Genomic DNA, 72,089 nt, shown 5'->3' with positions numbered 1-72,089 from the left:
GCGTATGAAGAAGGCAGATGGAGTGAACAAAATCGTTTGGTAAATTGCTGCAAAGCCGATGTATAGGCACTAAATAGCCGTGGAACCTGACATAAACTTTCCGCTTTTCACAATTTGGGTTGTTCCCAAGGAATAACTTGTAGTGATATAGCAAGACGACAACTATGTCCGTGTCATTCGCATCGACCAAAACGACATCGAAACCCCTCTCCAAACAGTCCAACATGTGTAACACAACTCTTGTATCGGCCTCTTCATGGGTACAACTCAAACGCTCTTCAAAGATTGTATCAGCATTTCCACTTCTGTTGAGCATCACCACTCTCATCCGGTCTCGAAAGCCTCCTGAGTGGTACACAGTGAGCCCTACTTGCAGCAGGAAACTGAGTTTTCAAACTCACCGAATAGAAGCTCAACCAGTCTTGCCTTTGTCTTGGAATTTGAGAGCAACGAGTTCCAGTCATCTAGGTCTGAGTGTCTACCTAGAGCTACCGGAGACCTGTTTGAACATCGTCGCTGCTCATGGCAACCACCGCAGCCCTTTAGGCAGATCACCTTGCCTTCTTCGTCGGAATATCCAAAAATCCCATCATATCTATCTGCAAGGACGTGCAGCTCCTTAACGTTGCTGTTGAAAGACACAAGCGTAGAAAATGTCCGTTTTCAATAGCTCTCAACGGTTTCCGATGGATTTGGTGGATGGCTTCTGAGGTAGGGCATCAAGTCTACCACCCTTGAGTGAGTCGACTCGCTGCTAATCTCGAGGTTAACGGGCCACTCGCTCAAGCTGATTTTTGTTTTCAAATACTCCAGAAGAGCTGACTTTGTTCCTGTCCGAAGCACAACCATTCCAGATATGGCACTTCTCTGGAATATAGAAGGTGCATATGGAAGAAGCTCATGGGAAAGCAAATTCTTTAGATGGTGAAGTCCTCTTTCGCCTGTAAAGTCAACACTCACCAATACCCTTTTGACAGTTTGAAGTTCAACATTGGTAAGGCTATTTACAGCACTTGAAGTATTGGTTGCTTTTTTCTGTTTCGCCTTCTCATTATTCATGACCTTTACTTTGCTAAAGGCACCTTTTTCACCGTCCAAGTAGCGATCAACCGCTCTGCTTCCAACAGATCGCACACTGAGGAGACTGTCAGCTATCTCACTATCAACTGTCTCAAGCGTATAAATATTCAGCACATCTTCGTCAGTGGATCGAAAGGGATTGAGCCTGGCTTCCAGAACAGACTTCACTTTATCAACAGCCATGTGTTGCCGCAGAGCGAAGGAAGGGTGATCTTCGTGGTGAGAGGAGTCAAACTCAGTCTGGGGAACAATGCGTAGCATCTCAGTGAATGTAGACGAGACTGAGGCACAGAACGGAAGAGTTAAAGTCCACTTCACCAGTGCCAACTCATTCATGGTAATACCTGTCATTCCACCTTCCGTTTTTGAATCTAAATTAATGGTAGATTCTACAGCATGGTCTGGGGATATGCAGTTGAATTTTGCATTCCTCCTCTTCACATTGAACAGTCCATTGTGGAATGCCTGATCTACTTCTTGAGGTAAGCCCTGAATCTCAGCCAGGTACTCAATCAAGCAAGTGCCATACTTATAGTGACCACATGCAACTAAATAAGGAAGCATTTTGCTAGCTCCTTCAAGATGGCCATCCCAGTCACCAGATCTTTCACTGTACAAAAACTGCCACAAAACCAGTACCATTTCTTTGTACTGCTTCCAGAACTTGTAAGTTTTTGAGCGTGCACGAGAAGTCTCAAACCTTTCTAACCACGGGAACAATGCGGTAAGTTTTTCCTTTAGACAGTTCAAGTTCTCATCACCCTCTCTTGAGATCTTCAAGTTTTGCAGTAAATCTCCCATTTCTTCAAAGATAGTGATGCACGATGAATCGTCTGATTCTGCGCAAAAATCTTCGAAAGCTTCCCAGTACAGAATGGATATTGCCTCGAGGACTAACGTATGAGCAGCGAGAGCTTTATAGTACGGTTTACCACTCATCACTTTCTTTGCGGTTCCTTCCAACAGAATTCCAGCCTCGTAAATCACCTCTTCTAGACCAAGCACTTCATTATATGACCGATGGCACCCATGAAGTTCATTAAAATATGAACACCGCCCATTCTGAGGACAACATCAGAATATGCTTCAGGATTTCTGACTCTCAGAGCATGAACGATTTCATATACGGCCTGGTCACATGTGACGACGGTGTAACTCAGTCCCAGTTCTCTGGCAGTTTTCTGGAAAGACTTAATGACTTCTTCCACGACTGCTGGGTTCGAGGGAGAGTGGGGAACCACTGGCAGGTATCCGATCCTGGTAACAGGAATATCAGCCTTACAGCCATACACTGCTGAGAAACACTTGAAACCAAAATATGGTTGAGATTCTGCCGAGTCACTTGATACATTAATGAGCTGCGTCGGCAAAGCTCTACAAAGAAGCCAGATCGTGAAAAAGTCTGAAACGAGAACTTTCTGGTCACCTGACAAACCAATGAGATCGCTGCATTTATCGGTCGCCTCTATTTTTCTCTTGAGGTACATCTTCCCAAACTTTCCAGGCTGAATCAGATTTGAAGACGACAGGGAAGGGTTTCTGTTCCAACTTTTCTTCAAAGAACACGCTTTCTTTAGTGGGCCGTCCGTGTTTGGTTGCATAATGATGCTTGTCGTAATATGTGACGTCGAACCGTCAGACGTCTCTTCCTGAAATAAAAGTACTCTTAAGCAAAATGTAACAAAAACCCTATTATTCCTTTCGAAAATTGCTCCAAGGACACCTGAAGAAGAAACAAAACTGGAAGATAGGGTTCAGGTTGCTGTATACGCGAAGCGGCAACAGCGTTTTTTGTCGGCACATTTTTGAGTCCGTCGGCACAAACTGGACGTCCCCCCCCAAAAGCTAAACGGCTAGTGACGCCTCTGATGGTATCTGATACCGCGGTCTAAAGTCGTTTTCGTAGTTACCGAAGTATCTGATACCCTGACGCATTAACACTGGATAGATGCCGCTGCTTATCCGAGCTAAAAATTGGGTCAATCCGCTTTTCTGTCAATAGTTCAAAAACGAGAAGAGTTAGAGAATTTCTGGAGCAGTCATTTTGTAGGACAATAAATTTCCTACAGAAGCCATTAAAAAAAAAATACACATCAGTCAGGCAAATTTTCAAGATGGATCAAGATTAATCCAAAAGAGAGATAAATTGTGTTAGCTTTTTCGTCGAAATTTTGTGATTACAACTGAACGGCAAAAGATAAAAATGTTTTGAAAAGAGAATATGATTCTTTATTTAATTACCTTCGATCTGAGGTATAGCTGAACAATTTTGGAGTAACCTGTAAGTTTTTATCGATTTTTAATATAATTTTTGCCAGTTAAGATGGATTTTTAGGGAATTTGAAGAAATGTGGATGTCGCACCCATTTGTCGACTATATAACGCCGATTTTCGTTTTCAGCATGGTCGATTGCATTAGATTGCACACTCAAACCTTCTGCTGCTTGCTGATCACCTCAATCCTTAAATATCAACATTTCTCTCGTGTGGCTCCCTGACTATTAGGGCAAATTGTCTTCCAATCCAGAACAGGCAAAAAACTTTCGACAAAAATAAAATGATAGTTGGTCCTGATAGGCGGTATGTTTGTCCCCTTTGTAAAGATGATGATGAAGACTTGGATCATTTTCTCCGGAAATGCCCGGTGCTCTTGGATATACGGGAAATTTATTTGCATGGGATTAATTTGATGCTTCTGGGTATTCTGCAAAATAGTAACCCAACCACAATATTTCGAGTGGGAGTGTATATAGATAAATCCTTAATAAGAAGAAAAAGCTTTATATGACTAATTTCTTTTGTTGTTAGATTAGGCACTTTTCGCGGTGAATTCTGTTTTTTTTTGTGCGTGTTTGTAATTCGTACTGTTGTTAATTTCCTTGCTTGTATGTTATTTATTTATATTTTTGTGTGTATATGGCCCATGGGCTTTGAAATACACTTATCTATCTATCTATCTATTCCTTGACTTGCGAATATGATGTGGAGGCCTATACCTATCTGTGATGAAAGAAGGAGTAGCTTGAAGGAAAGTGGGAACATCACCATGAAGTTGATGAAAAGTGAATGACACGCATGAAATAATGTAGAGAGACAGCAAATCAAGTAATAGGCTAGTTGGATTAGCTGTAGAACAATTTGTTTCCTGTATAAGCCTTCTTGCCTTATGATATAATTTAGATAGTGTTTTCAAAAAAGAAGAAAAAGTTGACATCCATTCAGTTGGGATATAAGAGACGTAGGACTGAACTAGGCAATGAAGCAGAATTTTTAAAACTGATCCAGGAAAAATGTGTTTTACGGTCCTCAAACTTCCAAGACTCCTTGAGATATTCATCATTTTCATTAGTCTATTATGATGCTTGAATGAAGCGTTTTCAACAAGAAGAATACCGAGAAATCAGACATACCAATCCTTAGGTCTACTGAGAGAGCCCCTTGAAAGCTGGATTAAATCGGGAAAAAATTCAAAAACTTGACCTGGCAACATTTAGGGCGAGGCAATTAGCATCAAACTAAAGAACAGCTCTCTCAAAAAGGTCAAACTAATCTGGATCAACTAATCTCAGACTCAGTTCCTACTGCAGTACCAATTGTACTGTCATCAGCGAAAGCGACGAGAGTGTCCTCATCCTGCGAAAGCGAAGGTTTTTTTTAGCGTTGACCGATTCAGGATGACATAGACAACAGCAGACTGTAGGTTTCAGTTTCTTAACCACAACTATAAGGACACTCGCAACAATAAAAAACAGAAACAGTCAAAGGAAAGAGCCTTGAGGAAGACCACACTCAACTTCAGACGAAAAGCGAGAAGGGGAGCTTACGGAGATGGTTCTACCTGACAAATAGGAATCAAACCATGAGTCTGTCCTCTTATACCATTGTGTAATAGCTTATAGAGCAGAATCTGATGCGTTGAACAACTAAAAGCCAAACTCGGCTATTTATTGTAATTTGTATTTATATATTGATAGTGATTTGTGGTAGTTTTTTGCTTGGAATATTATTTGATTTTATCTTTGCTCATTCTAGGCTTAACGGAGCTCTTTACTTTTCTTTGAAAAACTTGTCTTGTGGAACAGTTTTTTAAATTAATTAAAACAGACTGTATGTTCTTTTTATATTTCAGAGCAGCTCAAAGAAATATTGTTATTTATTTTGAGACTAATTTCGATTGATTCTCGAACCACCTGTTTTATCCCCAAATCATTACTGATGAGCGAAGATTTTTCAAAAAGTACGGGACGGATTATCAAATATATGCCAACCTAAAGCAGAATCAAAGGACCTGTTGGAACTATTTGAAATTAATGCCTTGTCTATGTCTTTTTTATGCTGTTGTAACCATTTTTCTAGATTCTGAAAAAACTACGTACAGATTATTTTTTGCGCAAATATTTTTTAGTTTTTTTGTGATTTGTCGGATATACGGAAGATAGACAATATTTGAGGGCTTATCAGTAGCCTCACATTGTCAAATATCTTCTTCGATTTTACAAGAATGTCTTTTTATTCTACGGTTAATTATCTTATCAAACAGTTCGTGGTAACGAACTGTAGTAAGGAGCGACCCGGCTCAATAGTAACCGAAACTCTAAAAAACGGAATTTTGATACCAATACTTCCATCAAAAGAATTGCCTTTTAATGCTCATTTTAAATATATATATATATATATATATATATATATATATATATATATATATATATATATATATATATATCATCAATATTACTTTTACCCATCAAAAGTTATGAGCCTGAGAAAATTGGCCTCATTTTAGAAAATAAGGGGAAATACCCCCTAAAGGTCATACAATCTTAACGAAAATCATACCATCTGATTCAGCGTATCGGAGAATCCTATTGTAGAAGTTTCAAGCCCCTATCTACAAAAATGTCGAATTCTGCATTTTTTGCCAGAAGACAAATCACGGATGTGCTTTTTTTTTCCAGGGGTGATCGTATCGACTCAGTGGTCCTAGAATGTCGCAAAAGGGCTCATTCTAACGAAAATTAAAAGTTCTAGGGCTCTTTTTAAGTGACAAGAAATTGGAGGGCACTTAGGCCCCCTCCCCCGCTCATTTTTCCCCCAAAGTCACTGCATCAAAATTCTGAGATAGCCATTTTATTCCGCATAGTGGAAAAACCTAATAACTATGTCTTTGGGGATGACTTACTCCCCCGCAGTCCCCGTGGGAGGGGCTGCAAGTTACAAACTTTGACCTGTGTTTACATATAGTAATGGTTACTCGGAAGTCTACAGACGTTTTCAGGGGGATTTTTTTGGTTTGGGGGGGGGGGAGAGTTGAGGGGAGGGGTTACGTGGGAGAATCTTTCCATGGAGGAACTTCTCATGGGGGAAGAGAATTTCAATGGTGGGGGCGCAGGATTTTCCAGCATTATTTAAAAAAACGATGAAAAAATAAATACGCAAAATTTTTTCTAGTGAAAGTGAGGATCAGCATTAAAACTGAAAACGAACAGGCATAATAACGCACATGAGGGGTTTACTTCCTCGTAATACCTCGCTCTTTACGCTAAAGCATTTTTAGTAATTACAACTACTTATTCTACGGCCTTTGTGATTCAGGGGTCATTCTTAAGGAATTGGGACAAAATTTAAGCTTTAGTGTAAAGAGCGAGGTATCGACGAGGGGCGAGCCCCCTTTATATACGCAATAAAAACATACAGAAGTTCGCTACGTAAGTTAATTCGTAAGTTACGTATATTTTTTACTTATGAAAACGTTCGTAAAAAATTTAAAGTTAATGTCTTTTTAAGGAATTAAAAAATGGGAGGGCAACTAGGCCTCCTCGCTCACTTCTTTTTTCTAAAAATCTTCCGATTAAAACTATGAAAAAGCCATTTAGCCAAAAAAAATAATATGCAAATTTCGTTTTAATTATTTATGTGCGAAGAGCCAAGATCAAAACATGCATTAATTCAAAAACGTCCAGAACTTAAACAAAAAAAAAAGGCTTTTCCTTCTCAATGCCCCGCTCCTTACGCTAAAGTTTTTTACTGTTTTAAAATGTAGAGTTAAGAGAAAAAATCAAAAGAGCGGGGCGTTGAGGAGGAAAGCCCCTTTCATATACGGAGTAATTTTTGTTCGTTTTAAGTTTTAATGTTGCTCCTTACTTTCATTTAAAAAGCTTGTTTTTTTTTGTTTAATTGGCAAAAGGAATGGGGTATCTATTATCGAAAAGAATATGTCTGATAAAGTTTATTCTGCATTTATATACGAATCTGAGCAAACATTCAGGACACGATCAATGAGGGAAGTTACAACTGCTCTTTTAACTTGTGGGGGGTGATTTAAATTAAAGTGAAGATATCTATTGTTTTGTGTTGGCTTTCGATAGATAGTAAAATCCAGTTTGTCAGCATTACGAATAATTAGCACATCTAAAAACGGTAGTTTATTTTCAATTTTAATTTCTTGGTGAACTGTAAATTTCGGTCATAAGTTTTAAGATGATCTAAGAATCCCTGAAGTTCAGCTTCCCCATAATTCCAAAGTGAAATTACGTCATCCATATAACGACCCCAATAGACGTGTTTAAAAAAAATATTTAATGCCCAATTTTCAAGGTTCTGGACACAAATATTTGCCAGTAGCCCGGATAAGGGTGTCCCCATGGGTGACCCATTTTTTTGTTGATAAAAAGAATCGTGAAATTGAAAATACATAGAAAATTTATTACAAATTTTTACCAGAGTCATTAAAACTTCACAATCAATTCCCGTCGCTGAAACCTCGATTAAGTGGTAATTTTCTTCTATTTGGTTTTTTAATAATTCCTTAGAAATAGTCTCATCTATATTTGTATACATGGAAACAATGTCAAAACTACTAACTATTGTGTTTTCTGAAATACTTCTGTTGCTAAGTTTTTCAACCAAATCTGCCTAATTACGAATATAGGAACTTTGGAAATCAAACAGTTCGTGGTAACGAACTGTAGTAAGGAGCGACCCGGCTCAATAGTAAACGAAACTCTAAAAATGGGAATTTTAATGCTAAAAGATACATCAAAAGAATTAGATTGTCATGCTGATTTTAAATATATAGGTTTCAGCAAATTTAGTCTTTGTCATCAAAAATTACGAGCTGAGAAAATTTACCTTATTTTGGAAAATCGGGGGGAACACCCCCTAAAAGTTGAATCTTAACGAAAATCATACCATCGCATTCAGCGTATCAGAGAACCCTGTAGCGAAAATTCCAAGCTCTTATCTACAAAAATGTGGAATTTCGTATTTTTTGCCAGAAGACAGATCACGGGTGCGTGTTTATTTGTTTGTTTGTTTTTTTTCTTTTTCCCAGGGTCATCGTATCGACCAAGTGGTCCTAGAATGTCGCAAGAGGGCTCATTATAATGGAAATGAAAAGTTCAAGTGCCCTTTTTAATTGACCATAAAAATTGGAGGGCACCTAGGCCCCCTCCCACGCTCATTTTTTCCCGAAGTCGACGGATCAAAATTTGAGATAGCCATTTTCTTCCGCATACTCGAAAACCTTAATAACTATGTCTTTGGGGATGACTTACTCCCCCACAGTCCCTGGGTGAGGGGCTGCAAGTTATAAACTTTGACCAGTGTTTACATACAGTAATGGTTATTGGGAAGTGTACATACGTTTTCAGGGGGATTATTTTGGTTTGGGAGGTTGGGTTGAGGGGAGGGGGCTATGTGGGAGGATCTTTCCTCGGAGGAATATGTCATGGGGGAAGAGAAACTCAATGAAAAGGGCGCAGGATTTTCTAGCATTACTGTAAAAAAACAACAATGAAAAATAAACATGAAAAAGTTTTCTCAATTGAAAGTAAGGAATAGCATTAAAACATAGAATGAACAGAGACTATTAAGAATATGAGAGGTTCTAAAAATACTTTAGCACAAAGAGCGAGGTATTTAGGAGATAAATACATCGCTCTTTATGCTAAAGTATTTTTAGTAATTTCAACTACTTATTCTACGGCCTTTCTGATTCAAGGGTCATTCTTAAACAATTGGGACAAAACTAAAGATTTAGTATAAAGTGCGAGGTATTAAAGAGGGAACAAACCCACTCATATACATAATAAAAATATAAGAATGTAAAAGTTTGTTGCGTAAGTTAATTCTTAAGTTACGTATATTTTTTACTAATAAAAACATTCGTAAAAAATAAAACGTTCTAGTTGCCTTTTTAAGTAGCCGAAAAATTGGAGGGAAACTACGCCTCCTTCCCCGCCCCTTATTTCTCAAAATCGTCTGATCAAAATTAAGAGAAAGCCATTTAGCCAAAAAAAAAAAAAGAATTAGTATGCAAATTTTATTTTAATAATTTATGTGCGGAGAGCCAAAATCAAACATGCACTAATTCAAAAACGTTCAGAAATTAAATAAAAAAAACTTTTTTTTTTTTACTGAAAGTAAGGAGCGACATTAAAACTTAAAACGAACAGAAATTACTCCGTATATGAAATGGGTTTTCCTCTCTGCAATCCCTCGCTCTTTACGCTAAAGTTTGACTCTTTGACCTCATTCTAATTTTTAAGACAATTAAAAACTTTAGCGTAAAGAGCGAGGCGTTGAGGAGGGGAAAACCCATTTCATATACGGAGTAATTTCTGTTCGTTTTAAGTTTTAATGTCGCTCCTTGTTTTCAGTAAAAAAAAAAGTTTTTTTTTTTTATTTAATACAATAAAGGTTTGAAAGCTGTGCAAAACCATTTCCCAATATTGGCAGCGGGGGCTTTAATACACGCTACGATAGGTCTTAAGGGAACATCCTCTTTGTGTATTTTTGGTAAACCGTAGAGTTTGAGACAGAAACTACCACGGGGAAATAAATTATTGTAAAATTGTAGGGTGATTTTACCATTTTGTTTTAGGTGCTTTAGTTCATTTATGATATCATTAACAAACTGATCAGTAGGATCTCCAGTTATTGCTTTATACGTGATTGTTGTCATGAATACGACAGACTATGATAACAAAATTCATTCGCATTTAAATGACATAAAATTAAATTTTTAACAAATTAAATTAAATAATTAACATTTAAAAAACAATACATTAAATTTGTAATAAGTTTTCTATGTATTTTCAATTTCACGATTCTTTTTATCAGCAAAAAAATGGGTTACCCATGGGGACACCTTTATCCGGGCTACTGGCAAATATTTATGTCGAGAACCTTGAAAATTGGACATTAAATTCTTATTTCTTAAAACACGTCGTTATATGGATGACGTAAATTCACTTTGGAATTGTGGGGAAGCTGAACTTCGGGGCTCCTTAGATCATCTTAAAACTTATGACCGAAATATACAGTTCACCCTAGAAGTTGAGATTAAAAGTAAACTACCGTTTTTAGATGTGCTAATTATTCTTAATGCTGATAAACTGGATTTTACTATCTATCGAAAGCCAACACAAAACAATAGATATCTTCACTTTAATTCAAATCACCCCCCACAAGTTAAAAGAGCAGTTGTAACTTCCCTCATTGATCGTGTCCTGAATATTTGCTCAGATTCGTATATAAATGCAGAAATAAACTTTATCAGAGACATTCTTTTTGGTAATGGGTACCCCATTCCTCTTGTCAATAAGATAATTAACCGTAGAATAAAAAGACATTCTTGTAAAATCGAAGAAGATATTTCACAATGTGAGGCTACTGATAAGCCCTCAAATATTGTCTATCTTCTGAATATCCCAAAAATCACAACAAAACTAAAAAATATGTGCACAAAAAATAATCTGTACGTAGTTTTTACTAATAATTTTAAAATCATTAATTTTTTAAATTCCGGTAAAGATAAGACCCCAGTTTCTCGCCAAATAGGGATCTATCAAATACCCTGTGATTTTGGAAATTACTATGTCGGCAGGACCCATCAGAATCTAGAAAAACTGTTACAATCAAACAGTTCGTGGTAACGAACTGTAATAAGGAGCTACCCGGCTCAATAGTAACCAAAACTCTATAAAATGGAATTTTTATACCAATAGCTACATCAAAAGAATCGCATTTTAATGCTAATTTTAAATATATAAGTTTCATTAAGTTTAGTCTTACTCATCAAAAGTTACGAGCCTGAGAAAATTTGCGTTATTTTGGAAAATAGGAGGAAACACCCCCTAAAGTAATAGAATCTTAACGAAAATCACACCATCAGATTCAGCGTATCAAAGAACCCTACTGAAGAAGTTTCAAGCTCCTATCTACAAAAATGTGGAATTTTGTAGTTTTTGCCAGAAGGCAGATCACGGATGCGTGTTTATTTGTTTGTTTTTTTTTGTTTTTTTTTTTTTTGTTTTGTTTTTTCCCAGGGGTGATCGTATCGACCCACATGTCCTAGAATGTTGCAAGAGGGCTCATTCTAACGGAAATGAAAAGTTCTAGTGCCCTTTTTAAGTGACCAAAAAAATTGGAGGGCACCTACGCCCCCTCCCACGCTAATTATTATCCCAAAGTCAACGGATCAAAGTTCTGAGATAACCATTTTATTCAGTGTAGTCTAAAAACCTTATAACTATGTCTTTGGGGACGACTTACTCCCCCACAGTCCCCGTGGGAGGCTACAGGGGCTACAAGTTACAAACTTTGACTAGTGCTTACATAGTAATGGTTATTGGGAAGTGTACAGGCGTTTTCAGGAGGATTTTTTGGTTATAGGAAGGGGTTGAGAAGAGGGGGATATGCTGGGGGAACTTTCCATCGATGAATTTGTCATGGGGGAAGAAAATTTCCATGAAGGGAGTGCAGGATTTACTAGCATTACTTAAAAAAAACAATGAAAAAATAAATATGAAAAAGTTTTTTTCAGCTGGAAGTAAAAAGCAGTATTAAAACTTAAAACGAACATAAATTATCACCCATATGAGGGGCTCACCTCCTCCTAATACCTCGCTCTTTACGCTAAAGTATTTTTAGTAATTTCAACTATTTATTCTGCGGCTTTTGTGATTCAGAGGTCATTCTTAATGAATTGGGATAAAATTTAAGCTTTAGTGTAAAGAGCGAGGTACTGACAGGGGGCGAACCCCCTCATATATGTAATAAAAACATGAGAATACAAAAGTTCTTTACGTAAGCTAATTTATAAGTTACGTATATCTTTTACTAATAAAAAGATTCCTAAAAAATTAAAAGTTCTAGTTGCCTTTTTAATTAACCGAAAATCGGAGGGCAACTAGGCTTCCTCCCCCGCTCTTTTTTTCTCAAAATCATTCGATCAAAATTATGAGAAACCCATTTAGCCAAAAAAAAAAAAAAAAAAAAATGCGAATTTCGTTTTAATTATTCCTCTGCGGAGAGCCAAAATCAAAACATGCATTGATTCAAAAATGTTCAGAAATTAAATATAAAAAAACAAGTTTTTTTAATTGAAAGTAAGGAGACATTAAAACTTAAAACGAACAGATATTACTTTGTATATGAAAGGTGCTTCTTCCTCATCAACGCCCCGCTCTTTACGCTAAAGTATTTTTATTGTTTTAAAAAGAAGAATTGAAAGAAAGAGTCAAACTTTAGCGTAAAGAGCGGGGCGTTGATGAGGAAGCAGCCCCTTATATATATTTAATTATATATATATTTAAAATGAGCATTAAAAGGCAATTCTTTTGATGGAAGTATTGGTATCAAAATTCAATTTTTTAGATTTTCGGTTACTATTGAGCCGGGTCGTTCCTTACTACAGTTCGTTACCACGAACTGTTTGATAAGATAATTAACCGTAGAATAAAAAGACATTCTTGTAAAATCGAAGAAGATATTTGACAATGTGAGGCTACTGATAAGCCCTCAAATATTGTCTATCTTCCGTATATCCCAAAAATCACAAAAAAAAACTAAAAAATATTTGCACAAAAAATAATCTGTACGTAGTTTTTACTAATAATTTTAAAATCATTAATTTCTTAGATTCCGGTAAAGACAAGACCCCAGTTTCTCGCCAAAGAGGGGTCTATCATATACTCTGTGATTGTTGAAATTACTATGTTGGCAGGACCCATCAGAATCTAGAAAAATGGTTACGACAGCATAAAAAAGACATAGACAAGGCATTAATTTCAAATAGTTCCAACAGGTCCTTTGATTCTGCTTTAGGTTGGCATATAATTGATAATCCGTCCCATACTTTTTGAAAAATCTTCGCTCATCAGTAATGATTTGGGGATAAAACAGGTGGTTCGAGAATCAATCGAAATTAGTCTCAAAATAAATAACAATATTTCTTTGAACTGGGACTTAGGGGAATACTCACTAAATCCTTTATACTCAAATTTAATTAAAAATTATCTAACAAAATATTTTACTAAACCGATTTACAATAGTATTGAATCAGTTACGAAAAGACCTTTGAGACAGGCTGCTAAAAACGCAAGGTTGGCCTTGAGAAATTATATTTAATCACATTATTCTCTTTAGTTCGAATGAATTTATATTCTCACTTCATTCTTTTTGTCATTCCTAGTTGAACTTCGTTGAAGTAAGGATGCTAGGGCTGTTTTTTGAAAAAGTTTTTGAAAATACATTATTAGTTAGAATTCTCACAATTTAATGTAAGTTTACTTATATATACATATTTGCTCTCTCGTTCTCGTATTTTGCTGAAGGCGGCCCTTGGACATAGGGCCGAAATATTCACAAAACTGATTTCCACTGTCTTGAAAAGATTTTCCCTATTGTTTCTACTTTTATTTGTTTGATACTGCACATTACTGCTGCTGATTAAAGATTTTGACTAAACGTTCAAATTATGTACACAACCTAAATCACAATTTAAAAATTTATGTCTTAGGCGGAAAAAACTGAAAAGTCTAAAATATTTTTGCATTTAATCAGTAATAAAACTATTTGAATTCAAAAATAAGAAAAAAATCTTTAAAAAAAAAATCAAAAATGAGTTTTACAAAAAAAAATTAAAAGGGATTATTTAAAACCTAAAATAGGCAGAAATAAAGCCATACAGTTGTTCAAATTCAAAACGAACAGACATTGCTATGAACAAATAAAAAACTAAAACAAACAAGAATTACCCACAAATAGGAACCCCTGGCTACGTCCACAATTCCTGAAATTCCGAAGTGGATAAACTGCAACTAAAAAATGAGTTTTTGCAAAATGAATCAACACAAAATTTCCTTCCAAAATTTGCTGTAATCATAAAATTCCTCTTAGTCTAGTCTGCTTATCTTGAAAGTTTGCCAACCACGGAGCAAACAGCTCCTGCCCAGTTTCGTTTATCATGGATTGATGCAAACCATTTTTTTCAAAATATTTTTGCCTCCTAGGCTTGTTTTACACATATACTACCTATATGTGTATCATATACTCTTCATAAAATTGGTCATTTTGCAAAGATAATTTTTTATTTTATTTTGTCAGTTTCCATAAATTCCAGTGTTTGCTTTAGGAGTAGTGAGGATTCTGACATCCCTACCGTCCCATTCACCGTGAAATTTTACACGAACCATACTAAAATCTTATTTTCTTTGGTTTCGAAGGTTTAGAACATAAGCCTCTAGTTATGGATTTCATCTTAGGTCTTAGGTCCTCTTTTGCCATTAGAGTGGCTTAGGACATTGAAGAAACGTCTCCAATCCGTCCTCAGATGTGCTTCAGCCCAAAAGTCTCCCCCCTCGGGTTTCAGAGATGCTCGGTGATTTTAAGACCGTTGGTATAGCTGCGTTTAAGGAAATTTGTCGACCTGCCTCCTCACCTGGATCTGTCAGGCTACCCGTAAAGAACAACTTTGCAGAGGCAAATTTCAAGCAATCAAATGGCGTACCCTGGATACCTAATATCTTATCAGTCGTGTTAATAATGGTTGCAAAATGAGCTCTCTTACGGTCTCGTTCTTGGTCCGCTGTATCCAGTGGAGGCATAGGGTGAGTTGCAAGGAAATGCTCTTGAGCCCAGAAGAATTTTTCTCTAGCTGTTGGCTCAAGTGCTATTTTTTGAGCTGTAACAAAGGATCTAAAGCACATTGCTTCTAAAAAATCTCTGCTTCATGCATAAGGTGTGTTTCTGGCACATCTAAGCTACCTGGCGTCTTCTTTAAGGATCACCTGCTTGGACAATCATGGTCTTTATCGTCTCTGAAGGATAAGTTGCAAAGGCAAGATGTTTCTACTTTTTTTTTTTTTTTTTTTTACTAGAATGTGTTTATGAAGTGCTTGAAATTCCAGAAGAAATTCCAGAAATTCCAAATTATGCTTAGGCTCTAGCGAAAAACTTTGTTTATGGCGTCAATACATTTGGTTCGATTACTTATGTTTCGCACATATAACATGGTAAAATTTTGAATTAACATTTCCTTCCTTTTCGATATCATTTCTTCCGAATGCATTGACAATTAATTAGGAAATGAGAGTTTGGGAATTGAGCAGTCTATTTAGTTTTCAGTAAAGTACAAATGACAGTCTAGTCTGTTGGGAAATTTAATAGTACTCCGAAATGAAAACTCACTTGTGGTAATTTATGTTCATTTCTTTGCCCCTTTATCGTTTCAAGCAATTTCTTATCCATTCTAGATACCACCCCTTCAGTGATAGTAATTTACTCACTACTGTGTTTTTTTAGGCTCTGTTTCTTATCCGATTTAAACACTCATCTTCTAAATATCGCTCTTTACTTTTTGGTGGAGATACTTTGAGTCATCCAATGTTAAAAGACAATCAAGTGCTTTGATGCTTATTATACAGTGAACTTGGTCCATTTGATAACTGAACGGCCCACTTTTCTGACTGACAAAATTAAATACATGACCTCTAGAGAACTAAATAAGAATTATCACTGTTTGTTTCCCCAACATTGTTATTACACAAGTTGTTTTTTATTTATTAAAGCCATCTTCGTATTTCATTCATCCCGGAGACAAAGTATTTTCATCCAATAAAGCGATTTATCTCTAACGTAATAATCGGCATTTATGGAACAGGGGTGATTTGACAAGCCTAAGCAACCAATGCTAATCCCGTCAAACAAGCAGCAGGGGTGCAGGGGTGACTGTACTTGGCTCACTTAGAAAATATCACTGTTTCGAAGAAGGAAAAATTGTATTTATCCATATATCTTAGCATCCGAAGCTAATGAGGGTTTTTGGCATTTTGGATTTTTTAAAAGTTTTATCTTATGCTTTATGATTTAAGTTTTATATAAAACCAAATTTTATATATACTTTGAATTTATATATAGGATTCAATAAAATTTTTGACATTGTACTTCTAAATTTACAATTTAATAAGAACATAGCTCAGATATTCCAAAAGGTGTATGCTGTATTGTATAAATATACAAGACACTAGAAAACTAAAAAAGTATTTTTCTGGATTTTTATTGTTATTGACGAACGATTGTTTGTACCTCTATTTGTCAGCTAAGAATTTTATCATACCTTCAAGGTAAGGTACATCCCATTTTGGTACAAAACCACGAATTTTCAACTATTTTTGTATTGGATAAAAGAAGATTGAGCCCATTTTGAAGAAAAAGAACTTTTCTAATTATTTTGAGACTCATATAAGATACAGGTGGGCAGAGGACCAATCTGTCAAGCGCGTTTATTCAATAGGGCGCATTGTAAATATCATTTTCTATATAATCTGTTAATTCTATTAACAACTAATAAAATGAAAATTATTAATACAATTAATTTATAAATTAATAATTAAAGTCTAATTAAATAACTAATTTAATAATAACTTTTTTTTAGTTTCTTATAATATAAGAATTATCTGTATCCTTTTGACAAAAACTGTTATATTGTGTCTTTTAGATTAACTATGCTAGCGAATGCTAGAGGCTAAATATCCAAGTGAGAAACGTGTTGTAGCTTTTGAAAACATGTGTCTTAGAAGATTCCTGAATATATCGTGGCAGGAAATGGTTACCAACTTAGAAGTTTGTCGGTGAACCGACCGGCCCTTAGTTAATGACCTTCTGAAATGTAGGAGATGGAAGTGCCTTGTCCACATCATTCGTATGCCAGAGGATCGACCTGTAAAGACAGCTCATGAGCAGCACCCTTAGGAGAGCAGCAAAACAGGTTAATCAAGACAGACCTTACAACGGCAGTATGACCAGGACCTGAAAAGTCCGGAGCTGTGTCTTCAACAACAGTGGGTAGACTGCATAGCTGCAGCTCAACTCCCTAGATGCCTGGTGATATTGTTTAGATACCCTCTACCATTCTGACTCTGGAGCAGGGTTGCCAACTTCACTCCTTTTTACTTGCGAATGCGGAAAAAAGAAAATCAATCTTTTTGGGTATCAATTTTCATTCGCTTTAAACATCCGTAGTTGGCAACTTCGTCAGAGGTGCATTTAACCCGAGGAATAGGGTTGCCAACTTGCACACTTTTCGTGTGAAATGCACTGCTTTTACCTCAGAGGAGATGCACGCGCAGGGGCAGCCACGCACGCTTGCAGATTTTTTTACTTGCACTCTTTTTTTCTTAAACAAAAATCACCCTTTTTTGGCATTTATTTGCACTCTTTTTAGATGTCGGCAGTCGGTAACCCTTCTCTGGAGAATCTAAGGTATACTTTTTATGTATTACCTTAAATTACCTTAAATTGCAGCTTAGAGCAATCTATTGATTTTTCCTTATGAAGCTCCAAAGTTGAAGATTAAAGTTGTTTTCATTTCAGTTATTTTAATTACATGTATGAACTTCGACATTTATGCTTTCAGCAGAATTTCCTAGTAACATGCATCGAAAAAGCCTGAATAACAATCATAAGGTTTTATTAACAGCTCCAGCAAAATGACAACAAAATGTGCACTCTAAGAAATGAATGCTCGGCAATTCATTAGTTAAAAAAGTTACAAATAGATGAACAGGGTCTAAAGTGGCATTAATACCTTGCTAATTAATATTATAAAGTTCTTGTAATGAGCTCGGTATATCACATTGCTGCCTCTTTTGGGCCGATTTAAAAATAGAAAAGAAATTCTAATGGTATTGAATGTGAAAAGTATTCAAATGTTGTTTTTTTTTTTGCAAATTCTTGGCTACGACGCTTCCATACATTTCTAAGACGTATATTTACAGGCCCAATCATAACTAGACTTGACTAATACCAATATTTACGCGCTAGTTTAAACCAATCAGTTTTTCCACAAAATTTTCTCATTTGGTAAAAATTCAATGGAAATTCTGATTTACTCAAATTAGGGTTAGGTAAACAATAGTTTTAGTAAAATCTCACTCTTAATGGACCTTCAGAATAATAAAAATCAGCTTATGTTAAATGGTAATTTCAATTCCAATATCACAGTTAACCAGGTTAACTGTGGGATGATATTATAATACTACGTTAGAGATTGGAACAATTCCATGTAGATGAACCAAGTAAAAAATGGTTTAAATCCTCGAAGCTGTGCCTACAGGACGGTACAGTTTTCTATTTACTCTTTTTCACTTTGCTTGGTAATAACTTGGGTAAATTAAACAACCTAAAACTGTTTTCCCGCTCCTAGCTGCGCGAACATTAACCCCTGAACAGATCAACTATTTCTGAATGCTTAACCTTGTACATACACCCTGACGTCTTAGACTTGGGGTCCAAAAATGTGGGGCTTAAACTCCTTAATCGTCATGAAAAATATATCATCTCTTAACGAACTATTATTTTAATTTTGATTCCCGCAGTTTACTAAATGTGTTGGACCGCCTCTTAATGCAAATCTTGCTACTTAATGAGCACAACCCATTGTTGCAAGAAAAGATATACAGATATTAAATATATAACACTAGGACACTTGGTTCTTGGTAAAATATAAAAACAGAAGAAAAATAACAATAGTCTTTCGATATGGTAGATGTCTTTTGAAATTAGTGATAGCCACCTTCTAAGCTCTAGCTGCTCGATAATCACAAGTTAATTAATTTTCCTATCGACACTTAGTACTTCGATCTGCATCAGTTCCTTATGCTCCACATCACAAAAAGAGTTTAATTACCAAGCTCTGCCTTGCAATGGTAAATATGCGCATAAACTTTGCTGCTGGTGCGCGTGAGCCTGATGCTGCATCTGATGCAATGTCTGTGCTTGATGGTGCAAGGACGTGGCGCTGTGTGGCTGGTGATGGAAGCCTATACTAGATAATAAGCCTCCTGGTGAATGGCCAATTGCACCCTGAAACAAGGAATTTGCGCATAAGTTATTTCTAGATGTTAACTCTAGATTGAAAGTGCTCATGGAATTTGCAGTATTCTTTATTTACTGCCTGTAGTAGCAAGGTGAACTCACCTCTGCTTGGCAAGATGGGGCTCAAGTTCAGTCCCAGCTGCGGCAAGACCGACGGGGAAGAAGTTCCGTCGGTTAAATATATAGTGTATCCATGGATTATAGCTGACAGGTAAGTGGACCTGTCAGTTAAATATATTTCCATGGAACTACAGAACTAATGATGCTGGGTGAGGCATTTGTGTCTTGGTGTTTTTTTTTATTCTTTAGTTTTTCGTCGGGTTCCAGCATTGATGTATTTTGCAAATTTACACTCATTTTTTATTAGTTTCTATTGGTTCACTACTTCTTTTAAATAAACCAGTCAAGGCCTTTTTATTATAATAGAAATCAAAATTTTAAACGATAAAATTAAATGACTTGATGAAGTTTTCATGGACACCGTCTTGGTCAAGTCTATTTTCTCCTATATTTATACTTTTCGAATTCAATTAAATGCTAATTAGTACTGTATTGTCGGTTTTGGTTTTTTAAGGGGTATCCCCCCTCTTTATTACACAAAATACTTGTTTTAGTACTTGCATTAAAAATACTCTTTTTTTTATATTTTCGCTAATAACTAAAAAAAAAAAAAAAAAATAGAATTGCCTCCTCAGATTTGGAAAAAAAAAATATACTTTCCTCTCCACTCCTCGACATTTTAATGGATTGGCACCATCGGGCGCGCGTTAAATGTAAAGGATCTGTGTCAGACGTTGCGCAAATTGTGCCATAATTGGCACAAAGTTTTAGGGCAGTTTTATGTGCACAATATTTGACAGAACAAGTGGTGCATACCTGGTAGCAGATTAAAAAATCCAGCGAGATTGTTCCATACAGAAGCATTCATTTTAAAATAAGTTGTATGTAAATAAATCCCATTGTATTATTTTGTACCTTTTTTGAAAGGGGACAAGTTGAGTGTCATAATTTCGCAATCCAAGATTTGTTTGAAAGGGGGGATTTCCTTATTTCTTTTCTACGCTTTTTTTAACAAGGTATAGGGAAGTAAGCGTTGGTAATTTTTGTACATTTAGCGATCTTGACTTTTTTTATATTAATTTTTCAGTTTTTGTTCCAGCTGGCGATAATTCGTAACGGTAAACTATGAGTTTTAGCTGATGTTCCTTGCATTGCCGACGTTAAGGTCCTTTTCATAAAATTTTCTTATCGTGTAGATTTTCTATTCGTACGTTATTCTTAGCGATTCAATTTAATTCTTTTTTCGGCTGAGAGAGCCGATTTTTATTAAGGCTAAATTTTTATAAGGCTATATATATTAGCATAAAAAAAACTATTTTTTCAGCTTCTACACATGTCTTTGTTATTTTTGAATAAAAATTGTCTTATAAATCTTCTTACAGCTCTACAAGGTGATCGGCTCTCTCACACATCGAATAAACACAGTTAACACGGTATATATATATATATATATATATATATATATATATATATATATATATATATATATATATATATATATATATATATATATAATATATATTTCAAAACCTTCCAATCGGAAACTTAGAAGTCAAGTGTCATTGGAGAATACTTAATATGTCATACTTTTACATATTATAGATGTTTGGCATATTCTTGAAAATATAGATTGCTTGACATGATTTTTTTTAGTGGATATTAAAGAGTTTGAACTTGCTTTTGGCCTTGAAGGGACTCTATAAAACCGAAAAGCTATTGCTATGAGTATGATAACCTACTTACGCCTTGAATAACTTGTCCTTGGAGATGTGAAGGAGCAGAAGGGTTGTTCAGCTGGGTTGGGGGTGGACTGGGAGATTCCTCCTCGCGATCACTTGGAGATGTCGGTGAATCTGCTCCACTATGGTCGGTACTTAGATGCTTCTCTTCTTTGACTAGGACAGGAACACTCACACGACGTGGTGAATTCTGAAAGCTTACTCATTGTTAGTTTTCTTAAGATTTTAGGAGGAAGCAGTGCTCAAAATTTAAACTTTTACATGTTTTTCGACTAAATTTTTGTCTTCTTTTTTGTTTTACAAAAACGACTGGCTATTATGTGAAAAAAGTTACATTTTTTTGCTACAAACTCCTGTCTGCTTGTTTGCTAACTCCTTCTTGCACCTAAATCCTATTTGAACGAATATAGGAATAACCGACTACAAATACTAATGATGGTAGCTAAAAATGTGGGCTATTGACCACTCTGTGGTCAATAGCCAATGTGGCCAATAATGACCACTCTGTGGTCAGTAACGGTAATCTCGGCTATTGACTACTCTGTGCAACCAAAACTTTCTAAAAAACATCAAAGATATTTGGGTTCAAAACAGTGACGAATTTGCAGAAAAATTTTATTTCCAAAAATAAAAAAAATTGCGAATTTGCAGATATTTTTTAGCGTATTAACTAAAATTGCTTGTCGGCACTGGCTTGCCGGCTTTTATGTTTAGGCGAAATATCAATCGATCATTAAAATATTTCAAGAATTACAAAAAAAAATCAAAACTTGAAAAAATTTTCCTTTAGATATCAGACAGTTCCTAGTTGCGAATTATAAGGAGCGACCCGGCTCAATAGTAACCGAAACAATAAAAACAAAAATTTGATACCAATAGATAAATAAAAAAAATTAGATTTTTATACTGATTTCAAATCTATGAGTTTCATCAAGTTTAGTCTTACCCATCAAACGTTAAGAACCTGAGAATATTTGCCTTATTTTCGAAAAAAGAAGGACGCACCCCCTAAAGACTATATAATCTTAATGAAAATCACATCATCAGATTCAGCGTATCAAAAAACCCCACTTTGGAGTTTAAAGCTCCAATCCTCAAAAAATTGGAATTTTGTACTTTTTGCCAGAAGAAAGATCACAAATGTGTGTGTTTTTTTTTCTTCCCAGAGGTCATCGTATCGATCCAGTGGTCCAAGAATATCGCTAGAGGGCCCATTCGAGAGGAAAATTAAAAATTCTAGTGCCCTTTTTAAGTAGCCAAAAAATTGGAGGGCAACTAGGCCCCTTCCCACGTTCATTTTCTCCCAAAATCAAAGATCAAAATTTTGAGATAGCCTTTTTTGTACAGCATAGGCGAAAAATCTAATAGCTATGTCTTTGAGGCTGACTTAATTACCCATAGTCCACGGGGAAGGGCTGCAAGTTGCAAACTTTGGACGTAAAGGGCCGCAAGTTATGAATTGCTAGACATATGAGGGGGCTCGCTCCCTCGTCAACATCTCGCTCTTTACGCTAAAGTTTTGTTATTACTTTCGAAAGAGCTATTAATTCTAATTAAACCCATTGTGATCCAGGGGTCATTCTTGAAGAATTGGGAAAAATTCCAACTTTAGCATAAAGAACGAGGTATTGACGAGGGGATGAACTCCCTCATATATGTTGCTCCTTATTTTCAGCTGAAAAAGTTTTTATTTATTTATTTAATTGCAGTATCAAGCCGAGACTTCTTAGAATCGCAACTTAGATTAGAGCGGCAACTGGGCCAAATAGGGCCAATTCAATGTTAGGGGCAAACTACGAAGAGCTCATTTGGCTTAAGAAAATAAAAAACTTATACAAATTTACCAGCTTTTAAGTGTACACTCACACTCGGTGGTAAAGCCATATCCAGGGAGAGGGCCTTAGGTTTGAACCCCCTCACCCCAAAGTTTTTGTTCGATTTGTAAAAGTGACAAAAATGCGCACAAATTTTTTGGATATGTTTTGTAAAGGTTTTTTTCTGTAAGCCCTCCCCTTCACCGAAAAAATATCCCCCCTAGACAAAATTCTGGATACGCCCTTGCTCGGTGGCGCAATTCATTCTCAAGCGCTATTGAAATTGTTTCCACTTTCATTGAGAAACTAGTTGAAAATAAAGAAGTTTTTGCGCATGAAAATAAAGACCCAAGTGAAAATTTAAGAAGTACAGGATTTACCCAAAACACGAGGGGGCAGTAATTCCGACATTAAACTTTCTCCACTGTAAAGACCCATGCTACAACTAAAAAAGAACAGAATTTACTCTAAAAATGAGAATTCCACCTCAACCCCTTGCTTTATGGTTAAGTTCAACTTGAACCTTACTTGAAGCTTATTAGACTTAAAGCATTAAGATAAAAAAAAAACTGTTATTCATTTCTTATTGTGGGTTTTTTTATATACTGAAAGCCCAATTCAAACTTTAGCGTAAAAACTGAAGGCCAAGAAGAATAGCAGCCCCCTTCTCATATTTATGGTAACTTCCCATCTATTTAAGATTTTAAGGTTACCTTTACTCGCACGTAAAAAATATCCTATGTGGTATTTAATTTTGTTATGCTACAAATGGTTATCACAAGAATCAAGTCTTCCGAACCCAGGTCGATGCACTTGAATTTAAACACGCCATAGCATCGTACTGATCGTTGGGGGTCAACTCCCCCCGAAAGTAAGCATAGATGATTACTAAACGCGGTGCTCTTTGAAAACAAGTAAATACGACAAATGACATGATAGTACATACCTTTGTACAAGGCTACATCCATAGGGAGCTCAGGACTCGAACCATCCCCCCCCTCCCGCAAAAGAAAGAAATGTCTGATAAGTAAAAAATCTAACAAAATGCATATAAACACATTTTTGATACGTTTTTTAAAGTTTCTCTTGTAAAACCTCTAAAAAAAGGTAAACACACGCACAGCCCCAAGCAAAAATCGTAGGTACACCTTTGCCTGTATATAAGGTCGGTCATATAAAGTCTAAGTATATAAGTCATATAGTCATATACAACTATATAAGACCTTATTTTTCCTAAAAAGAAAGATTTTATACTTCTCGCTGGAAGTCACCAGGGCCTGATATATTCCCTAAGCCGTATCCAGGATGGGAGGGGTTTAGAGGGGTTTGAACCCCGACTCCACGAAATGTTTGCTTGGACTCCTAAAAATGTAACGAAAATGAGTATAAACAAATTGTTGATGCGATTTCTAAAGTTTTCTGTAATAAGGTCATATGTATAAAAGGTCAGTTTGCCTGTATACTAGGTCAGTCATAAGGTCTGTTATCGATACTCTGTAGTAAAAATTAGTGTTTAATTTTTGTTAATTTAATATTCTGAATCAAGGGGGAGAGATGGTGCGGAGGTAGTACACCATCGGAGACATTAATTAGCTACTAACTATTATTACAAACTATTAATTAATTAAATAAATTATGCACTTATTGCACCTTGTATACGGTAAGGCACTATCGTGTCATCTAAATCACTTTTCGAATATTTCTCAGCACCAAATTAGCAATCGGTCTCCCTGTTTTTAGATACCAGATCTTTTCGGGTAACAAAACTAGCAGCCTGTTGCCCCAATTTTAGATCCAGAGAAGACCGAATCGAATACCGAAGTGTCAATTCTAGCTTTATCGCAATAAATTTTCATAAAAACTGTAAGTATACAGAAATTGTAAGCATATCGATAAATATATAAATTTAAAATCTCAGTAATAGGTTTTGACCGCAAGAACAAGGATCATCTAACAAAGCGCTTACATTATACTTTATATAAATATCCCAGTTAATTCGAATAGTCACGTAAAAAATAACTTACAGAATTCACAGTTTGTTCTGCCATCTGTTTTTCTTTAGCTTGCCTCTTACATTTGTAGCGATGGTTTTGAAACCAAATTTTGACTTGAGTTGGAGTCAGATGAATTAAACTTGCCAAATGCTCACGCTCAGGCGCTGAAAGGTACTTTTGCTGCTTAAACCGACGTTCTAGTTCATACACCTGAAATTATCAGATTACATAGTTGAACTTGGCTGTTGCTTTTAAACCAAATAAAACCTGACAAGTATTTGCCACAAAAGCTATATTTAAAGTAAAAAAAAAAAAAAAATCAGATGAGTATATAGTTACAATCCGTAATACTGTAAATAAGCTATCATAAACAAAATAGTAATTATTGCACTCACTGTACTTTTTGTATTTTCTTGAAACCCATCCACTCCTTAATATGCTAAACAAAAGAAAACAAGTTTTTTTTCAACTGGCAGTATGGAACAACATTAAAACTTAAAACGCTCAGAAACTCTGCCGTATATGAGGTGACTGCTTCTTTCTCAATCTTCGCCCTTTACGCTAAAGTCTTAAAGTTCTTCAAAAATACTTCAAGTTCAATGACCATTGGGTTTGAGCAGTCTTTCTCAAAGAGTTGTGACAAAAAGTCAAACTTTGGCATAAAGAGCGAGGGTTGAGGAAAAAGCAGCCCCCCTCATATATGGAGTGATTTGTATTCTTTTCAAGTTTTGATGTTTCTTCTTACTTCCAGTTGAACAAAAATATTTAGTTTATTTAGTGTCTAACTTAGTTTCAAATAATGCCAGCGAATTCCCTCCCACCCCTCTTGGAAAATCGCCCAAGGAGAATTTCCACCGGAAACTTTCCCCTCCATGGAAAATTCTAAACTAGCAAAATCCCCCCTCAGAAACCTCCCCCCAACAATTTCTGTATATACTACATGAAAACAATGGAGAAATTGTGCAGCTTAAAGCCCTATTCCCAGGGACTATTTGGGGTCATGTCATCACGAAGTGACACAGTTATTTAGATCTGTCAACTATGTTAAATGAAATGGTTATCTCAAAATTTTGATCAGATGTCTTTTCGGGACAAAGGACGTGAGAGAGGACTAGCAACTCTCCAATCCATTGGTCAATCTTTTGGCCCAATCCTCTAGGACCAAAGTTCCATTCGATCACCTATGGGAAAAACAGAAAACTAATACAAACAAAAAAAAAACATCTCTGAACTATCTTCTGGGAAAAAAATACAAAAATTCCAAGAGAATTTCTTTTCAAAGATTCTTCAAGGGATTTCCAAAGTCAGTATATATGCTGAGATGTCTTATTGGCAACAAGCATACATACTGTGCCTTTTGATTTAGTTTTAAAGCAATATTTAATATCTAAGTATAATGCGTAAATTGCATAAGTGTGTGGGGTTGACGTATTTGGCATACCTAGAGATATAGTTACTTGACTGTTTAACTATGCTAAACAAACAGGAATTTCTTAAAATTTCGATTAGATGCTTTTGAAAAATTAATGGGCTTAGAAAGAGTTTTATTCTTGAAAAGGGCACTAGAACTTTTAATTTTCTGTCAGATTAACTCCTTTTTAAAGTTTTTATGGTATTAATACCTATGATAACGCTGCGCTGTCTATGATTTTGCTTATATCTCCTTTTGATGCACTTAGTTTTTTCGTTTAATTTGAACTCCCCCTTAACTTTCCTATAAGTTTCACCTTAATACCCTTAGCGCAAGTAGTTAAAGCAACTGTAGCAGTAGTTACCATAGTGTACAAATAGTGCCTTTTTGCTAATCCAAAATCTGCCATAACTTACCCAGAAAGGTCAAACTTAATAATGTAAGCCGTTCTAGAGATACTGCAGTGTCAATCTTTTCGCAATCTACTTGCTTATGGTCTGTTTGGATTTAGTCCAATACCCACCTAAATATTCCTTGAAAGCTTTACCTTAATACCCTTAGCTTGCGTTATAGCAACAGTTTTAGCAGCAGTAGTAGCGTTAGTAGTAGTGTACACATAGCATCTTGAAGTTTTTTCAACATCTTCCTCACACAAGCTGAAAGTTTCGACTAAATACCACAAACCGTGCCTGAAGTATATTAGATAAGTCTTCTTGACAACCTGTAAGCGCATAGTGTGTTTCGACTTTTTCTTTTTAGCTATACTTTTAGTTATAGTACTAGTAGTAGTAGTTACAGTAGTAGCGGTAGTAACAGTAGAAGAAAAATGATTAGTAGTAGGCTTAGCTCTTGTAGCAGTAGTAGTAGTAGTATCAGTAGTGATACTGATAGCAGTAGTAGTAGTATGAGTAGAAGCAGCAATAGGATACAAATATTCAAGTAAAAGCACCTTCAAATCCATGGGCATAGATGTAACAGCAGTTCCAATAGTAGTATTATTACTATTAGTAGATTTAAAAGTAATAGGACTAGTACTAGCAGCAGCGGCAGTATTAATATATTGTTTTTTGGTTATTTGAACATCCCCCTCATCAAGTCTTAGCAGTTTTACATAATATAGTTAGTTTATCATGGGTTTGACATTGCCGATATGAAATGTCAACCTTTTGATAACCTGTTTTCTCATATACTTCCTGAAATTTTCATTTAAAACTCTCAGCCATACAAGTAGTTATAATAGAAGTAGTAGTTGGAGCAGGGTTACCAACTACGAACGTCTAAAAAACAGTGCAATCGAGGCCAAAAAGAGGGATTTTTGCTATAAAAAAAAAGTACTAGTCAAAAAATGTTCGCAGTCCCTCTTACTGTTCTTACCACTCTTACGTCATTTTAAAATGATTAAAGTTATCCTACGACCATTAATACGACCATATTAACCTCTAAATAATGAGTTAGATAACAATTATTGTTGTTTTTACAGCTAAAAGGTAATGCTTTAGACTATAGATAAGGATTTGTGTCCTTTTTTCTAAATATTCTGAAAGAAATATGAGAGGTCAAAGTAGCTAGTAATGAACTATAGCTGACTTCAATGTAAATTGGTGAATGCATGCTTAGTAAAAAAAAAAAAAAAATTTTCCTCTACTGGATTTTCTCCTTTTTTTCCTTTTCTTGTAAATTTATTTCATTTCCTATATGAAATGAGTAGTTTTGTGGTACATTCCTAAAAAATAGATTGCTGCTTGTTCTGTGAAAGCGCTCCTTCACTTTGATTACTTTAAGTTTGAGCAAATTAATGGATATGAATATATGTAGATGAGACGAGAGTTCTGAAAAAGGGGTAATTTAGATCATGTGAATTAGAGAAAAAGTCTTCTGAGCAATTTATCCCAACATCACAAATGTGTAAATTTAAATTTTCTTTTGTATAAAATCACATGAACAACTTGAATGCCAAAACATTTTTATGCCAAAGCATTCAAGTGTTGCATTTACTACCTCAAAGTATTTTCAAAAAAACCTAGGAGGATTCAACCGTCTAAGGAAGCCAGCGCCTATGCTCCTAGCCTGTAAGATAAGGCTTTTATTTCTGAAAAATGGCCATCATAATCAGAGATGAGTCGTTCGCACTTTAAAATGTTGCAGAGGCCTAATGTCTTGGCAAAATTTTATCAGCTTGGGAGTAGACTTTAAAGAGTTTTTTCCTGGTTATTCTTCTCCATCACCTCACTGCATTGAGCATACTCATTTTTCTATTCCTAAGAAGAATAGTTATGCCAAACAGCTTTTGGGTTTCTCATGTGAAATTTTATTTTGAATTAATGTGTTTTCACTTGCTCTTTATACTTTGATTTGATCTACTTCATCTTAAATGGTTGGAGATGTTGGAAAGACGACTGGGGGACGGCAGCGATAAGAAAGATCCCACCGGCTTGCTATTGTACTTTTTGCACTCAAATAGTTTCACTTGAGGCTGTTTATTTCGCTAATACTTCTCTATCATCATTTTATAAAAGAATGCAAAGAGGAAATAATTGGCGAAAAGAGTGAGAATCCGGTACGTGGAGGGAAAAAACGAAATGAAAAAAAGGGTTTGCACAAATTGGCAACCATGCATTGGAGTAGTAAATAGCAGTGGTAGTTGTAATAGTACTAGTTGAAGTAATAGTAGGAGTAAACGCAGTGGTAGTAGTGTGAGTAGTAGATTGCAAATATTTGCTTTTTGTTAATTAATCTTCCCTTTAAGTATTCTCTGGAAGTTTCCACTCAATACCCAAACCCTTTCTTGACATATGCTCTTTTGACAATCTGCATGCACATAGTGTGTTTTGATTTACTTCAAACTTCCCATCAATATCCTCTAAAGTTTGCATCTTCATACATTTAGCCTTAATAGTTGTGGTAGTAGTAGGAGAAGTAGTGGAAGTAGTGGTGTTGTGTCAGCAGTAATAGTAAAAATAGCATCAGCAGCAGTAATAGCGGTACTAGTATGTACATATTGCCTTTTGGCAAGTTGAATATCTCCTCATGATGCCCTGGGAGTTTCATTTTGATACGGTAAGATGTTTCAAAATATTACTGATGTGCCCTCATGACTCCCCCTTGAAGTTTTTTTTTATCTTAATTCACTTAACCTAAAAAGTAGCTGCAAGGAAATAATAGTTGGAGTAGTTTAGCAGCAGTAGCAGCAGTAGTAGTAGCAGCAGTAAAACTAGCAGTGATAGTAGTACTAGCTGCAGCATGAACATATTATTTTTTGATCGATTGATCTTCCCCTTTAAGTATTCTCTACAAGTTCCAACCTAATAACCGGTACCCACCCCTCAAGACGCCGTCAAATTTGCACCTTCATACGCTTAGCCTAATAATACTAATTTCCTAGTAGTAATGGTAGTAATAGGAGCAGAAGTAGCAACAACACTGCCATATTAGTGGTAGTAGTAACAGTAGTAGCAGCAGTATTAATAGCAGTAGTAGTATGTACATGTTGCCTTTTGGTATGCTGAACACCCCCTTCGTGATACTCCGGAAGTTTCATCTTGATACAGTAAGCCGTTCCGAAAATATTGCTGATATGTTCTTTTGAAATCTTGGTGCACATAATATGTTTAGATTTTGTTCATCTTCTCCAAACATATCCTCAGATGTTCATTTCAATATTCTTAGCTGAAGTTCGTATCAAATATTGTCTCTTTGGTCATGCTTATCATTTACTGAAAATTCCAAATTAGTATACTCAGTCATTCCTAAGCTACGCCCATTGACAATCTGTATGCATATTACGTATTTTGATTTAGTTCAATACTCCCCTTAACATTATCTAAAAGGTTCAACTTAATTTCCATCGTCTTTTTTAAAAGTAAAGGTTAAACATACCCACTTTTCTGTATAACATATACTATGTAAAAAAAAAAAAAAATAGACAGATTGCTTAACTTACAGCCTTTGCCGTGAAGGCTGTGAGAGGTGACATCCCCAAAGACATAATTAATGAGCCTTTCAATTATGCTCTGCAAAATAGCTGTTCTAAAATTTTGATTGGATTTTTTTTGGGAAACGATAGTCATGGAGGGGGGGGGGTGCATTCTAATTACTGTCGACTCTTCAAAATGGCACTATAACTAGGAATTTTAGTAAATCTTATATGGCTCCGTGGCACAACTTACAACCCTTGCCCCTAGGTTCTTTATTACATTGTTTACGGGTCGGACAAACATTTGGAGGGGGGTAATTGGTCAAGCCCATACTCCCCCCCATCTTGGTAGGGTCTCGATACTAAGTGCCTTGGTGAAAAAAAAGAATGTACACACTTTGCTTTTTACATAGGCAGCATTATGAGCTAAGGCCTTATTTGTATGCGAAAATAGTCAGTTATAGTCATACCTACTTGCATATAAACTTTAAACGAAAAGACCAGTACATATGTTTCAGGAGGAGGGATATTTGAATTCTACAAAATAGACACTTTTATGCTCAATTTTCTTGGGAAATAATTCAAACCAATACTGACAACCTACTACCTACATGCAGAGATAGGGAGGGGTAAGCTGGACTTAAATACACCTTGCATTTATATTGTTTATTGTTTATCCTAATAATTTTAGATATATATATATATATATATATATATATATATATATATATATATATATATATATATATATATATATATATATATATATATATATATATATATATATATATATATATATATGTGTGTGTGTGTGTGAGTGTGTGTACACTTTGTTCCGTATTAGCCAACTTTCCTTTTACTCTGCTCTTCACTTTAATATGAAAACATTGAAAACAATTTTTTTCAGCATTTTGAATTCGTGTTAGTTGTCATTATTAGTGTACTACAATCCAAATCTAAAACTAAGATTTACCTTCCTTTGGACCATAATCTATATATCTATGTGTGTGTTGGTGCGGGGGGGGGATCTCAGTAAAAGTTTTAATGGAATTCTCCCTGCTCTCCCTTGTACAGGTGTCTTACTTTCCTTTAAAAAATGGCAAATTAAAATTGTGGGATAATTGTGTTTTTGTGCTTGTATTGTAACAATACGGTTACATAGAAAGACACTTTTTGACTAGTTTTTGGATATTATTTGGATATGATAACTTTCCTTCTAAACTGTGAAATAGCGTAGCTACGTCTTTGTCCCCCAAAATCTATATTTTGCTGCCTAATGTAGAAATTTTCCAGGAAGTTTCTAAGGACAAGACTATTTAGAAAAAAATATTTAGAAAAATCTTTAGTTTTCAATCATGCAAGGTCACTTTTTGTAAGTCCATTTCTTCCGTAATAGTGGACCCCTTTTTTCTTAGGGGAGGGGGGGGGTAAGGTTCAGAGTTATTCCCGGAAGACTGCTAAGTGGGAATATTACCCCACATATGGTGTTTAAGGATCGTTGAGAATCTACGGGTTTTTAAAATTGATTAAATTTGATCAAATTTAAAACGGTCAAAACCTCACATATAAATGAAAACCGGGTACCCGTATTTCCTTCAATGTAACTTTCACTGCTCCTTGCATTAGCTTTAGCCGAAGCCCCAACTACAAAGAAACCAGACAGAAATTAAATACTTGCCTGAGCTTGGGTAAACAAAACTCTTCTTTTCCTCCTTTGAGCATGAAGTGGAAACTGCACACCACCTAAAGGTTTTACATCTCCAACTCCGCATGCGCTTAGCCCATGAACTCCCATATTCATGCCCATATTCATGTTCATTCCAGTTCCATTCATGCCTGATCCAGGACCACCGGATCCCATCAAGCGGGACACTAGAAATAAAATCAATATTTTATTAGAAATGATCAGTTGGAACGTAATGTCATTGTTAGCAACTGAAAGATAATTTGGCTCGTATTACTCCTATTAAATATTATAGCGTTAAAAATTCCTGTTGATCTTTGGATGCAACCCCTATATACCCTTTTCTGCGTGGCACCTTGCCCCTTAATTTGAAAGATAATTGAAATCATAATTGAAAGATAAACAGCTTGAAAGATAATTTGGCTCGTATTACTCCTATTAAATATTATAGCATTAAAAAACTCATGTTAATCTTTTGATACATCTCATATATACCCTTTTCTGCACGACACCTCGCCCCCTTAATTTGAAAGATAAACAGTTTGAAAGATAATTTGGCTCGTATTACTCCCATTAAATCTTATACCTCTAGCAAGGATTTGTAGCCCTTATATTTGGAGTGCTTCTATTTTCCCCTTTTTAATTTTCAGTTACTAAGGGCTTGAGTTTAGGTAAGCCAAATCTATATTATTACAACTAGTTACAATAGCATCGACTTTTATTTTTTTAATAATCGCAAATAATTAAATAAATAATCGCACTGAACAAAAACATATGACGGTTTGCGGTCGTGCAAAGTCCACGTAACAACGAACCTATTAAACTAATTATCTAACTAACCAAATCAAAATAATAACGATTATTGTTATAAAAGAAGATCGCAAAAGATAAATAAAATTAGAGCACAAATTAAAAATAATAACGATTATTATTATAAAATAAGAACACAAAAATATAAATAAAATAAAGAACACAAATTAACCATAATAACGAATCAATTTTTCATCAATCATCAATGCTCAACTCCCCTTCCAAAAACTCAAGTTTTGGACGTTACTTTATAGAGAAAGTCACTATGAAAGATGAAGGGAGGAATTCCCACCAGGAAAAAGGCTTCATAAGCTTTGTATGGACATTTTTAAAGGTAAAGGAGCTTTTTAAAATGTATTTTTTCAGGAACTAGACATGAGTGCATGTGGAGGCTTTATGATATTAAATAAAAAAATGAGAGAGGAAAAATGGGCATAATTTAAATAAAACAGTTGATGAAAAAGTAAAAAATAACAACAAACCTTAAAATCTAAATATTTCGACTCCACGTCTGGGAGCCTTTATCAACGGGATAAGAAGTTAAAATAAATTTAACATAATATATATAGAACACATAAAACTAAAAAACACACGAAACCGCAAAAAAACAAAACTCACATCTTAATAACCTCCAAAATGCCGGAATTACTATATTTTACAGTGATTGCGGTATTTTGGAAGTTATTGAGATGTGATTTTTTTTTTTTTTTTTTTTTTTTTTTTTTTTTTTTTTTTTTTTTTTTTTTTTTTTTACAGCAATCACTTGGTAAAACATTTTGAGAATGCTCTAAACCATGATAGAGTTAAGGAAAAGATATAGAAAAGAACGAACAAGTTTCTTACATTTTGAATGTAAAAGAAAATCTATTTTGTGAAGAAGAATTAGTGACTGTACTGAAAGGATTAAAAGATACTAAAGTCCCGGTTATTGAAAGTGTGGTAAACGGGTTTTTTCAAAATGGTGGTTATGAAGTTAGAGATGAGTTACTGGAAACTATAATTTTAGAAAAAGGGGTAGCGTAATTTTTACATTATAAAAAATAGTTTTAATGTAAAAAAAAAAAAAATTATCCAAGAGCTTGATATAAAGGTAACATAAGATTTCAGAAGGTGGAGCTGAAACTGCATTTAAATTGGCAACATACACCATAGAAAACTGCAATTTTTTTAATTATTCATGGTGAGCCCCCATCACAGGCTTAAGGATAATACGAGAGGTACCTAGCGATTTTGAGAAGCTTAGAAACTTCAAATTCAATGCTCAAATAATATTTCAAGGGATAGAGCTTTAGTTCTATAAAGCATAAAATTGTGATTTTATAAAACAAATGGCAAGAAGTGGCGCTATTTCGTTAGTGGCGCTGGACACAGTGGCACCGTGTCTCTTTTTTAATTGGAAAAGGTATCAATACGAAAAAATTCTCGTTCAGACGAGCCTACTTACATTTTCTTATAAAAATAAATTGTTTTAAACCATTAAGAAAAAATCAAATCAAACAAAAGCATCTCTGTAAATTTTTTTCAGAAAAAAAAGTGACATTTTTTTTTTTTTATATAGAGGGACAAGGCCAGATTTAAAGCTTTGACGCATCTAGACTCAAGCCATTTTGCCGCTCTGTTTTTGCAAGATTTCACGGAAACCTGCAAAAATTTAGGTGTAGCGGAAAAACTGAATAAAACGCAACTGATGAGCCAAAAGTAATCAAAGAAAGAGATAAAATGAAGCTCTCAGATACCGTTCTTGTGAGACATCTGAAAGTTTATAAGTGGCCACAAAATTCCTGTGATATTTTAAAATCACTCTTATATGAATAGACAGTGTGGTAGCATACTCCATCTGACACTTCGACAATAAATCATATCAGTCCAAATTTTGTTAAGAAAAACTCCCTTAGTGATAATATTGCTCCCCCTGGCACCGTGCACACCTAGGTTCGGGCCTTGTGAGCCTATTGGTAAATCTGGGCCTGTACAAAGATGACATTTCCACGCTAGAGTTCTCATACATGTAGTGTTTTATATAGTAATTTTCATCAAGATCACAGTCTTTTCTGGGTATTCCCTGCTTTTCCTAAAATTAGGTAAATTTTCTTATGCCAATAATGTTTTGCATATAGCCTAAGTCTAAACTCAAAAGAGATTATCAAACAGTTCGTGGTAACGAACTATAGTAAGGAGCGACCCGGCTCAATAGTAACCAAAACTCTAAAAAAATGAACTTTGATATCAATAGCTACATCAAAAGAATCGCATTTTAATGCTGATTTTAAATATATAAGATTCATCAAGTTTAGTCTTACCCATCAAAAGTTACGAGCCTGAGAAAATTTGCCTTATTTAGGAAAATAGGGGGAAACACCCCCTAAAAGTCGTAGGATCTTAACGAAAATGACACCATCAGATTCAGCGTATCAGAGAACCCTACTGTAGAAGTTTCAAGCTCTTATCTACAAAAATGTGGAATTTTGTATTTTTCGCCAGAAGACAAATCACGGGTGCGTGTTTATTTGTTTGTTTTTTTTTCTTTTCCCCAGGGGTCATCGTATCGACCAAGTGGTCCTAGAATGTTGCAAGAGGGCTCATTCTAACGGAAATGAAAAGTTCTAGTGCCCTTTTTAAGTAACCAAAAAAATTGGAGGGCATCTAGGCCCCCTCCCACGCTCATTTTTTTCCCAAAGTCAACGGATCAAAATTTTGAGATAGCCATTTTGTTCAACATAGTCGAAAACCATAAAACTATGTCTTTGGGGATGACTTACTCCCCCACAATCCCTGGGGGAGGGGCTGCAAGTTACAAACTTTGACCAGTGTTTACATATAGTAATGGTTATTGGGAAGTGTACAGACGTTTTCAGGGGGATTTTATTTTGCTTAGGGGTGGGGCTGAGGAGAGGGGGCTATCTTGGAGGATCTTTCCTTGGAGGAATCTGTCATGGGGGAAGAAAAATTCAATGAAAAGGGCGCAGGATTCTCAAGCATTACTATAAGAAAACAATGAAAAATAAACATGAAAACGTTTTTTCAAATGAAAGGAAGAAGCAGCATTGAAACTTAAAACGAACAGAGATTATTACGCATATGAGGGGTTCTAAAAATACTTTAGTATAAAGAGTGAGGTATTTAGGAGGAGATAAATACCTTGCTCTTTATGCTAAAGTATTTTTAGTAATTTAAACTATTTATTCTACGGCCTTTCTGATTCAGGGGTCATTCTTAAAGAATTGGGACAAAACTTACGATTTAGTGTAAAGAGCGTGGTATTAACGAGGGTACAAACCCCCTCATATACATATTAAAAATATAAGGTTATGAAAGTTTGTTACGTAAGTTAATTGTTAAGTTACGTATATTTTTTACTAATAAAAACGTTCGTTAAATATTAAAAGTTCTAGTTGCCTTTTTAAGTAACCGAAAAATTGGAGTGCAACTAGGCCTCCTTCTCCACCCCTTATTTCTCAAAATCGTCTGATCAAAACTAAGAGAAAGCCATTTAGCAAAGAAAAAAGAATTATTATACAAATTTCATTTTAATAATTTATGTGTGGAGAGCCAAAACCAAACATGCATTAATTCAAAAACGTTCAGAAATTAAATAAAAAAAAAATAATTTTTTTAGCTGAAAGTAAGGAGCGACATTAAAACTTAAAACGAACAGAAATTACTCCGTATATGAAATGAGTTGACCCCTCCGCAATCCCTCGCTCTTTACGCTAAAGTTTGACTCTTTGCCACAATTCTACTTAAAAAAAAAAAAAAATTAAAAGCTTTAGCGTAAAGAGCGAGGGATTGCGGAGGGGACAACTCATTTCATATACGGAGTAATTTCTGTTCGTTTTAAGTTTTAATGTCGCTCCTTACTTTCAGCTAAAAAAATTATTTTTTTTTTATTTAATGCATTCAAAGGAAGATTCAAAGCTAGATTATTTTATACTCGCTTCTCACCATATTCGAAATTTTCATTCACATTCGGATTTTGCAACTAAGCTACAAAAATGATAGCCAAATTCGAGAAATCTCCCAGAAAGTGCTGTGAATCTTCTTGTAAAAATAAATTTGTTTAATGTATCATTTATTTTTACCTTTACCCAATCTAATTGCTAAATAAAGTTTTTTGTTTTTTTTTAAGCAGGTTCACATATTATAGGAAAATTTGAAATACAAATTTAGTATGCATCTCATACGAATGTTCATTACTGAGGGACAAGAATGAATAAACATAATCCTCCGTTTTTACCAGTTTCTTTGGCTGTGAATAAGGACAGCACTTCCATAGAATTTCCGTCATTAAAAAATACTGGCGTACAATCATTTTGTTAAGGATCTTCAAGTCTGTTTTCAGTTATACTAGAAAAGTGCCTTTGGCAACTGGAACACACATTTCTAATATAAAATACTTACAATTTTTCTGGAATATACCTCTACTGAATCTGTTACGAAAAAAACTTTGATGAGCGCTTAACAAGGTCTTTTTCAAAAAAGTCAGATATCCTCTATAAACATCTAAAATCGTTAAATATGCCTACATAATTTCGGCCCATTTAATCGTGACGTTTTGTGGAACATGGGGTAAAAATGAACTTTTCTTTAATCCCCTCCCCGTCTCAAGTGATATTTATGTTATAAAAAGATCCGTTAGCTCTATAATAGAAAAAAGTGCAATGAAACAAATATCACAAAAGAAGAAGTTAAGAAAGAAGAAAAAAGTGAGTCACTTAAAATAAGTGTTAATCATTTATGGCTAAATTTGGTTTATCATTTTCTTTTGTCCGTAATTCATGAATGTCCTTATGAATATTCAAATTTATGAGTCAACCAAACGCTTGGACATTAAAATGTTTTATACTTTAATACTTGTAATTTGATGTGGTAGGTAAAAGGTTCGTTTAGTGGTAACCCCCCGTTAATTTCCAGATACAAGAAGATGTGTCTTTCTGGGAGTGCCAACATTTTGAAAGTAAACTTAAAAGAATAGGCACACATCACAGGGGTGTAGTTTGGAGGGAGGGGTAGTTGTGCCCCAATAATGTGGAAGATTAATATACTCCATGCCCCGTGGCTATCTGGATATGAACCCCTATTGCCCCCTAAGAAAAATACTGGAGATTCACCCCCGGGTGTACAAAAAATAGATTTAAAAATATTTTACCCCGCAAGGAAGACTACCGTTGCCAAATTCCGTTTCTTGGAAGAAATAAAGTTTATATTTTGAAAATCCACTGATAAAACATGTATAAAAACTACTAGCATAATAATCAAGCAAAACAAACTTGCATCACCGAAGCACACAAGGAGGGGGGCTTGGGTTGTTCCCCAGAAATCCTAAATTTTGCCAATTTTCTGGGCACTTCTTATACAAATAATCAAGTGCAGATAATTTTTCACAAGCCACCACCCTCGAAAAAAATTCACGTATGTGCATGAGCTGCTTAGTGCTTATAAGGTTCATGCATTTCAAAACGACTTTCCAAAAATCAGCTGTCCTGATAATCATCGCAATGGCAACTTCGGCGTCAAGTACCTTCTTACTAAAAAAATTTAAAACCATTAGAATGCAGGAAATTTTGGAAAAATCGTAATTATCTTGACATTTTTAATTGGCTTCCAGAAGAAAGATCCGTGTTCAGGAATTTATTTTGGAGGGAGAGGGAATTTTGAGAAGGGCGCAAACTAAAAAAAAAATACCAAAAAGAGTTAAAAAAAAAACAGAAAATAAAGAAATTTTAGGCCTATAGTTAAAATGTTAGAAGTTGGGGAAGGAAGAGTGCACTGATTAAAAGGTCTAAACCCTATGTATCAGTGACGCCAATTCGGAGGCAGTATGGATTATTTGTCCCCTAGAATTTTTGGCACCTTAGATTCGGAAAAAAAATACTTATTTTTGGTATTTTCCGTGACAGGCTTTTTGGCAGTTTTATTGAGGATACTGAAAAATACCTCCGTCCCGATTATGATTTTTTTTGCATCCTCTCCTTAATTTCCAGGAGACGGTGTCACTGCTACGTGTATGCCTGTCTGAACATACCCTTGCATAGTGTATACTCTTTCCCCTTAAAATCTAAATTTTAGGTATTGGCTTATAAATAATACAAGAGAAAGAAAATTATCGTGTGAATTGTCATACCTGTAGTGAATGCGTAATCCGTAGAAAATCTAGGATCCGTTGTCCCAGTTCCGTACCATGACGCTGCCGAGTGTCCGTAAGGATTTCCAAGTTCCCCATTCATATATTGTCCAGAATTTCCTGTAAATGAATGGGTATGACCGTGTGATAAAGACACTCCTAGTTGTGGCACATGCATATAGGCAGAAGTCACTGGAGTTGACATAACGTCGTGAAAAGAGGGGGGTGGTGTACTACCCACACTGTCTAAGGGACTAAGAATATCACTAACAGAAAATGGTGCACGGTTAATAATATTTTGGGGCTTAGGACTCACGGACATTGCATGCCGCTTAATAGCCCTTGTTTAGGAGTTGGATAAGAAAAAAGATCCTTCAAGGGTCCTTAGGAATCACTCTGTTTATCTGATGATGGTCTGAGGATCTTTCAGTTTCAAGTGCACATAAGAATCTAGTATGTCAACATAGCGTAAAAAGCAGCTAGTAATAGCTTACGATTAGTCTTCACTTCAGTAGCACTTCACATACACTTCTGAGCTATATTGCGCCCACTCGACGTGGAGATTTTTCAAGAAGGCGTAACCACCAGGGCGGAGCGTACTATTCATAAATGAAATACAAGCTGCGCCATTCATCATCAGTAGGCGGAGCTTTCAAATACCATTGGCTAAAGATATGTTTCACACGTCGGCGGTAATCAATCACCTTTTTGTTCTGTGCCATACCTGTGCCAGGATTAAAAAAACAGTAAGTTAATTTCAAGGTAATTTATATCTTATCTGCAACACTATAATTTCATGTCAGTAAAATGGATGTTTTGGATATAGGCAAGATGACTTAAAGGAGTTAGAACAAAAAGGAGCTGTTTTTCTACTATATTTTTTTCGCTGCAATAAGAATGCTATTACTTAATATGAATGATACGAGGCCCGAGTTTGACCCCAGCTGCTGCGAGATAGGGCGATAAAGCATGCCACTTGTCTCTGTAAAAAAGAATTGGCAATTGGAACGTGGTTAACTGTCAATGCCCTGTTTGCCATTCAGTGGCTTTTCAGGGTCTTAATTTTTTTAAGGCTGAAAGAGATACGTCAGGAGAGGGTTTAATATTTTTGTAAGAACGAGGACACTATGGTTTAAAATAAAATTATAGTCCCTGACTAATGACGCCTCTTGACAGGGGCGCATCTAGAGCAAAATCTTGAGGGGGCCCAAGGTGACAAGGAAGCCAACGCAAAATATCGGAGGGGGTGCCCAATGTGGCAAAGGTGCCAATAATTGACCGAACTAACTAATTTATTCTAATAAAAAGAGTAAAAAAGAAAAAAAGGGAAAGAATACGCCAGAAAATATCTTGGGGGGCCTAGGCCCCCAGCCCCCTGGATCTACCAGTGCTTTTTAACTACAGGGTCCTTGTATTGGCAGCTGAGACACAGACCCCATTTTCTCGGGCAATAAAATGTACCACCACGAACACGAAAATTGTTGCTACCATCGAAGACGAACAAATATAAAATTCAATTGATGGAAGTGTCGAATTTAAAATAGATACTCCTAAGGAGATAGTGGAAAATTTATCCGTTCCAGAAGCAGGCCATATCTACAGATTAGGGGTATCGGGTTTCACCTCCGCCCCGAAATTTTTCTTTGACTAGTAAATTTGCCGTAAATTTAAAGATAAAAACACAATAAAAACACTATCTCTCTATTAAAAAAAAGAAGAAAAAAAAAAAAAAAAAAAAAAAAAAAAAAAAAAAAAAAAAAAAAAAAAAAAATCCAAATTGTAATTGGTCTTGAAAATACAGGTAAAAAGACGTTATTTTAAGCGGTTAGACAAGATTCTGGTAGACAAATCCCTTATTCTTCATCATTTTTAGTTACCCCCTCACCTGAGAAAGGATTATGGATATGCCCTAATCCCGCAGTACATACTTTGCAATTTACCAGCAATTGAGCTGATACTAATTTTTTTTTTATATTAAAATGGCTACCTCACTTTAACTATGTAGAGGAAAAATGACTAGAAAGTTTTACAATTTCTTAATAGTCGCGCAACTCTGAAAATAAGCATTAAATGGTTTCATTTTTGTTGTAATAGGCCTACCTCTTTCTAAATCCCGTATACACCCTTGTCTAAACTATCATGTTTCGAAAAAAAACGAATTCTATTAAACTTGGTTCCGAGTAACCAAAACTTTAATGCAATCACATAACATATATGTTTTTAAACATTTCTTTGTTAAAAGTAAAAAACAATTTCTGTGAAAAATATGTCGATTAACTCTTTCCTCCACTACCCCTTTAACTCAAAATAATTGTATTTAACGAAAACGACTTAAAAACGACTTTAAAAGAAAACTTAAAAACGACTTCTTCTAAAACCTGCTTGGTAATCCGGGTAATTTGATATTAGGGTCATTAAACTATAAAATAGAGTATTAGAAAAAACACAGTTGCCGGTAAAACATGTTTGGCTGACTTAGTTTCCCATGACGTCACAGCGCTAGTAATTACCTCCGTATTAAAACGTTATTTTTCTTGTTAGAAACACAGTAAGCCCGAGTTTTTGGAAAAGTACACGTTTTGTTATGCGTATATGCTACTGCCACTTACGATACGTCCGTTTGATTAATGGTTTCGGAACATCTCCCACTAAAATAGATGTTTCCAATTCTGGAAGTAAAATCAGTTTGGAAGTAAGAGGGTAAGATTTAATTGAAATCTCTGTTATGTGCAAAGCAAGGTCGAAATTCAGTGGCCTAGCTAGAGCGCAGGGGGGATAGTTGTCCCAAAGTGCAGCCCTTGAGCAGGGCCAAATGGTAGTCATTTCGTCAACATTATGATCTACTACTATTGTGGTGGTGAAGACAGGGAAAGGAGGGGGTGGGGGCACAAAAACTGTCATTCTCCCCGGGCGTAGAAAACCCTAGAGACTCCTTTGTCGCAATCTAGTATAAAAGGGTTTTGTTTTCTCATCATTTGAAACTAATTTTAGCTGATCAAAATCAGTGAAGGTGAATTTGCTGGAAGAATTGCAGGGTCCTGCGTCAAGAGTTCCAAAAACATTCAAGGAGCAATGTTGAGAGGTGGCTCATATTACAATGTTGAGAGCCATTATGTGGCTCTCTGCCACATGATGCATAAATTTTGGAGGTTCAACATTTGCTACAGCTCCTCCACATCATGTCTCTTATCACAGTTCCCACACACTTCCGCACTTCCGCAAAGCATGGAGTATATTTGAAACCTTGAGGAGTGCTTTGGGGGAAGAAACGAATAAAATTGGAAACAAAAAGTCTTTCCAACAAAAATTGACTTAAAAAATTGTTTGAAACTATAAGTGATTGTGTTAAGCAAACATCGCCAGTACCAGAAACTCCAATTCACGAAATGTTAGGGGATAGAGGTGGTTTTAGGGAGGCAGAGGAGGCACTTGCTCCAGGCGCAGAGATCTTAGGGACACAAATGTCAAATAAAGGACCTAACGGTTATAACCATTTTGTAGTTTTTGAAATTTTATTTCCGTTAAAATAAAGTAGAGGGCACAGTTAATAAATGATAATAATTAATAAATTATTTATTAATTAATAAAATAGATAATTAAATATAAAAATAATCACTCAATAATAATAATTAGGATATTTAAATAATATATTAAAAATTGTGAAAAAAATCATTATCAATTAATTTAAAAATTAAAGATAATTTTGTTAATAAATGAAAAACATGTTAAAATTTAGGACGAAAATTTGTGGGAGGGAAGTAGAGGGGCAAATAAAGATTTTGTCCTGAGCACAAGAAAGAACAGAACCACCACTGAGGGGAAGCAGGAATGTTTTTCTTAAGAAATCTGACGGGGATAATTTGCTGTTTTGTTAAGTTTTTGCTAGGCGCAATTACCCCTCCCCCATTAATACCCTTGACCTGTACTGGACAAACGAAACGGAATTTCTGGTATAGCAATTAATAAATTTGAAAATGAAACTGATGACCTCTATTAAGATGATCACGGCTGCTTGTTTAATATTTTTTTCAGTGATGATTCTTTTGGTTCGTTTAATGAAAAAAAAAAAAAAAAAAAAAAAAAAACGACTGAATTTTGGCACACTAAGGAAATTCAAATATATTTTCCTGGAGTCAACCTTGAAAATCTTTCATCCTTGTTTCAATCAATTTTATTAGTCCCACAGCCCAAAAATGTATATGTCAACTTTTTTTCTTTATTTCTAATTCGATATTCGAATATTTCTGATAAAACATTTAATGTTATTTTGGGAACAAATCTTTCAGCGACGAAACCCTTGCTCAATCCTGAATCACTCTATACTCTTCCCTGCAAGCCTTTTGCTTTTCCTCAACCCTCAGCCCTAACATTATCCCAAGGTAAGCAAACAGTTCGTAGTAACAAACTGTAAGCAAGGAGCGATTTGGCCTGATAATAACAAAAACTCTAAAAAACGGAATTTTGATAGTAAACGATGCACCAAAGAATATATATTTTACGATAAGTCGTAAAATACTATATAAAGTTAAAAAGTTTTTTATTTATTTTAGTTTTAATTTTCATATATATATATATATATATATATATATATATATATATATATATATATATATATATATATATATATATATATATATATATATATATATATATATATATATATATATATATGTATATATATATATAAATATATATATCTAATGAAAAAAAAAATAACCAATGCAATAGCACAAACACGTAAAAAAAAACTGAAAGAGAAAAGGAAGACTGTCTTCCTACATTAGTAATCAATAGAGATCAGCACTTGAATGAGGCCTTAACCCTACTCATCCATAAAATTACATAGGTCAAACAGCATAGCCATACACAATCAACCATAAAGAATAACCCGTGGACAGGCGGTCGTGTCTTAAGTAAGTATAAGTCGTCATTTACCAAATATTAAAAACAATAAAAAAAGACAAATAATTCAGAGGCAACAACCCAACACAAGGGCTCATCAGGAGAATACACACTTGCAATATATATATATATATATATATATATATATATATATATATATGTATATATATATATATATATATACATATATATATATATATATATATATATATATGTATATATATGTATATATATATATATATATATATATATATATATATATATATATATATATATATATATATATATATATATATATATATATATATATATGTATATATATATATTCTAGTGTTGTGCAAAAGACGGTTATTGGACGCAGGGACGAAATATTCAACAAAAATGAATGTAAACGAATTTCTTGTAAACGTCAGTAACTATTTTTAGGGGGATGAAATGACCCCTCCCCACCCCCCACAGCCCCTGGGGAAAGGGCTGCAATTTATAAGCTAATTTGTCCATTCTTTACATATTAAATAAAAAAAACTAGTTTTTTTAACTGAAAGTAAGGAGCGACGTTAAAACTTAAAACGAACAGAAATTAATCCGTATATGAAATGGGTTGTCCCCTCCGCAATTCCTCGCTCTTTACGCTAAGGTTTTTAATTGTTTTAAAAAGTACAATTGTGGCAAAGAGTCAAACTTTAGCGTAAAGAGCGAGGGATTGCGGAGGGGACAACCCATTTCATATACGGAGTAATTTCTGTTCTTTTTAAGTTTTAATGTCGCTCCTTACTTTCAGTTAAAAAAACTAGTTTTTTTTTTATTTCTGAACGTTATTGAATTAATGCATGTTTGATTTTGGCTCTCCGCAGATAAATTATTATAATGAAATTTTCATATTAATTCTGTTTTTGGCTAAATGGCTTTCTCTTAGTTTTGGTCAGACGATTTTGAGAAATAAGGGATGGGGAAGGAGGCCTAGTTGCGCTCCAATTTTTCGGTTACTTAAAAAGGCAACTAGAACTTTTAATTTTTAACGAACGTTTTTATTAGTAAAAATTATACGTAACTTAAGAATTAACTTGCGTAAATAACTTTTATATTCTTATATTTTTATTATGTATATGAGGGGGTTTGTCCCCTCGTTAATACCTCGCTCTTTACACTAAATCTTAAATTTTGTCCCAATTCTTTAAGAATAACCCCTGAATCAGAAAGGCCGTAGAATAAATAATTTAAATTGCTAAAAATACTTTAGCATAAAGAGCGAGGTATTTATCTTCTCCTAAATACCTCACTCTTTATGCTAAAGTATTTTTAGCACCCCTCATATGCGTAGTAATCTCTGTTCGTTTTAAGTTTTAATGTTACTCCTTACTTCCAATTTAAAAAACTTTATCATGTTTTATTTTTCATTGTTTTTTATAGTAATACTAGAAAACCCCGCGCCCTTTTCATTGAGCTTCTCTCCCCCCATGACATATTCCTCCATGGAGGGAAGATCCTCCTACACAGCCCCCTCCCCTCAACCCCACCTCAAACCAAAAAACTCGCCCTGAAAACGTCTGTACGCTTCCCAATAACCATTACTCTATGTAAAGACTGGTCAAAGTTTGTAACCTGCAGCCTCTCCCCCAGGGACTGTTGGGGGTAAGTCATCCCCAAATACATAGTTATTATGGTTTTCGACTATGCGGAACAAAATGGCTATCTCAAAATTTTGATCCGTTGACTTTGGGAAAAATGAGCGTGGGAGGGGGCCTAGGTGCCCTCCAAATTCTTTCGGTCACTTAAAAAGAGCACTAGAACTTTTCATTTCCGTTAGAATGAGCCCTCTTGTGACATTCTAGGAACAATTGGTCGATACGATGACCCCTGGAAAAAAAAAAAAAAACACGCACCCGTGATCTGTCTTGTGCCAAAAAATACAAAGTTCCACATTTTTGTAGATAGGAGCTTGAAATTTTTGCTATAGGGTTCTCTAATACGCTGAATGCGATTGACTTTCGTTAAGATTCTATGACTCTTAGGGGGTGTTTCCCCCTTTTTTCCAAAATAAGGCAAATTTTCTCAGGCCCGTAACTTTTGATGACAAAGACTGATGAAACTTATATATTTAAAATCAGCATAAAAATCCGATTCTTTTGACATATGTTTTAGCATCAACATTCCGTTTTTTAGAGTTTCGTTTACTTTTGAGCCGGGTCGCTCCTTACTACACTTCGTTTCCACGAACTGTTTGAAAATTTTTGTTATTGGAAAGTATGCATACATTTTTTGGGAGCGGAGAGGTTTTTTCTTCAAGGAGAATTTTATACAAGGAGTATTTTTCATTACGAAGGAAGTTTCTTGGGTTCTTAGAAGAACCCCAGAACCCGTGAATTGGGGGTCTTAGAAGATTCAATTTTACGCGTAGGAAATATTCTGGGGGAACTTTCAGCGAGGTTGGAATTATTCGGAAAAATTTTCTGTTCGGGAGGATTTTCTCCGAGAGTAACTTTCCATTGGAGGGGGGTTTCCAGGAAAGGAAACCCACAAAAAAAAATTAGGGAGGGGGTTATTTTAAGCGAGTGTGGAATTTTCTCGGGACAATTTACCGGATATAGGGGAATTTTTATGGTGAATTTCCCGGCATTATTTGAAAAACAATGAGAAATTGTTTTTTTTCAACTGAAAGTAAAAAAGCAGTATTAAAACTTAAAAAAAAACATAAACTGTTCGGTAAATGAAGGAGACTGCCCACTCCTCAATACCACAATACCTCTTTACGCTAAAGTTATACGTTCTGGCCCAATCCTTTAAGAACTTCTCTTGAAACACAAGGACCATTTAATTAGAATCATAAGCTTTTATGAAGAAAGGGGTATTTGGGTGGCAGCCAGAATTTTTCTTTAATTTATGGAATTGTTTCTGTTTATTTCAATTTTAATATTAATTCTTACTTTCAATTGAAAAAAAAACTAGCTTTTTCAAATTTAATATTCATATCCGAAGGCCCTTTGATGGTCTGAACCCTTTTTTTTTCGAGACTTGAATGACGTTAAAACTTTTGTCACTTCTTCTATAACACCAAATTATATTGTATACCCACTACACCGTAAATCCTTTGACACTAACATGCTTAAAAACTTCCCGTGTGTTACGTATCCAAACGCAGCGCGAATTTTGTTTGTAACGTAGGCAGTGTCAAGTAGACCAGAGCTCTATAGAAATTTGAAAATTATGTAATTTTAAGTTACCCCCAAAAAAATTCAACGTTGTAGCAACACAACGGAGTTTCTGGATATGTCAGTAATAAATCTGGAAAATGAATTTATAAAGGTTTCCTCAAAAGCCATTCACACTTGATCAGAAGTTGAGTCACTATCTCTATTCCGCATTTCTAATTAACAGATAGATTGCTTGTAATGATTTTAGAAGACGATTATAATGGTTTTGTGGACTTTAACGTGAGGCTAGTATGAAAGGACTTGTTTAAGTGTGACTTGTCATGCATAACGAAACGCAACTTAACCACTTAACATAAAAAGTACATATGCAGGGTGAAAGCCGCTTAAACCATTAATTGCATTTTTGGAGCATCATACCTGATCCAGCTTGAAGACGTTACTGTTCATTACTTTGAGAAGAAATTAGCAATTAATTTTCTGCTATCTATGTATTTTTGTAGCATTTTGATTATTTTGTCTGTCTTTTAATTGATTAATTTTCCACGTATGTTTTCTCTCTCTTTTCTAGTGTTGTCTTTACGTGATTAAGTAATGTTGTATTTCCGTTTTCTTCCGTGTCTTTGGCTTTCTTTCAAAGTTAAGGAGCCTTACCGGTGTTTACGAAATAGCATGCATCTTTTTATTTTTGCTGTTGATAAATTGGTTAATCAAAAGGGTATAGTTTAAATAAAAAACAAACGCCGTAATAATGCACAATTAATAATTATGCGCCGTATATAATGCGCCGTATATAATATATAACACCGTAATATTGCGTAATAATTGCATAATTAGTGGATCCAAGCCCGCAGCAGTTTTGTGTGCAAGGTGAGGGAGCCTTTGGACCCTTCATCCTCATAAAAATTTATTTTTAGGGCCTTTTTTGTAATTTCTTAAATTCCCATGTAATGTACCTATTTTTGGGTCTCTTTTGTGGAACATGAACCATGGCCTCCCTTCTCGTCAAAAAAGTATATGCATAAGTGGCTGTTTCACGGTATCTGTTTCAAAAACAAGTGTTTCATTTTTTTTTAACACAAGCTTCCCGTCCAGCAAGCTACGAGTTCAATGTTAATATTAATTCTGGTTTCCAAAACACAAAGAGGACGTTGTAAGGTAAATCAGCAAAATTGAGGAGCTAACAAAGTAAAGTAAATGATTTTATTTCTTTTTTTGCTAGTTAAACTACTGTTTTTTCTCTTTTAGTTATAAAATAGCATCAAATAAAGGACTTACTCAAATTTAGCAGAAAAATGACAAAACAAGGACACAGTTTTAGCGATATAGTTTGGTAGAACTCTATTTTGAAATTTGAAGCAAATCTTTTAGCTAATATGACCTATAGTCTCAGTTACGACAATTGTAGATATTGATATTGGGTGTTTTCATTTCTTGGTTTTGAATTTCATTTGTTTTTAGGTTATTTAGTTTATATCTTTGGCTTTATTAGCGTTGAGGCTCCTCGTTCCACACAGGCAAAATATTCGTCTCCTTTTAGTTTTTATCTTTTCTCTCGCCTGGCCGCCGTCTTTTTTGTTTGGTAATTGTTGAGGCTTCTCTCTTTTTAGTTCTTTGCATATAGTTGACTACTTTTGCTACTTTTCATGTGGCCCAGATGGATAGGCAAAGAGCACGATTTTCGACAACCTACTATTCTTCATCTATAAATAATAACCTAACCTTCATCCATAAATTATACTTTTATCTAGGAGTAGTCCTAGAAAGGGGGATCGAACCAAACTTACATGAATATTTCAGCGTTTTTCGGTCCTGATTGTATACCAACCAAGATAGTCAAGTTTATTCTTACTTCAATAATTTCTCCTTTGACCAGACTTATAAATCTGTCTATCGAGGACAGAAATGATACAATTGACTAAAGTGGGCTCAGGTGACTGTTTCATTTAAAGGTGGAAATTGGAGTGACCTAGCTAATTCACCCGATTTCTTTACTGTCTAGAAAACTGGACTTTGTAAAATTTCTGAAAACTTGAAATTTTTTCCGTGTACTTGCTTATTTGTTGTCTGTATTTACCAGAATTTTTGAACAGGCTACTCTTTTCCGTTTACTTGCAATTTTACAAGTTGAAGATTGTTTGTGGGAGTTTCAGTTATTCTTCAACCGAGCACACTTGTGCTACTTCTTAGATTTTCTACATTAGACTACTGAATCTGGTCTGATTACTGCCACTGTATTTTTCGATGTTCGAAAAGCTTCTGTTTCGTAAACCCACCAAACTCTACTGTCTAATTTATCTCATTACGGTATAAGAGAAAATACTAACGCTTAGACTGACCCCTATTTGTCTGGAACGGTTATCTTTACTGATCCTGTTTTCTACTTACAGTCTAAAGTTGAGCTGGGTGTTCCCCAAGGCTCTCTGTCTGAAAACAAGAATTCCTGTCTGAAACCAAGCACCCCAAGGCAAAGTTTATTCTCCTGATCTATTTATAAATATGTCTCTACGTATCAAGAACATAACCTGTATTCGAACCGAACCCCTGAAATCTGTCGAACCATTTAATGAGTTCGTAATCTTTGAAAATTTTGCAAGACCAGTGCTTCAAGTTTTGTCTCAAATCCAAAACTGAGAGGTGTGTCTCCCTCACTTTCAGCTAGCAGGAAATCTTAATCTGTGGCGTTTGGTTTTTCACTAGTTTTATAAATAGAAAGTATTTCGTATCCCGGCCTTCCAAACGATTTAAATCTTTTGATTCAGAATTCGGTTCAGAAACAGTTCAGATCATTCTATCCCGTCAATTCCTGATAAGCAACTTGTTTCGTAAAATTGGTATTGGTATTGCATATCCACCCACAGCTACCTATAAATTGCTCTTCAAGCGGCATATTCTTGTATATATTTTTGTGGCCCTTCCTTATATTCCATATGTTACCCCTCTCTCCCATTAGGAAAATTTTAATTGATTATCTGCGGAATTTCTAAATAATTATTTTACCATCTTCCATGCACCCAAAAATTCAAGAAGGTTTCAAAGATCCATAGCAATCAACCCTTAGGAGCCACCTTTAAAGGAATATACCATTTTAAGGCTCACCATATCTCGTCTATTAAACAGTTTTCAAGTTTGTGTGGTCAAACTATTTAGAATCGATCCAATGACCTTGCCATTGCTTGTAGAGCTTGGATAAGAAATTGGAATAAGTGACGGAAAAAAAAACCGACACCTACTTTCCCAGAAATCTTAGAAGACCATTCAAATTCTCGCAATTTTTGCTGGAGATGCAGAGGTTCAGTTTTAATGAAACTTGCATTATTAGAGAGGGTGAGTTTTTTTGTTTTTTTTTATTAAAAGGAGCCGAATTTTCTTTTCAAAGCTCAGAAAAAGGCAATCTCTAAAAATGTTCTAGCACACCTTCTAGAAATATGCTACACAAATGTGCCCTAACGGATTCTAGTTTGAGAAATTTGGATTCTTCAGTAGTTCAAAACAAAGAAATGAAAAATGAAAAGCCGGCAATTGTATATGTGAGTAATTGTATATATTTTATTTAGTCTGTTAATAGTTTTATATATATATGTTTTGTTTATATTTATATTTAGTTTTGGATTATAGCTGCTTTTTTCTCTTTACGCTGAAGATATCTTGTTTTAGACGGGCGATATATTCGTTGGATTTTTTGTTCTCTTCGTTTTCCTTTACTGGCCATAGACTGGTTTTGTCACATTTCTTGGTTTTGTCATGGCTGGTCAGTTCGGTTTTAGATCTTTTAATGTATTTTTAGTCAAATTTCACGATCAAACCATAAATTCTTGACAGTTGTTGACGATAACCAGCTCTGAAGGGAAATTAATTAATAGGGCCTTTTTCTTTGAAACAGTCAACCGACACTGAGGCTCACAAAATGATTTAAGCTTCTATATCGCCTTAAACGAAAAACATGATAGGAAGAAAGTGAAACAATTAGTATCCTCTGCTAGTGCATTGTTTGTGAAAGGGAAGTGAAAATTTGTGTGTAATGTAAATATAAGTTCCTATTGATTGCGACTTACTTATATGCAGTGTCTATTTACTTGTTTTGAAGTAAGTATGTTTTCTTTTCTGTTTTGTTCTTTGTTTTTCGTTGTGCAGTATTTATTTTATAAAGGGTCTTGCAATAAATAATAATAAAAGTGAGAAAATATTTGAAAATTCTGAGAAATAGGTGTTACTTAAGCATAAATAATATTGGAAAGTTTGTTCGGTAGGTATAAGGTATCGTGATAATTTTCTTACATAATTATTTTTTTGTCTGTTCAGTCAATGTTTTGGTGCTATATTTTTTTCCCTTGTTTTGTGTATGTCACCATTGCCCAATTGGTCTTTTGTGTGAATAAATCTATCTATCTATCTATCTATCTATAAATAATGAGAGAAGGTGCAAAAGAGAGATAACATAAATTAACTATTTATTTAAGTGCTGTTTCTGTTATTCATTGCGAAACGAGTTTGTCTTTTTTTCTCTTTTCCTGTTTTTTTTTGTTCTTTGTATTTACTATATGATGGTTTTTGCATTAAATGATAAAAAATGAGAGTTAGTGAGAGACTGTGCAAAGTAAAATTAAAGACATTAGCGTCAAATATTTCATGAGACCTCTTTCAACCCTTCTGTCGGAATGAATAGTTATTAGTTATTGTCTCTATCACGAAAGAGCTGAATAAAACTAAGTCAGTTAATGTCTGAGCACAAAAAGCAAAGCTGTAGATAAAATTCTATTTTGGAGGTTTTCCATCTTGATTTGGTGTTTAGGACAGCCTTTCCAATCCTTTACTTCCAACAGTACCATAGCTTTTTTTTAAGGTAACTAATGGAAACTAACTGTTAAAAATTCTCTCTTTGTTGCTTAACTTTGTCAAAAGTAAATTATCATTCGAAGATAAACCTTTAGCTGGTCATCAAATTGATTTCTATAGAAGAATTGAACCAAACATTTCTGCCAAGCGTAGGTTTATTTAAAAAACAGCAACTGTTTTTTCAAGCTCTCATCTGAGCGTACTGAATAAGATAAGACATATTTAAAAATTGGTCTTCAAACAGCTATAATACACATATTCCCGAAGGGTCCATGGCCTTTAAAGGAGGGGAAAATACACGTAACGTTTAAATATTTACTAATAAACAGAAAATGAAAAAAATAAGCAGATTAGAGAGAGAGCGAGCGTTGGAGGGAGAGAGATAGAGAGAGAGAGAGAGAGTGGGGGATTTTCAACAGTTTAAAAGAATTTAATCTGATCACTTAGCAAAGTTTAAAACCTCAAAACTGTACTTTATTCTGGCAGGCGATCAAAAAGACATTATAAATGTACGAGTGCTATAATGAATTGACAAGCTATGCTTTGCAAAGAATGGGCGATTTTGTAATAAACTAAAGGACTTTTCGCGGTAAAGAACTGTAAGTAAGGAGTGACCCGGCTCAAAAGTAACCGAAACTCTAAAAAACGGAGTTTTGATACCAATAGATGTATCAAAAGAATTGGCTATTATGTTTATTTAAATATACAAGTGTCATTAATCTTAATAATAAAAGTATTAGAATCTTAATAAAAATCACACCAGAGGCAGCATATCAGAAAACCCTGATGTAGTGGTTTTAAGTTCCTATCTGCATAAATGTGAAATTTTGTATTTTTTGTCAGAAGAAAAGCGTGTTTGTTTGATTTTATTTGTTTTTCCCAAGGGTGGTTGGTCGTATCGGCCCAGTGGTCATAGAACATCGTGAGAGGGCTCATTCAAACAGATATTAAAAATTTGAGTGCCCTTTTTAAGTTACCAAAAAGATTGGAGGGCAACCTGGCCCCCTCCCCCATCCCATTTTCCCTAATTCGTCCTATGCAAGTTTTGAGATAGCCATTTTGCTCATCTTAGTTGAACGGCCCAATAACTATGCCTTTGGATATAATATGACCCCCCACAACCCCAGGGGAAAGGTCTTAAAGTCAAAAAATTTTCCCATATGTTACACATAGTATTTGCTATTGTGAAGTATGTAATACATTTCCTGGTGGGAGGGGGTGTTTTTTGCTGGGGGTTTTTCCAAGGGGGAATTTTTTATTGGAAGGGAAGTTTCCAGGGGGTGAGCTTGCCAGGGGAAATCATACTCTGAGGGAATTTGCCAGAATTCCTATACAAAATTCTTTTAAATGACCTGCTTTCTTTTTTTGCGTCTCAATTTTACGTGTGGAGTTGTTAAGGGTAATTGTCCGGGGTAAATTTTCACCGGGATTGAATTGTCTAGAGGATATATCTGTGGTGAGGGGGATTTCTCCGTGAGAGTGAGGCCAGATATCCTGGCATCCCTTAAAAACAAACAGAAATTAAATTTAAAAAAAAAAGATTTTCAACTGAAAGTAAGGAGCTATATGAAGGGGATTGCCCGTTCCTCAACACCTTACTTTTTACTCTAAAATTTTTATTTTATCCCTATTCTTTAAGAAAGACTCCTGAAAACAAGGGTCGTTTAATTAGAAGAATAGGAAGCTTTTCTAAAAGTGCTAAAGAAATTTAACGTAAAGAGCGAGGAGTTGAGGAGGGGGCAATCCCCTTCATACATGTAATAATTTCTGTTCGTTTTAAGCTTTAATGTTGCTCCTTACTTTCAGTTTGTCTTCATCGAAATCAATATGATTTAGATGTATATAACTTTAAGAACAAAGAGGAATAAATATATTGCTTAAATAACAGGAGAGGTGTTTTCACACTTCCCCTGTGGGAGGTGTGGGAGGGGGGATGGATCCACAGCACCCATGTTTCAGACTTAGTCCAGAAAAATTCATGGGAATGAAGGAACATATAATTATACAGTTTTGAGAACAAAGATGGTGGGGGTAAATTTAAAGTAGCCTATACCCCTAATTGGAGTTTGTATTGTCTCCTTTTTTCTGGGGAAAAAGGGTACAATCCTCCCCCCTTCTCGCTATATGATGTATCTTTAATGCTAATCGTAACAGTTTAGAAATCAGGGACGAGATAATCCAAAATATCAGGGTGATGTAATATTAAAACAAGTGCGTTTTTCAAGTCAAATAAAAAAAAACCTACCTACCCTTACCTTGATTTAGCTACACCTGAATTGCTCCTAAAAAGTTGAGTCAACAGATCCCTTACCAATGAAACTAATTACTGTATTTGTGACTAATCGGCACCGCATTAGGTTTTTTTCTCACTAGAGGTCCCCGGTTCTTGATTGACAGGCTTTTCTTGTGTAGTGAGGAGTGCATTGAAAGGAATTTTAGCACCCCCTCTTCCCATATGCATAAAAAGTTTTTTTTATTTTATAATTTATATTGATAAAGGATGCATTTAAATTATAGTTATTTATAGTTGTAGTTATTTTTATTATTATTTTATTGTATTTTTATATTATTTTTTTGTTATTTTTCATTTATTATATTATTCTTTTATTATTTTTATCATATTATAGCTATTACAAAGTTATATTTAAATTATAATTATTTGTGGTTAATAAATTATTTATAGTAAATAAGATAATTGGAAATACATACCATCCAAATAAACAAATTTTTCGCAAACGGATCCCCTTCCTAAGAACAATTAAGGTCGATCCCCATCCCTTCCCGAAACTGGATCTTGGCCAAGTCTTGTCTAGAGGAATGTATTGTTCTTGCAGATACTGTATCAGCTTTTCCAAATTAATTTAGTTATAGGTTCTCTGAAAAATGGAACTTCCTTAATTCTAAACTGTTTTCTTGCATACAAACTGACCACGTGTCAAGAATATTTTATTTCTAACAATGCTATAATGAATTGATTCTATTAGAAAACGAAGCTATATCCGTTGTAAATCCCCGATATTTTTTTTTTTCAAAATTCAAAGCAGCTTTGTAGCCAATATCAGTCCAAGGGTGTCTTCAAATTAGGACAAGGGTTTTTTCCTAGTTCCCCAAGGATATGTACCTAGAAAGTGCGGCTTTGTAACATTTCGAAACTGAAATTTTTCGCATAAAACAAACTTTTTAAACTCCTTCTAATCCTATCCCAACTCATCTTGAAGCAATTTTTGGAACCTCATCTCCCTGAGATTGTACCTTTCTTGCCGTTAGAAACCTTTCGGTACCTGAGCATTAAACGGAACACACTGAAGAAGTGAAGTTCTAATGAAATAACACTGGTAGTGCAACAGCACTGCCTAAATAAAGAGCAATGTAAGCACAATGTATTTGTTTTATTATCATTGTTATATGATCTTTTTTTTTTTTTTTTTTTTTTCTTGGACCCGGGCGCTTCGTTTCGAAGGAAATATAGTAGAAACTTCAAAAATGGCTCATTCGATTGTAAATTGAAAGGGCTAGTTCTCTTTTAATATCTGAACGTGATTGAAGGGCAACAAACCACTTCCACGCCCGACCGTTTTTTTAGAAAGGGAGGACGAAGGAGCTTCGGAGTGGGCTCATTTGGTTGTTAATCAGAACCTCTAGTGCTTTTTCAAATTTCCAAGTGATCAGAGGGTGGATATCCCCTCCCCCACATCTCGTGTTTTCCCGAAATGCATCTAATATTAATTTTGAAATGGCCATTTGTTGTCGTAGAAACTTCAGAAAAGGCTCATTTGGTTGGAAGTTGAAAGGGCTAGTCTCCTTTTTGTTAGTCAAAATTGACTAGAGGGCAACATGCCTTCCCAAACCCATCAATTTCTAAAACTCATATAATTAAAATTTTAAGATAACCATTTTTTTCAGCATAGTCGAAAGCTCTAGAAATTATGTCTTTGAGAATGACAGCCCCCATCCACAGCCCTCAGCGGAAAGTTTGAAGTTATGCCAGGAGGGCATATAAGGTTTGCATGGAAAGTGTGGTGGTAAAAACTCTGGAGATTGCTCATTTGCCTGGAAATCAAACGGTTTGGTGCCCTTTTTATGAGCCAAGGTGATCGGAGGGCGCCCCCCCCCCTACGTCACATTCTCTGCAAATACATCTGATAGAAATTTGAGAAAGTTATTTGTTCTAGAATAGTCCCAAAAACCATTTAATAAGACCTTTTGTGTTGACAGAATCCCCCAGAGCCTGGGGGTGAGTGTTGTAACTTATGCCGACGGGGCATACAAGGTTTTTATGCAAGGTGTGGTCGTGTGAAGTTTACAAGAGGCTGATTTAAGTGGAAACGTATAGTTTTAGCTCATTTTTAAGATTCAAATATGATGAAAAGAAGTTAGCCCCCTCCCCTCCCTGACATCTTCTTTTTCCGTAACGCAATCAATTGAAATTGTAAAATAGCCATTTTGTTAACAATAGTCCAATAAACATATAACAATGTCTTTAGGGTAGACACAGACCCCCCCCCAAGCCCATGGGCAAGGGTTCTAAGCTATACCCCTGGGCATTTACGGTATTTATGGAACAGGTTGTCGTAGAAACTTTGAATTGGATGGACCTCATTTGATCGGAAGTTGGAGGTTTAAACTGCCCTTTTTAAGAGAAAAGAAATGAATAGAGGGCAATCAGCACCCCCCTCCAGAATATCGTTTCTCAAAACATATCTGATCAAAAATTTAACAGATTAATTTTGTTCAATCTTGTTGAAAGGTCCAGTAATTATGTATTTGGGAGATATCAACTCACCCAAAGTCCTTAGGACAAGTGCTATAAGCTAGGAAATTCATTTATTGTTTACACATAGTACATGCTATCGAGAAAGATATGTATGTTTGAACTTTACTTTCCAAGAACAAAACAGGTATTCAGGTGAATAATACGTTATTCACCTAATAAACTAAATAAAAATATGTTTTTTGTATACAGATTGTCAAAAGGGTGAAACACAAAAATAACTGAGTATGTTAATTTGGAAAATTCAGGAGATGAAAAGGGATAAGATAAAAAAAGCAATACTTGCATGCTATCAATACTACTGCAGCTACTAACACTACTACTACCATACTACGCCAGATACAATATTGAGGGGGAATTTGAACTAAATCTAAAGACGCTATGTGCATGCACACTGTCAAAATTGCGTATCTCAGCAATTGATTTGGGTACTAAGTTGGAAGTTACAAAGAATACTTATAGAGGAGGATCGTCTCACCATAAGGCGATTTGTGCCCACTACTGCTAATACTACTATTACTGCTGCATTTAAAAATTACTACTACTGCTATAACTACTTCTATTGCAACTGCTTGTAGGGTTGAGAGCTTTGAGATGAAAATTTCAAGAAGTATATCAAGATACACGGTATCAAAAGGATATACCATTAATGTTGTAGCAATGACTAATTATATTAAATTAAAACTTCCAGGACTGAATCAGAGGGAGGTTCTACTGACCAGAAGACAATATGTTAAATTCTACTAATACTAGGGGTACTACCGTTATTCGATACTTTTACTAATAATATCAAAACTACAACTGTGACTACTGATACAACTATGTTTAAGGTTATAAAGGTGAAATTTTCAATTAATTTGAAGGGAGAAGGTGAACAGAATCACAACATGTCATCTGTATGCAGGCAATAGCTAAGGGACAGTAAAGGAAATACTAAGATTATGTTGATTTTCCAAAAGGTAATAGAACAATATCTGAAGAAAAACTTATATTATTAAGTTAGGCTTTTAAGGTTAAGTTGTGGGGGGTTTTAAACTAGCCAGAAGGCACTATGTATACACTTTTAATGCTACCACTACAGTTACGGTAACTTACGACACTAAGGGTATTAAGGTGAGACTTTTTGGGAACTTATAGGAGGAGTTTCAATTAAACGAAAAAATTGTACGAATGCATCTTTTCAAAAGAGCATGTAAGCAATATCATAGGCAGCAACACTTTATAATTACTAGAAATCTAGTTCAACTTTATTTGTAAAGTAACTAATTCGATTCAAAATTAAAAGGTCTAGTTCCCTTTTACTGAACAGACATTACAATAGATAAGCGAGTCAAACACAAAACGAGCAAAAAATAACATGAGTAGGGATTGTAATCCCTATGCTTTCTCAAGACCAGGTCACAATTTGCGCTTTACTGAAAAAATAAAAACAAAAGACAAACAAACAAGTGACCGTGGATTGTCAGTTAAATTGACATACTGACATTTCTTCGTTAAGGTTTTTCTAATTTTTCATTTATGAAAGTAAGAGAGGTGGAAACAAATCAAAGATATTTTGCTTCCAGTAAAGCGCAAATTGTGCTCTAGTCTTGTGAAGCCGTAGGGTTTATTAGCCCTACTCATGTTAATTTCTGTTCGTTTTGAGCTTCATTTATTTATTCATAGTGATTTGTGATAGTTCTAGGTTTGGAAGATTATTTGAGTTTATTTTTGCTCATTCTTGGCTTAATGAAGCTCTTTACTTTTCTTTGAAAAACATGTCTTATGGAAATAGTTTTTTAATAATAATTTCTTTTGTGTTTTATTGACATAGTCTTTTTCATGAAAAAAAAAGAGATTTATATCTTTTCAGTTTTCTTCTATAAGAATCCATAGCATGAGCTGTTATTTGAATGTTGGAGAAACTTTTTCAACAGTTTTTAATCCTGACACAAAGAGCAATTTTTAATTTAATTTTATATTTTCTGAAGTGGACTTGATAAAACTTAAAATAAAAATAACTTTAAACTTTAAAAATAAAACTTAATATCATCCCTAAAGATTCTATTTGTGCTCTTTGACAACCTCGATACACTTACACTCTGTTTATTTATGTGAATTGTAAGAGCAGAAGCAGTAATAGTAGCATCTCCAAAAGTTCAACTTAATACCCCCAGTCGTTCTCGTTATACTGTTGAGATGTCTGATTGGCAACCATTAAACACAATGCCTTTTTATTTATTTTAAAGGAACATTTATTCTTAAAGCATAATGGGCCAATTGCATAACTGTGGGGGGTTGACATGCCTAATATCTCTAAAGACATAGTTGCTGGACCGTTCTACAAAGCTGAACAAAATGGCTGTCTCAAAATTTTGACTGGATGCTTTTGGAAAATGACGGGGCTTGAAGTAGGGGCTAATTGCCCTCCAATCTCTTGTTACTCTTAAAAACTGCACCAGACACTTGCATTGTAATAGGAGTGTAAAGGAGAATACTTCCCCCTTCATATATCTAATGGAAACATTTTAAACAACTAAAAACAAACTGAAAATATTTTAAATGTATTTTGTTTTCAGTAGAATGCAAATTATGTTTTTGTCTTGAGAAGGCATGGGGATTGTCAGCCCTATTCATGTTAATTTTTGCTCAATTTGAGTTTGCCTTGGTTATTTATTGTATGATTCAAATAACTAAAATACATTTGAAAATGTTAACTTTTTAACTTTAATAAATTAGAAATTATTAAAACTTTAAGGAATATATATCAGTATATGTTTACTAAACTGACAATCCACAGCCATTTCTTTCATTAAAGTGCAAATTATATTCTGGTCTTGAGAAGGTATGGGGGTTGTCAAAGACATAATTTCCACACCTTTCAACTACATTGAACAAAATGGATATCTCGAAAGTTTTAATTATATGTGTTTTGGGAATTGATGGGCTATGGGGGGGGGGAGCTTGTTGATCTCCCATCACTTTTGACTAATAAAAAGGGCACAATTATTTTCAATTTCTAATCGAATGAGACTTGCCATCTAAAAATTCTATCAGATGCATTACGGGAAAATATGAGGCTTGGGTTGTATTGGTTATCCACCTTGCGAATCTTAGCCAATTGCATTGGCTAATCATTAGCCAATCACTCTGAATCTTAAAAAGGGCACTAGAACTTACGATTACTAGTCCAATAGACCATGTCCGAAGTTTATACGATCACCCTTTCTATATGTACATTTGCCCCAGGGTATAGCTTGCAGCCCTTGCCCTGGGGGCTCTTGAGATGTTTTCATCCTCAAAGATGTAATTTCCAGACCTTTTAATTACTTTGAACAAAATGGCTTTCTAAAAATTTGGATTGGATGGGTTCGGGGAAATGGTGGGCTTGGAGGGGTGTTAGTTGTCCTCCAATCACTTTCGACTATTAAAAAGGGCACAGGTCCTTTCAATTTCTATGCAATTGGCTATTTTCTAAGTTCTTAAGACCACAAATGGTCATCTCAAAATTTTGATCAGATGCATTTCGGGAAAACATGAGGTGTGGGGGGATATCCACCCTCCAATCACTCTGAATCTTAAAAATGGGGCTATAATTTCTGATTAGCGATGCAATAAGCCTCCTGTGAAATTTATACGATCACGCTTTCTATGTATACCTTATTTGCCGCCAGGGCATAACTTACAACCATTGCCATAAGGGCTACAGGGGGATTGTCGTCCTCAAAGACATAATTTTTGGACCTTCCAACTACGTTGAGCGAAATGGCTATATTAAAATTTTAATTGGATGTGTTTGGGGAAATAGTTGGTGTGGGAGGAGGTTAGTTGCCCCCCAATCACATCCGACTATTAAAAAGAGTACTAAACCTTTCAATTTCCAATTGAATGAGCTCTTTTCGAGGTTTCTAAGACAACAAATGGCCATCTCCAAATTTTTATCAAATACCTTTTGGAAAAATATGAGGTGTGGGGGAGAAGGTATCCACCCTCTGTTCACTCTGAATCTTAATAATGGTACTAGAACATCTGATTTTCAATTCAATGAGCTCTTTATGCTAAAGTTTGAATCTTTTTCTCAACTCTACTTTTTAAAACAGTAAGAAGGTTTAGCGTAAAGATCGCGGTGTTGAGGAGGGAACAGTCCCTTTCATATATGGAATAATTTCTGTTCGTTTTAAGTTTTAATTTCGCTCCTTACTTTCAGTTAAAAACTTTTTTTATCCAATTTCTGAACATTTCTGAATTAATGCATGTTTTGATTTTGGCTCTCCGTAGATAAATAATTAAAACGAGATTTCCATATTATTTTTTTTTTTTTTTTTTGCCAAATCGCTTACTCATAGTTTTGATCGGACAATTTTGAGAAAAAAAGGAGCCCTCGCTCTTTACACTAAAGCTTAAATGTTGTCCCAATTCCTTAAGAATGACCCCTGAATCACGAAGGCCGTAGAATGAACAGTTGAAATTGCTAAAAATACTTTAGCGTAAAGAGCGAGGTGTTAGGAGGAGGTGAGCCACTCATATGCGTAATAATTTCTATTCGTTTTAAGTTTTAATGCGGCTCCTTACCTTCAGTTGAAAAACTTTTTCATATTTATTTAATCATTCAAAAAAAAATGTTAGAAAATCCTGTGCCCCCTTCATGGATATTCTCTTCCTCCATGACAAATTCCTCCATGGAAAGTTCCTCCAACATAACCCCCTCCCTTCAAGCCCTCCACCTCCAACCAAAAACATCTCCCTGCAAACGTCTGTACACTTCATAATGACCATTACTACATTTAGCAAAAAAAAGTATGCACATTTCGTTTTAATTATTCATATGCAGAGAGCCAAAATCAAAACATGCATTAATTCAAAATTGTTCAGAAATTAAAATTAGAAAAAAGAGAAGTTTTTTTTTAACTGAAAGTAAGGAGCGACATTAAAACTTAAAACGAACAGAAATTGCTTCGGATATGAAGGGGGCTGTTCCCTCTTCTACACCCCGCTCTTTACGCTAGGGTATGACTCTTTCTCTCAACTCTACATTTTAAAACAGTAAAAAACTTCTGTAGGTAAAAAACATCTGAAGGTGTGAAAATCACACCTTCAGATTCAGCGTATCTTTGAACCATACAGTAAAAGTTTCAAGTTCCTATCTACAAAAATGTGGAATTTTGTAGATTTTGCCGGAAGACAGATTACGGATGCGTGTATATATATATATGCTTGATCACGGACATATATATATATATAAATATATATATATATATATATATATATATATATATATATATATATATATATATATATATATATATATATATATATATATATATATATATATATATATATATATATAGAAAAACAAGTTTTTTTAAATGAAAGTAAGGGAGCAACATTAAAACTTAAAACGAACAGAAATTACTCCGTATATGAAAGGGGCTTTTCCTCCTCAACGCCCCGATCTTTACGCTAAATTTTGACTCTTTCTCTTAACTCTACTTTTTAAAACAGTAAGAAACATTAGCGTAAAGAGCGGGGCGTTGAGGAGGAAAAGCTAAAGTTTCCATATGCCAAAGTTTGACACTTTCTCTCAACCCTACGTTTTAAAACAGTAAAAAACTTTAGCGTAAAGAGCGGGGCGTTGATGAGGGAGCAGCCCCTTTCATAAACGATGTAATTTCTGTTCGTTTTTTAAGTTTTAATGTCGCTTCTTACTTTCAGTTCAAAAAACTTGTTTTTTTACATTCATTTCTAAACGTTTTTGAATTAATGCATGTTTTGATTTTAGCTCTCCGCAGATGAATAATTAAAACGAAATTTGCATATTTATTTTTTGGCTGAATTGCTTTCTCATAGTTTTGATCGAACAGTATTGAGAAAATAAGGAGCGGGGGAGAAGGCCTAGTTGTCCTCCAATTTCTTGGTTACTTAAATAAGCAAACTAGAACTTTTAATTTTTTTACGAACGTTTTTATTAGTAAAAGATATACGTAACTTACAAATTAACTTACCTAACCTAACCTAATTCGCATGTTTATATTACATATATGAGGGGGTTCACCCCCTCGTCAGTACCTCGCTCTTTAAACTAAAGCTTAAATTTTCCCCCAATTCCTTAAGAATGACCCCTGAATCACAAAGGGCGTAGAATAAATAGTTGAAATTACTAAACATACTTTAGCGCAAAGAGCGAGGTATTAGGAGGAACCCCTCATATGCGTAATAATTTCTGTTCATTTTAAGTTTTAATGTTACTCCTTACTTTTAGCTGAAAAAAACTTTTTCATATTTATTTTTTCATTGTTTCTTTTAAACAATGCTAGAAAATCCTGCGATCCTTTCATGGAAGTCTTCTTCCCCCATGACAAATTCCTCCATGGAAAGTTCCCCCAGAATATATTTCTCTTCTCAACCCCTCCCCCCAAACCAAAAAAATCCCCCTGATTACCTCCGTAGACTTCCCTATAACTATTAATATATGCAAGCACTGGGCAAACTTTGTAACTTGTAGCCCCTCCCACGGGGACCGTGAGGGAGTGAGTCGTCCCCAAAGACATAGTTATAAGATTTTTCGACTATTCTGAATAAAATGGCTATCTCAGAATTTTGATCAGTTGACTTTGGGAAAATAATTAGCGTGGGAAGGGGCCTAGCTGCCCTCCAATGTTTTTGGTCACTTAAAAAGGGCACTATAACTTTTCATTTCCGTTAGAATGAGCCCGCTTGCAATATTCTAGGACCACTGTTTTGGTACGATCACCCCTGGGAAAAAAAACAACAAATAAACACGCATCCGTGATCTGCCTTCTGGCAAAAAATACAAAAATTCCACATTTTTGTAGATAGGAGCTTGAAGCTTCTACAGTAGGGTTCTCTGATACTTTGAATCTGATGGTGTTATTTTCATTAAGATTCTATGACTTTTAGGGAGTGTTTCCCCCTATATTCTAAATAAGGCAAATTTTCTCAAGCTCGAAATCTTTGATGGGTAAGACTAAACTTGATGAAACTTACATGTTTAAAATCAGCATTGAAATGCAATTCGTTTGATGTAGCTATTGATTTCAAAATTCCGTTTTTTAGAGTTTCGGTTACTATTGAGCCGGGTCGCTCCTTACTACAGCTCGTTACCACGAAATGTTTGATGATGTAAGAGTTGACTACATGATCAATAACTTTTCAATACGGACTTAGTAAACAGGTTGTGATACTTATTGTTTCTTTTTCTACATTCATCGCTTCGACGATCAACTGCGTGCAGAAATTGGCAATTGCCTCATTGGGCAAATATATATATATATATATATATATATATATATATATATATATATATATATATATATATATATATATATATATATATATATATATATATATATATATATATATATATATATATATATATATATATATATATATATATATATATATATATATATATATATATATATATATATATATATATATACGTATATGTATATATGTTACATACTTTGCGTATGTAACGTGCAGTTACATACTTTTTAAAGAATAAACATCTATTAGTAAAAAGTCGAATGAAAAACATTGAAGGGTTTCAGCATGAATGATTAATCAAGACTTCATTAGTAACGACAAGCATCATTGTTACATGAAGACAATCTAGCATTCCTCTAGACACTCATATTACACTTGACTTATTTCATATTTATGATCTATGCACTAATATTTTCCCATCATTTCTAGTGGAACTCCCTTTTTAGACACCAATGAAATTCCCATATCAAAATATTTCTGATTCAAGTATCTTCCAATTTACCGCTTCATTTAAAAAACCACGTAGAAAATTCCATTGGATATAAGGGGTTTGAGGGTGCTTCATATCCCCCACTTGTGTGTGCGCTGGTGCGGGCGGATGGCTTAAAATAACCCCCTGTGGTTTTGGTGCATGGGAAACCAGGGGTCTTGCAATTCAATATATGTGAAGTCAATGATTTTAAGTTATAAGATCCAGCACGGTTTCTGTGAAAGACAAAGTTAGTCATGATCTGTTTTAGTTACTAAACATGATCTCTTCTCAAGTTACTTTTGAAAATTACAATAATTTTCTTGTGGAGAAATGCATTACGCTATTGCTAGCAAGAAAAATAAAAGATACATTTCGGTTCAAAAGGCGTTGAAGATACAGCCTGTAAAACCTGGGCGTCAAAGTTAAAGCATGAATGAATTTTGGGCTTTTTGGCTATTAATAGTGGTTTATATATATATATATATATATATATATATATATATATATATATATATATATATATATATATATATATATATATATATAATATATATATTATATATATTTATATATATATATAGAAATATATATATATATATATATATATATATATATATATATATATATATATATATATATATATATATATATATATATATATATATATATATATATATATATATATATATATATGAGTGATTCTTTTAAGCTTTGAAAACACAGTAAAACTAATTTTAGCAGGAAAAGCCTTATATTCCTAGCTAGAGCTTGTCAAGGGGTTTTGTTCAAAGGGGGAAAATATCTAGGGGGTATTTTCATGGGAGGATGGCTTACAAAACATACAAAAGTGATTGAAAATGTGTTTACATACAATTCGTTAGTTCTTTACGAGTTGGAAAAAGTTTCGGGGGGGGGGGGCTCAAACTCGGTACTTTTCTCCCCGTGGACACGAATTATCATCCTACCGTTTTCTGAAGAAAAAAAAGAGTCTTGAAAATATTAAAAAAAAAACAAATATCTTGAGCGACAAAATAGACAGGAAAGACAAAATAGATTCACTACAACCAGGGGCATCAAATTGGGGGCGGCAGGATAATTGAATTCTTAGGACACCCTCTCTAGGCTTTGAAAAGTACCGTTTTGGGTACTTTCACTGAAAAAAAAAAAACCAAAAAAAAAAAAAACAACAAAAGTTTCAACCTTAAATTTTTAAACATGTATTTGGCCCCATCCTCTCTTCCTACATCTTGTGAATTTACTTCCCTGAATGCAACTGCCTTTTTTTAGATTTGTCATAAAATTTTCCTTACCAGCTTTATTCCAGCTTAATTAAAAACTCAAAATGATTTTTAATACCATATTCACATGCTGTTTGTTTCTTTCCCGATAGAATAGTGTTCCTTTCTATAGACTCTGGACAAAACCTTTAGTCTATATCACGAAGAATTGAGTTATTTACCGATGGCACCGAGCAATGATTCCAGTAAGCTCAGTTTGCTGGTCTGGGTTTGACACTCGACCTTACAAAAATTGGTGCCTTTTCAAGCTTCTTCCGAGTGAGCTAAGAAAAAATGAATAAGGACTGAACAGTCACTACCTCAAAAATAGATTCCGGGCTGTTTCATTGAACATTAAAAAATTGAAAAGAAATATATACTGTAAAGGTTTTTACGTTTATTCAAAAACGTCTTTTATTTTATCCAATATTAACACCAAAGCAAGGGTATTTTTCAATGAAAATACTAGAAACAGGTATTCGGAAATCTGGAGAAGTAGAAAATCTCAGGGAGCGATTGTCCCACACTGTCCCCTGTCCAACAGCCCCCACCCAATTGACACACCTAACAACTTTTTCAAGCTCTTACTACATTTCAGTCAGTTTGTAGTTGTTTTTTATTCTCTTCGATAAAGATGAAATTTACTTTAAATTCTTTTTTGATATTTTCTCACCCTATGCAGAGAATTCTTTCTTGTCTTTCATCTTCAAATTGATGACAAAATAGCACGATTTTTGGCAAACTAGTCTTTTAACCTTTTTAAACTTTTCAACCTTTTTGACCTTTTTAACCTTTTTAATCTTTTAAGCAACATAACTTTTTTTGCATTGTAGCTTTAGAAATCGTGATCGAACCCTTTCTCGTAAAGCTTACCGTTTGATATACAGTCAGTTAGTATCCTTTGTATCCTTTAAGTATTTGCAAAAGTATCCTTTGGCAACTCTTCCGGAAAACAAGAAACGTATATTCGCTCTCCATCCATTGGAAGAAACACGTTTGACCACTGTTATTGCAACTGTTATCTACATGTTAACTTCGCAGGTAAATTGCATGTATAGATACGCGTAAAATTTGTTACAGCCTCGACAGGTAAAAAATGAAAATCTTATTAGGAGATATTCTATATTTCAAGATTTTTTTTCTAAGGTAATTATTTATCTTAGAAAATATCTCATTGGAAAATATTTCAATTAATACCTTAAAAATATTTCATAGTTTTTTTTTCGGTAAATTATTAAGGTAAATTATTTGTTGGGTGTAATCAACTTCAACTTCAACTTTTTCTTTATTCAACTCTAAAAATACACGAACAATATTATGCCCCAACAGAGAGCAGAGCTCGTAAGGCTGGGACAGTGCAAAAACATAAGAAAAAAACATCAACATCTCATCGTAATAATGATTTCAAAATATAATACGGTAGAAGACACACAAAATAGAAAAAAAAAACTCATAAAAGATAAGTAAATATATAAATATCAGGCAGGAGGGGCGTGGAAGGCCGTCCCAGACACAGGGACACAAAAACAAACACACAAATAAGAAGATCAAATGATTTAAATTTCCATCATCAATGGTGAATAATCAAAATTTTAGCAAACAATCTTTAATATTTGCTTTTTTAAATTTAGCTGAGATTTCTGCTGAGATTTTTGGGATGGATCAAACAGAATTTTATCATTCAGCTTATGATTGTTAGCAATGAAGGGTATTTGGTATCTAATCGAAAACCTTGACCTTTCAGAGCTTACAAAATCAGGATTGTTAATGGCCTGAATTTTATTAAAAATTCTAAAAATAACAAAACTCCTCCAAAAATCAACGAACGTATGTTCGTTCCCCATTAATTGGAAGAGCCATGTTTGACCACTGTTATTGCAACTGTTGTTTGCACGTTCATTTTGCATTTAAATTGTATGTTTAATTACTCGTAAAATTTGTTATAGCCTCGAGAAGTAAAAAAAGGGAAAATCTTATTGGGAGATGTTCCATATTTCAAGATTTTTTTATTTTCTTCTAAGGTAATTATTTACCTTAGAAAATATTTCATTAGAAAATATCCCAATTATTACCTTAGAAATATTTCATTTTTTTCTAAGGTAAATTATTTTTTCTGTGTAATCAGGATTATTAGTGGCCAGAATTTTGCTATAAATTCAAAAAAAAAAATTCCGGAAAACAAAGAACTTATGTTCGTTCCCCATCCAATGGAAGTTGTTTGACCACTGTTATTCCAATTGTTATTTGCATGTTAATTTTGCAAGTAAATTGTATGTACAGATACTCGTAAAATTTGATATAGCCTCGACAGATAAAAAAAAAATGAAAATCTTATTAGGATATATTCCATATTTCAAGAACAATTATTTAATTTTTGCTAAGGTAAATTATTTTTTGGGTGTAATTAGGACTGTTAATGACCAGAACTTTGCTAAAAAATTCAGCTTTTTCACTGTTTATCTAAGAAAATGCAAGCTGTAGATCAAATAAAATAACTTCAGGTGCGTCCGGATGAGATCTTATTACTTAGTGAGTTTTAGTGCTTCTGTCTTTTGGTGTTTCTGAGAGTGAGTTTTACACTTTTTTTTCTCATGCCATATTTTTCTATGGTCTTGATTTTTACTCAGCCGTCTGTTTATGTTTGCCATAAATTTTAGATGTAGTGGAAGAAAACTATATCAAATTTTCAAATAAAACCGTTTTCGTCTGTGATTTTGAAAACATATTCAGAAAAGAGATAACAGTAGCAAATTATAAAAACTAAAACACTAAACACACTTTTAAATCTTACGGGTTTTTACTCTGCAGAAACGTCAATTGAATAGCCTACAATTAGCCTAATGCTGCCATTAAAATAAAACAAACTAAGAGGATCAGTATTTATCCAGAAAATCAGAACTAGATTAAAATAGACCTTTGAAAATATAGACCTTTGTTCAAGCACTTTAATCAGGGCTACAACTAGTTAGTCGTGTTACTTGAATACAGGGGTGTCACTATAGGGGGGAGGGGGCAGAAGGGAAGTTGCACCCCAATTATGTGGATAAAATATCATATATCCCATGCCCCTTGAATTTCTGGATATGGACTTCTCTTGCCACCCCCAACAAAAATGCAGAAAAAACAAAAATCAAATGGCCGTGGATCGTCAGTTTATTTAGCATGTACAGATATTTATTTCTCAAATTTTTGATAATTTTTATTTATGAAAGTAAGAAAAGTGGAAATCTTTAAAAAACTAATTTTGTTTCCAGTAAAGCGCAAATTGGATTCTGGTCTTGAAAAGGCATTGGGGGTGTCAGCCCTAATCATGTTAATTTCTGCTTGTTTTGAGATTGACTCGGCTGTTTATTATAATTTCTGCTCGTTTTGAGTATCATTATTTGTTGATTGCGATTTGTGGTAGTTTTACGCATGGAAGATTCTTTGACTTTATTTTTGCTCATTCTCGGCTTAATGGAATTCTTTACTTTTCTTTGAAAAATTTATTTTTGGAAAAAATTTTTTTAAATGAATTTCTGTTTGTTTTTTATTGACGTAGTCTTATTTATGGAAAAAAAAATATTTTGTATCTTTTCAGTTTTTTCCTATAAGAATCCATAATATAGATTGCTTTTTGTATGCTGAAGAAATTTTTTCAACAATTTTTAATTCTGACACAAACAGTATATTTTTAATTAATTTAATAGCTTCTGAAGATGACCTGAAATATAAAACGTAATATCATTCCCAAAAGATTCTATTTATGCTCTTTGACAACCTGGATACACCTAGCCTACACTCTTTTTAGTTATTTCAATTGTAAGAGCAGAAGTAGCAATAGTAGAATCCCCAAAAGTTTCAACTCAATACCCCCCATCGTTCTTGATACATTGATGAGGAGTCTTATTGGCAACACAAAACCTTTTGATTTATTTTAAAGCAACCTTTAGTTTTGAAGCTTAATGGATAAGTTACATAATTGTAGGGGGCTGAAATGCTTAACATCCCTAAATGTATTGTTGCCGGACCGTTTTACCATGCTGAAAAAAATGGCTGTCTAAAAATTTTACTGCATGCGTTTGGAAAATGAATGGGCTTGAGATAAGGGCTTCTTGTCCTTCAATCCCTTGTTACTCTTAAAAAGGGCACCAGAACTTTTGATTTTGAATTTAATTAGCTCCTTTAAAAGTTTCAATTATATTTCTAGCAATTATAGAGGGGTGCTGCCTACGATATTGCTTATATGCCGTTTTGAAAACCTGCATGCATATAGTTTTTTCCTTTAATTGAAACTCCTAAATGTTCCATAAAAGTTTCATTTTAATACCTTTGCTGTCATTTGTTACATTAACTGTAGTGGTAGCGTTGGAAGTGTACATTTAGTGCCTTCTGGCTAGTTCAAAATCCCCCACAACTTACCCCTAAAGGTCTAAATTAATAATATAAGTTATTGTTCGTGCATTGCATTGTGAACTTTATGAAAGTCAACATGCTCATAGTTTGTTTTGATCTAGTTCAACATCCACCCAAATACTCCTCAAAAGCTTCACCTTAACACCCTTAGGTTGTGCAGTAGCAATAGTTGTAGCAGCATTAATAGCAGTATGAGCATAGCACCTTCGGTTTTTTCAACATACCCTGCAACACACGCTGAAAATTTCAGCTTAATAAATACCATTCCTCATTCCTGGAGTATTTCTGATGACTCCGCCTGACAACCTGTTTGGGCATAGTGTGTTTCCATTTAGTTTCATACAGCTTTTATATATCCCGAAATTTTTCACCTTAATATCCTTAGTTCCAATAGCAGTAGTAGTGGCTGTAGGTCTAAAAAAAGATAATATTAAATAAGTAATACATTGTCCCTACAGAAGTCTTTACTTTGGCAGCACTGTTGCGCTGCCTATGATATTTAGAGGCCAGTTTTTTACACAATTTGTTGAATTCACTTTTAATAGTTTTAAAGAGATTTTATCAAATTGCTTTAAGAATAAAAGGATTTATTTACTTGCAATAGCCCTTAACAGTAAAATCCTCTTCCCAAATGTTTGAAATATCTTTGATAGATAAAAAAAAAAATAATTGAAGAAAAAACGGGTTTAATTTTTTATAAAGCAGTGACAACAAAATAAAATAAAAACTACACTTTAGCTAACAAAAAATAAAAATACTCCGAATATTTCGGCCCACGTCCGGGAGCCTTTCTCAACGAAAAAAGAACAACAAAAAAAAGGAGAAAATTACAACAATTTAGGACTATTTTTAAAACATTATAAAAATGCCACGACAACTAAACCAACATAAAAATATAAACCAATCAAATATATAAGAAACAAAAACTCACATTTTAAAACAAACACTCCCGCAACTGACTGTAACTTTAGAAAAACTGAAGTAATTGTTTATATTGGCTTCAGTTTTTACTTCAATTACTTCAGTTTTTCTAAAGTTACAATCAGTTGCGGGAGTGTTTGTTTTAAAATGTGAGTTTTTGTTTCTTATATATTTGATTGGTTTATATTTTTATGTTGGTTTAGTTGTCGTGGCATTTTTATAATGTCTTAAAAATAGTCTTAAATTGTTGTAATTTTCTCCTTTTTTGTTGCTTTTTTTCCATTGAGAAAGGCTTTTATTTTATTTTGTTGTCACTACTTTATAAAAAATTAAACCCGTTTTTTCTTCAATTATTTTTTTCGTAAATGGAAAAGTAGTGTGGTCTAAGAAATTATTTGATAGATAAAACACTTGCAGTTAAAAATTGGCTACATTTTTTGTGCTCTAAAATCCTTCCCGGGATCCGGAGATCATTGGTGCACCGTAAAGAGTGCGAAGTGTCAACGCTCTTTACACACGTGATAATTTTGGTTTCTTTTCGGTTTTCGCCACGCTCTGTCCTCGATTGCCTCTTTTTTTTTAATTTCCTCCATAGCTTATAACTTAGGCGCGCAAAGCCAAAATTTTCGGGTGGAAGGGAGATCTTATTACTTCATGTAAGGGGACCTGTAATCTTAAAAGCGTATAATTTAAGGTCGAAGATTTTAATTTTAGTTTCTCGGATCAATCTTAGGGGGGTGAGTCCCTTTATTATGCCATGGAAATTTTATGATAAATTTAAAGATCTTCAACCTGGGCAAGACGTGTGTCTAATCCATTCTTGCGTAATCAAAGGGACACTGGCTCCCAACAAAGGCGAGTATTTCATTAAATGTCCGTTATCATATCCACATACCTGTAGATGGCACACTTTACATTTCTTGCCAAAAAGAGGTGATTTAATATGCACTTTAATATCTCTGATCGTAAAACAGAGGATGTCCAGTTAGTAACTAAAGCCAAAGTTCCGTGTTCTGTCAGCCACAGAAGGTCCTCACCCCAGCAATTTCTTCCAGAAATCCGAATAATTGCAATTACTTTCCGGGAATACTCTGTTGGTGACTATTATGAGATTAATCTATTTTGGGGTCATCACGATTCGGTTGCCCTGACACGATGCTAACATTTGAATAGAAAGGAAAATTTGTCTTTTTTACTGGGAAAGCAGAAAAACTTATCTAATTTCTTTTCAGTCATTAATTAGAAGAGGGAAGAAAAATTAATATTCGAAGTCGATAAACCAAACTGACTTTCTGTTTCGCCTTCTTTAGTCTAT

General features: G+C 34.5%; 1 protein-coding gene across 1 annotated transcript; it reads right to left on the bottom strand.

The window, feature by feature from the left end:
• Positions 1-17,822: 17,822 nt before the first annotated feature.
• LOC136028924 (homeobox protein Nkx-2.1-like) lies at positions 17,823-39,490 on the bottom strand. The gene is made up of 5 exons (XM_065706900.1): positions 38,786-39,490; positions 31,849-32,042; positions 24,877-25,056; positions 21,043-21,228; positions 17,823-19,227 (listed from the first exon to the last, which is right to left on the bottom strand). Exons 1-5 carry the CDS (start codon positions 39,105-39,107, stop codon positions 19,048-19,050), a joined length of 1,062 nt encoding a protein of 353 aa, XP_065562972.1. The 5' UTR covers positions 39,108-39,490; the 3' UTR covers positions 17,823-19,047.
• Positions 39,491-72,089: the final 32,599 nt, after the last annotated feature.

This window comes from Artemia franciscana, chromosome 7, assembly GCF_032884065.1.
Source record: "Artemia franciscana chromosome 7, ASM3288406v1, whole genome shotgun sequence".
Lineage (NCBI taxonomy): Eukaryota > Metazoa > Arthropoda > Branchiopoda > Anostraca > Artemiidae > Artemia > Artemia franciscana.
The sequence above is the reverse complement of the archived record's forward strand: the minus strand, read 5'-3'. Positions and strand labels throughout refer to the sequence as shown.

Coding starts and splice junctions, on each gene's coding strand:
- LOC136028924 (XM_065706900.1), bottom strand. CDS start 39,107: ATGTCCGTGAGTCCTAAGCCCCAAAATATTATTAACCGTGCACCATTT. Junction 21,229..24,876: donor CAGAACAAACTGTGAATTCT/GTAAGTTATTTT, acceptor GTAAGCTTTCAG/AATTCACCACGTCGTGTGAG. Junction 19,228..21,042: donor AAGGACAAGTTATTCAAGGC/GTAAGTAGGTTA, acceptor TCCTTGTTTCAG/GGTGCAATTGGCCATTCACC.